At 39.3% G+C, this 72,089-nt stretch overlaps 1 protein-coding gene across 6 annotated transcripts; it reads right to left on the bottom strand.

The window, feature by feature from the left end:
- Window positions 1-27,262: 27,262 nt before the first annotated feature.
- ZNF557 (zinc finger protein 557) lies at window positions 27,263-49,280 on the bottom strand. Of its 6 annotated transcripts, none has more exons than XM_037824419.1 (9): window positions 48,968-49,280; window positions 48,332-48,422; window positions 43,077-43,276; window positions 38,047-38,167; window positions 36,940-37,016; window positions 36,168-36,294; window positions 35,591-35,689; window positions 34,990-35,072; window positions 27,263-34,517 (listed from the first exon to the last, which is right to left on the bottom strand). In XM_037824419.1, the coding sequence occupies exons 4-9, from the start codon at window positions 38,075-38,077 to the stop codon at window positions 33,735-33,737; spliced, it is 1,200 nt and encodes a 399-aa protein (XP_037680347.1). In that variant the 5' UTR covers window positions 38,078-38,167; window positions 43,077-43,276; window positions 48,332-48,422; window positions 48,968-49,280; the 3' UTR covers window positions 27,263-33,734. The 6 variants fall into 6 exon arrangements, with proteins under 6 accessions (XP_037680347.1, XP_037680349.1, XP_037680346.1 ...); XM_037824421.1 differs by having other exon boundaries at window positions 49,219-49,241; XM_037824418.1 differs by lacking the exon at window positions 43,077-43,276.
- Between the last annotated feature and the right edge of the window lie 22,809 nt (window positions 49,281-72,089).

Below are 72,089 nucleotides of genomic sequence, written 5' to 3'. Positions count from 1 at the left end.
ACATTTCCAGGGAGACTTACATCCACGGGAGTCATGTCCCACATAGTGGGGAGGGTAGTGAATTAATTTGGAAAGTTGCCTGAGATACATGCCACATCTGAGCAACAAAAGAGGTTTTCTGGGGGTGACTCTTAGGCATGGTTATAAATAGGCTTAGCCTTGCTATTGGAGAGATAAGTCACATAAGGGCAAGCCTCTAGGTTGAGGGCTTGGCTTATTAAATTGTGAGCCCCTATTGTTTAAGAGAATAGCAGGAATGCCCCAAGTGGGGAAGTATAATAGTTCAATATTTTTCCTGGTCCCTCAAGGAGACTGTGCTGGTTTGGATGTATTGTATCCCCCCAAATGCCATGTAATTTGATGCAATCTTGTGGGGCAGACATATTAGCGTTAATTAGGTCAGAACTTATTGTTTCCATGGAGAAGTGACTCAATCAACTGGGCAAGACCTTTGATTGGATAATTTCCATGAAGGTGTTACCCCACCCATTCAGGGTGGGTCTTAAATCACTGGAGCCATATAAAAGAGCTGATACACAGAAGGAACTCAGTAGTGCTTCAGCCAAAAGTGACACTTTGAAGAATGTGCAGGATCCGAGAGTGGAGCTGGAACACAACCTAGGATCAGCAGATGCTAGCCATGTGCCTTCCCAGCTAACATGTTTTCTGGACACCATTGGCCTTCCTTCTGTGAAGGTACACGTGTTGATGCCTTAAGTTGAACATTTTCATGGCCTTCAGACTGTAAATTTGTAACCAGATAAACCCCCTTTATAAAAGCCAATCCATTTCTGGTATTTTGCCTAATGACAGCATCAGCAAGCCAGAATTGGGACTTTGCAGATAGATTTTTATTTTCTGCCCAAAATATTCTGGGATGTTTTGGGGGTATTACATTATCCTGTACAGAGTAACAAGAACTCATTCCCTATTCTAGGTTCCATGTAATTATGTTGTTTAAATAAACTGACCAGACAGGCTAAATTAGATAGTGTGCTACAGAATATATAAATTTTGTACCAAATAAAACTCTTTTCCTTTGGTCTCACAAAGAAGTTGGGGTTTTAAATTACAGTCAATATAATTCTTTACTTTGTATTCTAATTTACCTTACTCCTAATCACATCCATTTTATTCTTATCTCTCATTGTGTTCTGGTCTCTTTCAGCTTCCTTAACAGTGGCTGTATGGAGTAATGCTGACTTACAGAGCTGCAGAACTCTAACTCTGAGTCTCAGATATCACACAGATACTCAGATTTCCAAAGAGCACTGCATCTCAGAATATGGAAATAACATTTATAACTCAGGAATAATTGTGACTGTTGTAAGAGCTTACAATCTAGGAAACTTTACAATAAGCCTTATTGAACACTCTGTACTTCTTTTTTTTTTTTTTTTTTAATCATCATTTTATTGAGATATATTCACATACCACGCAGTCATACAAAACAAATTGTACTTTCGATTGTTTACAGTACCATTACATAGTTGTACATTCATCACCTAAATCAATCCCTGACACCTTCACTAGCACACACACAAAAATAACAAGAATAATAATTAGAGTGAAAAAGAGCAATTGAAGTAAAAAAGAACACTGGGTACCTTTGTCTATTTGTTTCCTTCCCCTACTTTTCTACACATCCATCCATAAACTAGACAAAGTGGAGTTTGGTCCTTATGGCTTTCCCAATCCCACTGTCACCCCTCATAAGCTACATTTTTATACAACTGTCTTCGAGATTCATGGGTTCTGGGTTGTAGTTTTTTTTTTTTTTTTTTTTTTTTCTGTCCAGAAATCCCCCACTTTATTTTTATTTTTTTTTTTTAATCATCATTTTATTGAGATATATTCACATACCACGCAGTCATACAAAACAAATTGTACTTTCGATTGTTTACAGTACCATTACATAGTTGTACATTCATCACCTAAATCAATCCCTGACACCTTCATTAGCACACACACAAAAATAACAAGAATAATAATTAGAGTGAAAAAGAGCAATTGAAGTAAAAAAGAACACTGGGTACCTTTGTCTGTTTGTTTCCTTCCCCTACTTTTCTACACATCCATCCATAAACTAGACAAAGTGGAGTTTGGTCCTCATGGCATTCCCAATCCCACTGTCACCCCTCATAAGCTACATTTTTATACAACTGTCTTCGAGATTCATGGGTTCTGGGTTGTAGTTTAATAGTTTCAGGTATCCACCACCAGCTACCCCAATTCTTTAGAACCTAAAAAAGGTTGTCTAAAGTGTGCGTAAGAGTGCCCACCAGAGTGATCTCTCGGCTCGTTTTGGAATCTCTCTGCCACTGAAGCTTATTTCATTTCCTTTCACATCCCCCTTTTGGTCAAGAAGATGTTCTTCATCCCACGATGCCGGGTCTACATTCCTCCCCGGGAGTCATATTCCACGTTGCCAGGGAGATTCACTTCCCTGGGTGTCTGATCCCACGTAGAGGGGAGGGCAGTGATTTCACCTTTCAAGTTGGCTTAGCCAGAGAGAGAGGGCCACATCTGAGCAACAAAGAGGCATTCAGGAGGAGACTCTTAGGCACAAATACAGGGAGGCCTAGCCTCTCCTTTGCAGCAACCATCTTCCCAAGGGTAAAACTTATGGTAGAGGGCTCAACCCATCAAACCACCAGTCCCCTATGTCTGTGGTCATGTTAGCAACCATGGAGGTGGGGTAGGCGAATACCCCTGCATTCTCCACAGGCTCCTCAAGGGGGCACTACATCTTTTTTTTTTTTTTTTTTTTTCCCCTTGTTTGTCTTTTTTCTTTTTTTTTTTTTTTTTAAATTTCCCTTTTTTAAATCAACTGTATGAAAAAAAAAGTTAAAAAGAAAACAAACATACAATAAAAACATTTCAAAGAGACCATAACAAGGGAGTAAGAAAAAGACAACTAACCTAAGATAACTGCTTAACTTCCAACATGTTCCTACTTTACCCCAAGAAAGTTACATAATATAGCAACATTTCAGTGAACTTGTTCCTACTACATCCATCAGAAATTAACAGACCATAGTCATTTCTGGGCATCCCCAGAACGTTAAATAGCTTATCTGTTCTTCTTGGATTATTGTTCCCCCTTCCTTAATTGCTCTCTACTGCTAGTTCCCCTCTGGGTTGTAGTTTAATAGTTTCAGGTATCCACCACCAGCTACCCCAATTCTTTAGAACCTAAAAAAGGTTGTCTAAAGTGTGCGTAAGAGTGCCCACCAGAGTGATCTCTCGGCTCGTTTTGGAATCTCTCTGCCACTGAAGCTTATTTCATTTCCTTTCACATCCCCCTTTTGGTCAAGAAGATGTTCTCCATCCCACGATGCCAGGTCTACATTCCTCCCCGGGAGTCATATTCCACGTTGCCAGGGAGATTCACTTCCCTGGGTGTCTGATCCCACGTAGAGGGGAGGGCAGTGATTTCACCTTTTAAGTTGGCTTAGCCAGAGAGAGAGGGCCACATCTGAGCAACAAAGAGGCATTCAGGAGGAGACTCTTAGGCACAAATACAGGGAGGCCTAGCCTCTCCTTTGCAGCAACCGTCTTCCCAAGGGTAAAACTTATGGTAGAGGGCTCAACCCATCAAACCACCAGTCCCCTATGTCTGTGGTCATGTTAGCAACCATGGAGGTGGGGTAGGCGAATACCCCTGCATTCTCCACAGGCTCCTCAAGGGGGCTTTACATCTTTTTTTTTTTTTTTTTTTTTCCTTGTTTGTCTTTTTTTCTTTCTTTTTTTTTTTTTTTAACTTTCCCTTCTTTTTTAAATCAACTGTATGAAAAAAAAGTTAAGAAGAAAACAAACATACAATAAAAGAACATTTCAAAGAGACCATAACAAGGGAGTAAGAAAAAGACAACTAACCTAAGATAACTGCTTAACTTCCAACATGTTCCTACTTTACCCCAAGAAAGTTACATAATATAGCAACATTTCAGTGAACTTCTTCCTACTACATCCATCAGAAATTAACAGACCATAGTCATTTCTGGGCATCCCCAGAACGTTAAATAGTTTATCTGTTCTTCTTGGATTATTGTTCCCCCTTCCTTAATTGCTCTCTACTGCTAGTTCCCCTACATTTTACATTATAAACCATTTGTTTTACATTTTTCAAAGTTCACATTAGTGGTAGCATATAATATTTCTCTTTTTGTGCCTGGCTTATTTCGCTCAGCATTATGTCTTCAAGGTTCATCCATGTTGTCATATGTTTTACCAGATCGTTCCTTCTTACTGCCGCGTAGTATTCCATCGTGTGTATATACCACATTTTATTTATCCACTCATCTGTTGAAGGACATTTGGGTTGTTTCCATCTCTTGGCAATTGTGAATAATGCTGCTATGAACATTGGCGTGCAGATATCTGTTCGTGTCACTGCTTTCCGATCTTCCGGGTATATACCGAGAAGTGCAATCGCTGGATCGAATGGTAGCTCTATATCTAGTTTTCTAAGGAACTGCCAGACTGACTTCCAGAGTGGCTGAACCATTATACAGTCCCACCAACAATGAATAAGAGTTCCAATTTCTCCACATCCCCTCCAGCATTTGTAGTTTCCTGTTTGTTTAATGGCAGCCATTCTAACCGGTGTTTGATGGTATCTCATTGTGGTCTTAATTTGCATCTCTCTAATAGCTAGTGAAGCTGAACATTTTTTCATGTGTTTCTTGGCCATTTGTATTTCCTCTTCAGCACTCTGTACTTCTTAATCATTGATTGCCCAATCTCTGCCCCATTCTCTCCCAAGATAACCTATGCTCTTGAATTCAATTCTCAGCATTTTATCATAATAGTTTATATTAGTGAGGCCTTACAATATTTTATTTCACACAACATAATGTCCTCAAGATTCATTCACCTTGCTAGTTGTATGACTCATGACCAGTCTTTCTCACAGTCACTCAGTATTCCACTGTATGTATACACCACAGCTCACCCCTCCATTCATCTATTAATGTATCCTTACACCACTTCCATTGGTTGCAAATTGTGAATAGTGCTGTCACAAATATCAGTGTGCAAATGTCTATTTGTGTCCCTGCTTTCAGTTCTTCCAAGTATACACAACACTTTGGAGTTGCAGGATCACATGGCAGCCCTACACCTGCCTCCTGTGGAATCACCACACTGTCCCTCAGAGGGGCTTCACCATTCTAATTCCCTACAGCAAATAACTATATGTCTCTCCACATCTTGTCCAGCACTTGTACCTTTCTGTTTATATTTTAAACAGTTTAATTAACACACCATACAATCCATTCTAGGTGAACTATCAATGGCTCCATGTATAATCACATAGTTATATATTCACCACCATAATGTATATGAGAATGTTTCCATTTCTTCTGCAAGAAAAGAGGAAACAAGTTAAAAATAAAAAAGAATCATAAAAAATAAAAGAACATCAAGAATCCCATACTCCTCCATTATATCCCCCTCTTATTGACATTTACCTTTAGTATATTGCCTTTATTACAATTGACAGAAGATTATTACACTGTTACTGTTAACTATAGACCCTAGTTTGCATTGACTTTATTTTTTCCACATACCTTCCCATTTTCAACACCTTGCAAAGGTGAAATTCATTTGCTCTCCATCCTATAAATACTTTCTTGTATTTGTAGATTTAGTCATCAAATTAGTCCACTCTAGGTTTTGCTAAGTTATATAGTCCTAGTTCTTATCCTGTATCTTTCCTTCTGGTGTCATACATGCTCCTAGATTTCCTCTTTCAACTATACTCACACTCAGCTTTGTCCATTATACAGTATTGTGTTATCCATTTCTGGATCATGACAATCAGTCCTGTTGAATATTCTGTACTCCTTAGCATGTAATAACCAATCTCCATCCTCTATCACCTGTTAACCTGTGTTCTTAATTTTAGCTCTTAAGAGTTTGCTTATTATAGTTAGTTCATGTTAGTGAGACCACACAGTATTTGTCCTTTTGTTTCTGGCTAATTTCACTCAACATAATGTCCTCAAGGTTTATCCACATTATTATATGCATCATTACATTATTCATTCTTAAAGCTGAATAATATTCCATCATATGTATGTACCACAGTTTGTTCATCCACTTATCCACTGATGCACATTTGGGCTGATTCCATTTCTTGGAAATCATGAATAACGCCACTATAACATTGGTGTATAAATATCTGTTGGTGTCCCTGTCTTCTTTTCTTCTGAGTATAAACCTAGTAATGGGATTGCTGGATCACATGGCAATTTTATAGTTAGCTCCCTGAGGAACTGTCACGCTGCCTTCCAGAATGGTTGAACCATTCTTTATTCCCACTAACAATGAATAAGTGTGCATCTTTCTCCACATCCTCTCCAGCACTTGTAGTTTTCTGTTTTTTTTTAAATAAATAATGGCCATTGTAGTAGGTGTGAGGTGATATTCCATTGTGGTTTTGATTTACATTTGCCTAATAGCTACTGAAGTTGAGCATCTTTGCATACGTTTTTAAGGCATTTGTATTTCCTCTTTGGAGAAGAGGCTATCCATTATTTTGCCCATTTTTAATTCAGCCTTTTGTCTTTTTGTTGCTGAGTTGTATGATCTATATATATTCTGGATATTAAACCTTTGGTTTACAAGTATTGTCTCCCATTGTGTAGGCTGCCTTTTTTTTAAGTTAAATTCAGCTTTATTGAAATATATTCACATACCATACAATCATTCATGGTGTACAGTCAACTGTTCAGAGTACCATCATATAATTATGCATTCATCACCACAATCTATTTTTGAACATTTTCCTTACACCAGAATCAGAATAAAAATAAAAAATAAAAGTAAAAAACACCCAAATCATCCTCCCAATCGCACCCTATTTTTCATTTAGTTTTTGTCCCCATTTTTCTACTCATCCATCCATACACTGGATAAATGGAGTGTGATCCACAAGGCTTTCACAATCACACTGTCACCCCTTGTAAGCTACATTGTTATACAATTGTCTTCAAGAGTCAAGGCTACTGGGTTGGAGTTTGATAGTTTCAGGTATTTAATTCTAGCTATTCCAATACATTGAAACCTAAAAATTGTTATCTATATAGTGTGTAAGAATGTCCACCAGAGTGACCTCTTGACTCCACTTGAAATATCTCAGCCACTGAAGCTTTATTTCATTTCATTTCGCATCCCACTTTTGGTCAAGCAAATGTTCTCAATCCCATGAAGCTGGGTTCAGATTCATCCCAAGGAGTCATATCCTGCATTGCCAGGGAGATTTATACCCCTGGGAGTCAGGTCGCATGTAGGGGGAGGGCAGTGAGATCACCAGCCAAGGAGCTTAGTTAGAGAGGGTCACATGTGAGCAACAAAGAGGCACTCAGGAAGAGACTCTTAGGCACAATTATATGCAGGTTTTGCCTCTCCTTTGCAGTAACAAGCATCACAGGGTCAAGCCCCAAGACAGAGGGCTTGGCATACCAAGCTGTCAGTCCTCAATGTTTGTGAGAACATCAGCAACAATCCAGATGAGGAAGTCCAACACCTCTGCATCTTCCCCCAGCTCCTTGGAGGGGCCTGAATATATATTTTTATTCTCCACTCAGATTACATTGGGATGTGTTGCTATTTCACTCTAACAGACCTACCATATCTTGCTTCCTATTCAAAATCCCATGTAATTGTGGTGTTTGAACAAAATGACTGTAGAAGTCATATTGTTTAGAAAATATAGATCCTACACCAAATAAACATCTCTTCCCTTGGTCTCACATGGAAGTTGAAGTTTGGACACAGTCGGTCTCAATCTTTACCCTTTGGCACAATTTGCCCCAGTCCTAACCAGATCTGCTTCATTCATATCTCTAATTAAAATCTGGGCTCTTTTTAAGTTTTTTTTTTTTTTTTCTTAACAGTTGCTGTATGCATTAATACTGACATTCATATCTGCCAAGCTCTAGCTCTGAGTTTCAGGTGCCACACAGATACCCAATGTTCCAGAGACCAATCAGGTTATACATAAAGGAATGAGCATCTCAGAGTTTGGAGACAGCCATTATAATTCAGGAATGGATTTGACTGCTGTAAGAGCTTACAATCTAGGGACCATTGCAACAATCATTATTTTGTTAGGCTGTGCTCTAAGATTCAATTCGGTTTACATATTATAGTTAGTCCATATTGGTGAGGCATTATAGTGTTTGCCTTTGTTTCTGGTGTACTTCACTCAAAATGCTGTCTACAAGATCCATTCACCTCATGGCTTATCTCACAGCTTCACTCCTTCTTGTAGTTGCTCAATATTCCATTGCATGCAATACACCACAATTCACCATTCTGTTCCTCATTCAGTGTACCTTTAGGCCACCTCCACCCATTGCAAATCATGAATAATGCCTCCATAAACACCAGTTTGCAAATGTCCATTCATGTTTCTCTTCTCAGATCTCCCAAGTACATACCTCATAATGCAGTTGCAGGACACTATGGCCCCCACATTCTTAGATTCTTGTGGAACCACCACACTGACCTCCAGAAAGGCTATACCATTCTGCCTCATCAACAGTAAATGGGTACATCCCTCTCTCCGTATTTTCTCCAGCACTTTTACCCCTATTTATATTTTTTCCTACAATTTTATAGAGATATATTCACATACCATACAATTATCCACAGTGTACTCTCAGTCATTCATAGTATCATCATATAGTTGTACATTTATCACTACAGTCAGCACTTGAACATATTGATTACTATGAAAAAGGTTTTTTTCTGGCAAATAATAAAAAAGGTAATAAAAAGAAAATAAAATGTCATACAATATAATAGTAAGGACAGAAAACAACACCACTACCAAGAATCCCATATCCCTCCCTTATATTCCCCTCATACACATTTAACTTTGGTATATTGCGTTTGTTACACTTAATGGATGCATATTACAATGTTACTGTTGATCACAGACTCCAGTTTGCTTTTTGTTTTTTCCCAAATGCCATCCCTTTTTAACACTCTGCATAGACATTCATTTGTTCTCCCACATGTGAAAACATTTTTATATTTCTACATTTAGTAATAGTCATTGGCCACTCCAGTTTTTGCCAAGTTATAGTCTCAGTCTTCATCATCTATCTTTACCTCTGGTGTCATACATTCCCCTATCCCACCTCTTTCAGCTTTACTCACAGATGTCTTTGTTCAGTGTACTTACGATATTGTGCTACCATCACAAAGTATTATGCTATCTATTTCTGGATCTATAAAGTCAATCCTGCTGAACATTCTGTAGTCGTTCAGCATCAAATGCCCAATCTCTACCCTCTTTCTATCTCCTGGTAGCCTGTGTTATCAGCTTTTAACTCTCAAAGTTTGCTCATTAATGTTTATTCATGTTAGTGAGACCATACAGTATTTGTCCTTTTGTTTCTGGCTAATTTCACTCAACATAATGTCCTCAAGGTTCATCCACGTTATTATATGTTCCATGTCTCTGTTAATATAGCTGCATAATATTCTATCATGTGTATATACCAGTTTATCCACTAATCTGTTGATGGACATTTGGGCTGCTTCCATCTCTTGGCAATCATGAATAAACATCAGTTTACAAATGTCCATTTGTGTCTTAACTTTCAGTTCCTTTGAGTATATACCTAGAATGGAATAGCTGGGTCACATGGAAAATCTATACTTAGCTTCCTGAGGAACATCTACACTGTCTTCCAGAGTGGTTGCACCATGCTGCTTTCCCACCAGTAATGAATAAGTGTGCCTCTTTCTCCACATCCTCTCCAGCACTTGTAATTTTTTTTTTTTTTTTTTGATAATGGCTTTCTGGTAGTTGTGAGATGATATCTCGTGGTTTTGATTTACATTTCCCTAATAGCCAGTGAAGTTGAATATTTTTTTTATGTTTTTGAGCCATTTGTATTTCCTCTTCAGAAAAGTGTCTGTCCATGTCTTTTGCCCATTTTTAATTGGGTTGTCTTTCTGTTGCTGAGTTGTAGGATTGCTTTATGTATTTGGGATGTTAATCCCTTATCTGATATGTGGTTTCCAAATATTGTCTTCCATTGTGTAGACTGGCCTTTTACTTTTCTAACAAAGTCCTTTGATGTACAAAAGTGTTTGATTTTGAGGAGATCTCATTTGTCTATTTGTTCTTTGGCTGCTTGCACTTTGGGTGTAAGGTGTGGGAAACCACCTCCTATCACAAGATCTTTATTGTGAACTTTAACATATATACATAACAGTGATAGCTTTCAATGTATGATTTCACAAGTAGTTAACAAATCTCAAAGAATGTCACGGGTCACAGTTCCACTTCAGCCATTTCCATTACTGTAAATATAACATACCTACAGAAAGGTGTCATCTCTTGATGTTCAGCTCAACAAGCAGTCATATGGGTAATTTCAAAAATTGTTATGGGTTAGAGTTCCACAATTTCAGTTCTTTCCTTATTATGTAATACAAGGTATATAAACAAAGGGAAGAACTTCAAGGCAAAATTCAATGAGCAGCTATAGAGAAAATCCCAAGGGATGCTATAGGCTATAGTTCCACCAAGTCATTTACCTTGTTCCAGCCATTCCAACACCCCAGCATCCATAATCCATCCATCTATCTATCTATCTATCTATCTATCTATCTATCTATCTATCTATCTATATTCACACACACACACACATGGATTATGGATGCTGGTGTGTGTATATATAGTTTCAGTATTCATAGACCTTTGTTCAATCTTTTTTTGTTTGATGCTACTCTTTTCTTTCACTTACTCTCTTTCTCCATCTTCAGGGGTGTCTAGGCAATGAGCACCCTAACTTGTTCATATTAAAAGGGTTTGTTGATGGTATGGGGAAAAAGGCCACATCTGATAGTTGAACTTAAAGAGGCTGTTGCCTCTGGGTTTTAGGACTTGTCTGGTCTAGGAACACTGTAGTGGATTTAAGTTTCTGAAAAATAAAACTTAGTGACTGCATTTTTTTTTTGGCTTTTTTTAAACTTTATTGAAAAATAAAAAAACAAACAACAAAAACACATTTCAAACAAAACAAGGGATTAAGAAAAACAAATAACCTAAAATAACTACTTTGCTTCCAACATGTTCCTACCATACCCCAAGAAAATTAACAAACCGTAATCAAAGGCATAAGAAAAACCAAACAACCTAAAATAACTACATTGAAGCTAATTTTTTCAATGCACTAGCTTTTTTATCAAAAAATTACAAAAATTAAAAAACCAAACAACAAAACCAACTCAAACAAAACAAAGGGATAAGAAAAACAAATAACCTAAAATAACTGCATTGCTTCTAACATGTCCCTACCATACCCCAAGATTAACAAACCCTAACAAAATGAATAAGAAAAACAAATGCAAAATAATTACATTGTTTCCAACATGTTCCTACCATACCACAAGAAAATTAACAAGTCATAATCAAAGGCATAAGAAAAAGCAAATAACCTAAACTACATTGAAGCTAACTTTAAAAAAATGCAATAGCTTTTTTTACTTTATCAAAAGAAATTTAAAAAAAGGAAAAAACAAAAAACAAATCCAACAAAACAAAGGAATAAGAAAAACAAATAACCTAAAATAACTGTATTCCTTCCAACATGTACCTATCATACCCAGAAAATTTGTAAACCATAATCATTTCTGAGCATTCCAATGACATTGAGATTACCCTCAATACCTTATCTGTTCTTATGAGATTATCATTCCCCCTTAACTAGTTGCTGTTTCTAGGTCCCCTACATTCTACAATATAAAATATTTATTTTACATTTTTCACAGAGTTCACAATAGAGGTAACATACAATATCTATCTTTTTGTTTCTGGCATATTTCACTCAGCATTATGTATTCAAGGTTCAACCATGTCGACATGTTTCACGACCTCATTCCTTCTTACTGCCACATAGTATTCCATCATGTCAATATAACAAATTTTGTTTACCCACTTGTTCTAGTTTGCTAATGATGCCAGAATGCAAAACACCAGAAATGTACTGGTTTTTATAAAAGGGGGTGTATTTGGTCACAAAGTTACAGTCTTAAGGCCATGAAGTGTTCAAGGTAATGCATTTAAAATAGGGTACCTTCACTGGAGGATGGCCAATGGCTTCCGGAAAACCTCTGTTAGCTAGGAAGGCATGTGGCTGGCGTCTGCTCCAGAGTTCTGGTTCCAAAATGGCTTTCTCACAGGATGTTCCTCTCTAGGCTTCAGCTCCTCACAAATGTCACTCTTAGTTGCTCTTGGGGTGTTTGTCCTCTCTTAGCTTCTCCAGAGCAAAAGTCTGCTTTCAAAGGCCATCTCCAAAATGTCCCTGTAAGCTGAAGCTCCTCTCTCAGTTCCTGTGTATTCTTCAAAGTGTCCCTCTTGGCTGTAGCAAGCTTGCTCCTTCTGTCTGAGCTTATATAATGCTCCAGTAATTTAATTCAGACCCACCCTGAATGAGTGGGGCAACACCTCCATGGAAATGATCTGACCAAAGGTCTTGTCCACATTGATTAAATCACATCTCCATGGAAACGCCCAAAGGATTCCAAAATCTAATCAACACTAATATGTCTGCCCATACAAGATTGCATTAAAGATAATGGTATGTTGGGGGACATAATACATTGAACTGGCACACCACTCATCTGCTGAAGGACATTTGGATTGTTTCCATTTCTTGGCAATTATGAGTAATGCCACTATGAACATTGGTGTACAAATATCTGTTAATATCACTGCTTTCAGATCTTCTGGGTATATACCAAGAAGTGAAATTGCTGGATTGAAGGGTAACTTGATATCTAGTTTTCTAAGGAACAGCCAGACTGTCCTCCAGAGTGGCTGAAGCATTATACAGTCCCACCAGCAATGAATAAGGGTTCCAATTTCTCCATATCATCTCCAGCATTTGTAGTTTCCTGTTTGTTTAATGGCAGCCATTCTAATTGGTGTGAGATGATATCTCATTGTGGTCTTAATTGGCAATTTCCTAGTAACTACTGAAGATGAACTTTTTTTCATTTGTTTTTAGCCATTTGTATTTCCTCTTCAGTGAGATGTCTTTTCATATCTTTTGCCCATTTTATAATTGGGCTATTTATACTATTGTCATTGAGTTGTAGAATTTCTTTATATATTTAAAATATCAGTATTTTGTCAGATACATTGTTTCCAAATATTTTTCCCATTGAGTTGGCTGCCTCTTCATCTTTTTGACAAATTCCTTTGAGGTACAGAAGCTTTTAATTTTGAGGAGTTCCCATTTATCTACTTTTTCTTTCATTGCTTGTGCTTTGGGTGTAAGATCTAAAAGAAGTGATCTCCTAATACAAGGTCTGTTCCCTACCTTGTCTTCTAGGAGTTTTATGGTGCTGTCTCTTATTTTGAGGTCTTTAATCTACTTCAATTTTTGTGTAGGGTGTGAGGTAGGTGTCTCTTTCATTCTTTTGGATATGATATCCAGCTCTCCCAGCCCCATTTGCTGAAGAGACTATGTACCATTTCAGTAGTTTTGGGGGCCTTACCCAAGATCAGTCAGCCATAGGTCTGGAGGTCTATCTGCAAATTCTCAGTTCAATTCCATTGATCATTGTCTATCTTTGTGCCAGTACCATGCTGTTTTATCTACTGTAACTTTATAGTAAGCTCCTAAGTCATTAAGTATAAGTCCTCCCATTCATTTTTCTTTTTTATGATGTTTTTAGCAATTCAAGGCATCTTTCCCATCCAAATAAATTTGATAACTAGCTTTTCCAAGTCTGCAAAGTAGGTTGTTGGGATTTTGATTGGAATTGCATTGAATCTGTAGATGAGTTTGGGTAGAATTGACATCTTAATGACATTTAGCCTTTCTATCCATGAACATGGAATAGAGTTCCCCTTCTATTTCTTTTAGTAAAATTATGTAATTTTCTAAGTATAGGTCTTGTACATCCTTGGTTAAGTTTATTCTTAGGTACTCGATTTTTTTTTGTTGCTACTGAGAATGGAATCTTTCTTGACTGTCTCTTCAGTTAGGTCATTTCTAGTGTATAGGAACATTATTGGCTTATGTGCATTAATCTTGTATCCTGCTACTTTGCTAAATTTGTTTATTAGCTCAAGTAGCTGTGTCATCAATTTCTCAGGGATTTCCAAATATAACATCATATGGTCTGCAAATAATGACAGTTTTACTTCTTCCTTTCCAATTTGGATGCCTTTTATTTCTTTGTCTTGCTGGATTGCTCTGGCTAGAACTTCTAGCACAATGTTGAATAAGTGGTGACACCTGGCATCCTTGTCTCATTCCTGATCATAATGGGAAAGCTTTCAGTCTCTTGCCATTGAGTACTATGCTGGTTGTGGGTTTTTCATATATGCCCTTTTTCACCATCCATTGAGATTATCATTTGATTTTTCCCTTTTGATTTGTTAATGTGCTGTAATAGACTGATTGATTTTCTTATGTTGAACCATCCTTGCATGCCTGGAATGAACCCCACTTGGTCATGGTGTATGATTTTTTTAATGTGTCTTTGGATTTGATTTGCAAATTATATATACACACACACACACACACACACACACACACACACACACACACATATATATGTATTAGAATTTTGCATCTATATTCATGAGGGAGATTGGTCTGTAGTTTTCTTTTCTTGTGGTATCTTTACCTGGTTTGGGTATTAGAGTGATGTTAGTTTCATCAAATGAGTTAGGTAGTGTTCCATTTTCTTCAATTTCTTGAAAGCGTTTAAGCAAGATTGGTGTCAGTTCTTTGGGAAACATTTGTAGAATTCCCCTATGAAGGCATCTGGCCCTGGGCTTTTATGCATAGGAAGCTTTTTGATGACTGATTGGATCTCTTTGCTTGTGATTGGTTTGTTAGGGTCTTCTGTTTCTTCTCTGCTCAGTCTAGGTAGTTCATGTGCTTCCAGGAAATTATCCGTTTCCTCTAAATTATCTAGTTTGTTGGCATACAGTTTTTCATAGTATCCTCTATCATTATTTTTTTAAATTTCTTTGGAATCCACAGAAATGCCCCTATCTTATTTATTATTTTGTTTATTTGGGTCTTCTCTGTTTTTGACCTTGTCAGTCTAGCTAAGGGCTTGTCAATCTTGTTGATCTTTTCAAAGAACCAACTTTTGGTTTTCTTTATTCTCTCTTTTTTTTTGGGGGGGGGTTCTCCCTATCATTTATTTCTGCTTTAATCCTTGTTATTTCTTTTCTTTTACTTCCTTTATGATTAGTTTGCTGTTCATTTTCTAGCTTCTTCAGTTGTTCCAATAGTTCTTTGATTTTAGCTTTCCTCCTTTTTAATGTATGCATTTAGAGCTATAAATTTCTCCCTCAATACCACCTTTGCTACTTCCCATTAGTTTTGATATTTTATGTTTCCATTTTCATTCTTCTCTAGATATTTAGCAAATTGTCTTGCAATTTCTTCTTTGATCCACTGCTTGTTTAGAAGTGTATTGTTTAACCTCCAGATATTTGTGAATGCTCTAGATCCTTGATGGTTATTGACTAGAGAAGAATGTATATCCTGGAGATTGGGATGTAATGCTCTATATATGTTGGTTAGTTCTAACTCATTTAAAACATTGTTTAGGTTCTCAGTTTCCTTACTGGTCCTCCAGTTGATCTCTCTATAGGAGACAGTGATGTATTGAAGTATCACAATTGTGGAAAAACCTATTGCTTCTTTTAGTTTTGCCAATGTTTATCTCATGTACTTTGGAGCACTGTGATTGGGTGCATAAACACTTGTGACTGTCATTTTTTCTTGGTGAATTATCCATTTTATTAGTATATAATGTTCTTCTTTGTCTCTTATAACATTCTTGCATTTAAAGTCTGAATTGATTAGGGTTCTCTAGGGAAACAGAACCGACAAGAGATATCTATAAATATAAGATTATATAAAAGTGTCTCATGCAACTGTGGGGATGCATGAGTCCAAATTCCATAGGGCAGGCATCAAACTGGCAACTGTGATGAAGGTGTTCGATGAACTCTTCAGGGAATGCTCCACTGGATAACCAAAGATGTGAAAGTCTTCTTTCTCCCTCCCTTAAGTCTTCAACTGTTTGGATTAAATCTAGCTGATTGAATTCTTTCAATGTGGAAGACACGTCTTTTCTTGATGTAATGAGACATAGGTGCAGTCAATTGATTGATTTAATAAACCAGCCTTCTGGTTTATTGCCAAGCCACAAATGTCCTTGCAATAATGGTTAGACCAGCGCTTCCTTCACCAAACACCTGAATACCATCACCTGGCCATGTTGACACATGAACATAACCAACACAAAGTCCAATTTATCTGAAATTAATATTGCTACCCCTGTTTCTTTTGGCTGTAGCTTGCATGGAATATTTTTTCCCCATCCTTTCACTTTCTATTTCTTAGCATTGCTGGGTTTAAGATGCTTCTCTTGTAAGCAACATATTGATGGTTCATATTTTAAAGTCCATTCTGCTAATCTACATCTTTTAATTCAGGAGTTTAATCCATTCACATTCAATGTTATTACTGTGAAGGCAGTTCTTGAGTCAGCCATCTTATCCTTCAGTTTTCATTTGTCAGATGTATTTTTTCCACCTATTTTATTTAAGGTACCCTTACTCAAGCTCTTCAGTTCTGTGCCCTTCTCCAGACCTCTCCTTTCCTTTTTTTCTCAGCTGATAGAGCTCCCTTTAGTATTTCTTGTAGGGTAGGTCTCTTGTTAGCAAATTCTCTCAGCATTTGTTTGTGAAAATTTTAAGCTCTCCAGAGCTTTGCTGGATAAGGAATTCTTGGCTGGCAATTCTTCTTTCAGAATTTTAAATATGTCATACCACTGCCTTCTCACCTCCATGGTGCCCGCTGAGTAGTCACTACATTGTAAGTAGTCTTACATTGTTTCCCTTGTATGTGGTAAATACTTGTCTCTTGCTGTTTTCAGAACTTTCTTCTTCTCTTCAGCATTTGACAATCTGATCAGAATATGTCTTGGAGTGGATTTATTCTATCTGGAGTTCATTGGGCAACTTGATTTGCATATCTATGACATTTAGCCAGATTGGGAAGTTTTACCCAACAATTTCTTTGAATACCCTTCCTAGTCCTCAACCCTTCTCTTCACCTTCTGGAACACCAATGATTCTTACACTTGTGCTCTTCATATTGTCCATCATTTCCCTGAGATGCATTTCAAATTTTTTCATTTTTTCATCATTCATTCTTTCATGCTTTCACTTTCCAACGTACTATCTTTGAGTTCACTTATTTGACACTCTACTTTTCAAATGAGATGTTATGTGTCTCAAGAATCTTTTCAATTTTATCAACAGTATCTTTTATGTCCATAAGATCTGCTATTTTTTTTTATTTACTCTTGCAAATTCTTCCTTATGCTCTTCTAGGGTCTTCTTCATGTTCTTTATCTCCTGAGCCATGATATTGGTGTTTGTAAGTAATTTTTTGATTAATTTCTCCAAGTTCTGTGTCTCCTCCAGTTTTTTAATTTGGGCATTTGGGTTTATCCATATCTTCTGGTTTCTTCATATGCTTTACAATTTTCTGTGGTTTTTGGTCTCTTGGAATTTGCTTATGTTGATAGATTTATTTTAGGATATGCAGGCTTATTAAACAATTACTTGTAATTTGACAGAGCTGCAGCTTGGTGGAGTGCACTTTCCCTGACCTACCAGCAGATGGCACTTCCGAGCCACCTGTTACCCTCAAGCCAGTTCTACCCAACGTTAATGCAATGAGAGCCCAAACCATATGGAGGTCCAATCAGTGCACCAATTTTCCATGTGCAGTGGGGACCACCACCTCTGTTGGTGGGGGGCATGCCCTGTGCAGTTTGGCAGCATATCTACTACAGGACACAGTAGTCTCAGCCATTCCTGGGACTGCAGGCAGAGTACCCTGGGGCTGCAGAATGTGTCTAACCCTTCAGATCAGATTCCCCATTGACCCTCTCTGCCATGGGCCCATGAATCCCTGGGATTGGGGGAGGGGTTCTCATACATCCATGTTTGAGACACACCTCCTTCTAGGCTGTGCACATGGGCCTCTGCGGAGGAAGAGTGGGCACCATCACCAGCCAGCTGAATCCCAAATTCCCTCAAGGAAGATCTTGGCTGCAGTACTGCAAAAGGGTGTCTCCCAGTCAGTTGCAAAGATGGCTGCTCAGAGTGTGGAAAGCTACTGCTCTAATGGACGGACCATGGCATGGGGGCTTTTGGCTGCAGGTTGGTGAAGGGTTATCACCAATGCCAGGAACTGAGGTGGATGCACGGTGTGTGGAAAATATTCCCCACCAAGCTTGACTGTGGCTTTAGCTGCCCGTACCTCAGCCACTTTCTGGGCGGAACACTCACCCATCTCTGAACACAGTCTGTTTCTCCCCACTGTGCTTGACTGCGGCTTCAGCTTCTGGTTCACTTGTGGCTTTCCAGGCCAAACACAGTCTCTCAGTTTCTCCAACTACACAGTTACTTTGGGTGTAGAAGTCCCTGCCCAGCTGGTGAAACTCTGGAGCTGCTATTCTGGAGCACTTTCTGTCCTTTATCTAGTGTTTTTCATGGGGGAGAGTTTTGCTCTCTCTCCTAGACCATCATATTGGATCCCCCATCACAAGATCTTTAAGATATTTTCCTACATTTTCTTCTAATAGCCTTATGGTCTTAGCTCTAATGTTTAGGTCTTTGATCCATTTTGAGTTAACTTTTGTATAAGGTGTGAGACAGGGGTCCTCTTTCATTCTTTTGGATATGGATATCCAGTTCTCCAAGCACCATTTGTTGAAGAGGCTGCTCTGCCCCAGTTGAGTTGACTTGACTGCCTTATCAAAGATCAATTGTCCGTAGATGAGAGGGTCTATTTCTGAACACTCAATTCAATTCCATTGGTCAGTTTATCTATCTTTATGCCATCACAATGCTATTTTCCCCACTGTAGCTGTGCAATATGTTTATAATTCAGGTAGTGTGATACTTCCCACTTCATTTCTCTTTCTCAAGATATTTTTAGCTATTTGGGGTGCCTTGAATGTACTCCCAAATTAATTTGATTGTAGGTTTTTCTAATTCTGCAAAATAAGTTGTTGGGATTTTAATTGGTATTGCATTGAATGTGTAAATCAATTTGGGTAGAACTGACACCTTAACTATATTTAGTCTTCCAACCCATGAACATGGTATGTCCTTCCATTTATTTAGGCCTTCCTAGATTAATTTTAGCAATGTTTTGTAGTTTTCTGTGGCCTTAAGTTTATTCCTAAATATTTATTTTGGTTGCTACTGTAAATTTTTTTTTCTTGATTGCTTTCTGAGATTGCTCATTACTAGTGTATAGAAGCACTGCTGATTTTTGTGTGTTGATCTTGTATCCTGCCACTTTGCTGTACTTGTGTATTAGCTTTAGTAACTTTACTGAGGATTTTAAAGGATCATGTCATCTGCAAACAGTGAAAATTTTATTCTTTCTTTCCAATTTGGATGCCTTTTATTTCTTCTTCTTGCCTAGTTGCTCTAGCTAGAACTTCCAGCACAATGTTGAATAACCATGGTGACAGTGGGCATCCTTGTCTTGTTCCTGATTTTAGAGGGAAAGCTTTCAGTCTTTCCCCATTAAATATGATGTTAGCTGTGGGTTTTTCTTATATTCCTTTTATCATGTTGAGGAAGTTTCCTTCTATTCCTATCCTCTGATGTGTTTTCATCAAGAAAGCATGCTGAATTTTGTCAAATGCCTTTTCAAGATGATCATGTTTTTTTACTCTCTTTAATGTATTGATGTGGTGTATTACATGTATTACATTAATTGATTTTCTTATGTTGAACCATCCTTGCATACTTGGAATGAAACCCACTTGGTCATGGTGTATAATTCTTTAATGTGCTGCCAGATTCGATTTGCAAGTATTTTCTTGAGGAATTTTGAATCTGTATTCATTAAAGAGATTCATCTGTAATTTTTTTCTTGCAGTATCTTTGCCTGGCTTTGGTATTAGGTTGATACTGGCTACATAGAATAAGTTAGATAGCTTCCCCTTGTCTTAAATTTTTTTTGAAAAGTTTGAGCAGGATTGGTAGTAATTCTTTCCCGAATGCTTGGCTGAATTCACATCTGAAGCCTTCTGGTCCTGGACTTCTTTTTGGGGGAGTTTTTTGATGATTGATTTAATCTCTTTACTGATGATTGGTTTGTTGAGGTTTTCTATTTCTTCTCAAGCCAATGTTTGTTCATACTTTTCTAGAAGTTATCCATTTCCTCTAAGTTGTCTAGTTTATTAGCATACAGTTGTTCATAGTATCCTCTCATTATCTCCTTTATGTCTATGGGGTCAGTAGTTACGTCCCCTCTCCCATTTCTGATTTTATTTATTTGGCATCCTCTTTTTTTCTTTGTCAGCTTAGCTAAGGGTTCATTGATTTTGTTGATTTTCTCAAAGAATGAACTTCTGGTTTTAGTCATTCTATTGTTTTCATGTTCCTAATTTCTTTTATTTCTGTTCTAATCTTTGTTATTTCTTTCTGTTTGCTTTGGGGTTAGCTTGCTATTTTTTCTGTAGTTCTTCCAGATGATCAGTTAATTCCTCAATTATTGCTCTTCTGTTTTGATATAGACACTTAGGGCAAAAACTTCCCTCTCAGCAGAGCCTTTGCTGCATGCCATAAGGTTTAATTGTTGTGTTCTCATTTACATTTGCCTTGAGATATTTCCTGATTTCTCTTGTAATTTATTCCTTGACCCACTGGTTGTTTAAGACTGTATGGTTTGTATCCATATATTTGTGAACTTTCTGCCTTCCCCTTGTTATTGCTTTCCAACTTCATTCTGTTACTATCTGAGAAAGTGCTCTGTATAATTTTGATCTTTTAAAATTTATGGACATTTGCTTTGTGACTCAACATTTGGTCTATCCTGGAGAATGATCCATGAGCACTTGAGAAAAATGCATATCCTGCTGTTGTTAGGTGCAATGTTCTGTAAATGTCTAAGCTTGGTTCATTTATCATATCATTCAAAACCTGTTTCCTTATCGATCCTCTGTTTAGACATTCTATCTATTGATGAAAGTAGCGAAGTCACCAACATTATTGTAGAAGGGTCTACTTCTTTCTTCAGTTTTGTGTTTGCCTCATATTTTGTGGCACTGGCTCTGTGCATAGATATTAATGACTTATGTTTTCTCAATGGACTGTTCCATTTATTAATACATAGTGTGCTTCTTAGTTTCTTTTATTTTGCATCTGAAGTCTAACTTGTCTGACATTAGTATAGCTACCTCCCTCTTTTCTGGTTGTTTATGTGAAATATCTTTCTTCCAACCTCTCACTTTCAACCTGTTTTGGTCCTTGTGTCTTATTTGAGTCTCTTGTAGACAGCATATAAATAGATCCTGTTTTTTTTTAATTCACCCTGCCAATCTATGTCTTATGATTGGGGAGTTTAATCCATTAACATTTAATGTTATTACTGTAAAGGAAGTATTTTCTTCAACCATTTTGTCTTTTGGATTTTATCTGTCCTATCTTATTTTTTCTCTCCTTTTACCCTGTTACCCTTACTGCTAATCTTCAATTCTACACTTTTCTCCAAACTTCTCTGTCTTTTCCTATCTGTCTGTAGCACTCCCTTTAGTATTTTTTTTTTTTTTTTTTGTACTGCAGGTCTCTTGTTCATGAACTCTCTCAGTGTCTTGTTTAGCTGAAAATACTTAAAACTCTCCCTTATTTTTGAAGGCCAGTTTTGACAGATATAGAATTCACTGGTTGGCAGTTTTTCTCTTTCAGTATCTTAAATATATCATACCACTACCTTCTTGCCTTCATGGTCTCTGCTGAGAGATCTGCACCTAGTCTTATTGAGCTTCCTTGTATGTGATCACTTTTCTCTTGCTGCTTTTAGAATTCTCTTTGACGGCTGACAATCTGATTAGTAAGTGTCTTGGAGTAGGTTTATTTGGATCTATTCTGTTTGGGGTACACTGTGTTTCCTGGATCTGTAATTTTATGTCTTCCGTAAGAGTTGGGATTTTTCATTTTTTATTTCCTCCATTATTCTTTCTGCCCTGTTTCCCTTCTCTTCTCCATCTGAGACACCCATGACATATATATTTGTGATATATGTTGATATTCAGTTCCCTGAGACCTTTCTCATGTTTTTCCATTCTATCATGTCTTGTCTTCTAATTCTCTAATCCTTTCTCCTGCCTCTTCAAATTTGCCATTGTATGTCTCCATTGTGTTTTTATCTGTTCTATTGGGCCTTTCATTCCATAAGTTCTGCCATTTGTTTTTTCAAGCTTTTAAGTTCTTCTGTATGGACACCATTTCTTCTGTATATCCTTCATCTCTTTTGCCACATTTTTCTTCAACTCATTGATTTGATTTAGATTTGTTTTAACATCTTTAATTAGGTGTTTCAATTCCTGTGTTTCAGTTGAGGTATTAGTTTGTTCCTTTGGCTGGGCCATATCTTTGTTCTTCCAGGTGTGAGTCATGATTTTTTGCTGGTGTCTAGATATCTGATTTTCTTGCTTAGTTTATTCTGGAAGTTGTTTTCTCTCTTTTGCCTAGGGTTTACTTGTTGGTTGGCTTTGTTCTCTATCTGTTCTTTGTCTCTCTTGCCAGCCAGCTATCAGATTGGCTCTGCCCCCTAAGTTCCCCCAAACACCATGTTCCCACAGTGGTCTGCCTTAGGGATGTGAGGTAGGTATTGGCCACAAGATATTTGTGAGTAGAAATGTCTGCTGGCTCCCAGTGTTGCTTTTTCAATGGCTAGCAATACCTTGGTTTGTTTTAGGGTACTGCTTTAACAGTTGGGTCATCCAAATTTCCACACCAAAACAGGGGCAGGTTCCCATGCAGGGGTTTATACCAGCTCCAATGGGACTGAGTCTATTAAGAGCCCTTCAATTCCCTTGCTCTTTACAGTCTACCCAGCAGATGGTGCTGCAGGGTAACTTAATAGTCCTCAGAAAGTTTGCCTTTGCCTCTAGGCTGCCTTTGGGCAGGCTGAAACAGTGGATTTCTTGAGCCCTCACTTTGCTGGCCCAAACCTGGCTCAGTGTGGAGCTGTGTACCTTACTTTATTTGTGGCAGAAGCCTCCCCAATATGTACCATTTTTCAGCTATCCTCCAGGCAATGAACCAGCCATTGGCTGCTGTTTCCCTCAGAGGTGGGGAAAGGGCTTTTGGACCCAGAGTCAGAAACACAGTGTCTCCTTGTTTTCTCAAACTCTCCATTCCTCATTTTCTGGGCCTTCAAATGTCCACTCCTGTCCCCATGGTCTCCAAATGGTGGGGTCTGTCTCACTGCTGACAGAATTTATTTCCTGTGTCCCTTTGTGAGTGATCCCAGCTGCTGTGAGAGACTGAGTGAGCAGGAGTGGAGAGGATCAGTTGGTCTGGAATGGGATTTTCCTGATATTTGTTTTCAATTTGGCATCTGTAGAAACTTCTCCAATCTATATCTTCCTTCAAAGTTCTGAACAATTTAGAATTGTCCTTTTTATTTAGTTGATTTTCTGGGGAGAGATTTTCAGTAGATGTTTATGTTGCCATGTTGAAGGTGTCACTTCATGTTTTTGATGTAGTCTATTTTATCTGATAACAGTATAGCTACCCCAACTCTCTGCGGGTTACTACTTGTAGGGTATATATTTTTGAATCCTTCCTATTTCAACTTAAATTCAATTTCTTTGAATTTAAGGTGAGTCTATTGCAGAGAGCATATAATTGTGTCATGCTTTTTATCTAGTTTGCCAATCTCTGCCTTTTGACTGCAGAGTAGGTTCCATTTATATTTAAAGTCACTGGTAATAATTCAGGACATTCTTCTGCCATTTTGCTATTTAGCCTTTGTAAGGATGTGTTCTAATTTGCTAATGCTGCTGGAATGCAAAACACCAGAAATGGATTGGCTTTTATAAAAGGGGTTTATTTGGTTACATGGTTACAGTCTTAAGGCCATAAAGTGTCCAAGGTAACACATCAACAATTGGGTACCTTCACTGGAGGATGGCCTATGGTGTCTGGAAAACCTCTGTTAGCTGGGAAGGCATGTGGCTGGCGTCTGCTCCAAGTACTGGTTTCAAAATGGCTTTCTCCCAGGACGTTCCTCTCCAGGCTGCAGTTCCTCAAAAATGTCATTCTTAGTTGCACTTGGGGTATTTGTCCTCTCAGCTTTTCCAGAGCAAGAGTGCTTTCAATGGCCGTCTTCAAACTTTCTCTCATCTGCAGCTCCTGTACTTTCTTCAGTGTCCCTCTTGTCTGTAGCTCCTCTTCAAAACATCACTCACAGCTGCACTGAGTTCCCTCTGCCCGTCAGCTCATTTATATGGCTCCAGTGATTCAACTTAGACCCACCCTGAATGGGTGGAGCAATACCTCCATGGAAATCATCCAATCAGAGTCATCACCCACAGCTGGGTGGGGCACATCTCCAAAGAAACACTCAAAGAAATATAATCAACACTGATAACATCTGCCCACACAAGATTAAATCAAATGGCATTTGGGGGACATAATACATTCAAACTGGCACAGTATGATACATTTTTTGTCCCTCAATTTTTCCACTATTTTTTTATATTTAATTGATGTTTTTTGTTATACCATGTGCCAGTTTCAATATATTGTCCCCCCAAAAACCATATTCCTTAATGCAATCTTGTGAGGGCAGACATTAATCTTTTGATTGTTTCCATGGAGATGTGACTAAATCTACCGTGGGTAAGACCTTTGATTAAATTATCTCCATGGAAATATGGACCCCACCCATTCAGGGTGGGTTTTAATGAAATCACTGGCGTCATAGGAGAGACTTGTGGAGAGAGGCTTATTGATGCCTTGAGATGCTAGCCCAGAGTTTGCTCCGGAGAAGCTAAGAGAGGACAAAATGCCCCACAAACAGCTGAGAGAGACTTTTGGAGAGATGCTTGGGAGCTGACACTTAGAGATGCTTGGAGATGCTTGGCGATGCTAGCCCAGAGTTTGTTCTGAAGAAGCTGAGAGACAAGCCCAGGGACATTTTGGAGAAAGCCATTTTGACACCAGAACCCAGGAGCAAGGGAAAGCAGATGCCAGCCATGTGCCTTCCCAGCTGACAGAGGTGTTCTGGACACATCAGCCATTCTTCAGTGAAGGTATTCTTTTGTTGATGCCTTAGTTTGGAAACTTTTATATCCATGGAACTGTAAATTTGTGACCTAATAAACCCCTTTATTAAAGCCAATCCATTTCTGGTATTTTGCATAATGGCAGCATTAGCAAACTGGAACATACCATATTCAGTGCATTCTCCTTTCCATCTGGATATATTTTCATATATTATCATTGTGGTTACCATGGTATTAAAATTTAACATCCTATATGTATAACAATCATATTTGGTTTGATCCCAACTTGACTTCAATAGCTTATGCATACCCTTTTCCTATACCCTGCATCCCCCCACCTTTTTTTTTTGTATTTTTTACCACTTATATTTGTAATTGTCTGTCCAAAACTATAGATTTATCATTACTTTTTATGCACTTGGATTTTTAGCACCTACAGGTATTAAGAAGTGAAGCTGCATATCAAACAATACAATAATACTGGCATTTATAATTACCCAAAAGGTGACTTTTAATGGAAGTCTTTATTTCTTTATGTTGCCTTGAACCACCTTTCCTTTCATTCCAAAGAACTTCCTTTAGCATTGGTTGTAGGGCAGGTCTAGAGGTGATGAATTTCCTTAACTTTGGTTTATCTGGGAACATCTTAATCTCTCATTTTTAAAGAAAGTCTCACCAGATAAAAAATTCTTGGTTGGCAGTTGTTTTTCTAGCACTTTAATTATGTCAACCCACTTGTTTCCAGAAGTGGGTTGACACTCAGTCTAACTGGGGTTCCCCTGTACATAAATGTTGCTTTTCTCTTATAGCTTTCAGAACCTTCTCCTTGCCCTTTAATTCAATAGTGTGATCAATATATGACAGGGTGTATTTTTTTTAATGTATATTATGTTCAGTATTCTATCAGCTTCTTGCCTGTGCATATTCACATTTTTTGATAAGGTTGTGAAGTTCTTTGTCATTATTCCTTTGAATATTCTTTCTGCTCCTTTCCTTCTCCTTGTGAAACTCCCATCATGTATATAGTGGTATACTTGATGGTGTTTCAGAGGTGTATTAGGCTATTTTCACTTTTCATATTTCTTTCCTTTCTGATCATCAGCCTGACACATTTCAATTGTCTTCTCTTCGAGCTCACTCACTGATTTTTTCTTTTCTAGGTTCAATCTGTTGTTGAAACCCTCCTGGAAAATGTTCACATTGGGTGAACTTTCTTGATTTGCCTAGCAAATGCATCCCTTCAACTAACTTCCCCACACAGTCTTTGTCTGGGGCAGTTCGGAACAGTGGCTACCCTGAGAGCCAGGCCCCTAGTTACCCAAAGTCAGTAATCAAAAGCAATGATCAGAAATTGGCCAGGCCCATCCCTGGTCTCATGGAGGAGGATTTACATCCCTTTCTGCAATCAGTGAGCTATCCAGGGCCTGGACCACATGGCAGCCTCCCACCAGAGTGTTGAACGGGTGCCATTTACTGCCATTTAGAGAGTAATTTACTGGTCTTTTATCATTCTTCCTGCTCTTCCCTTGATACTGTGTAGTGTTCTACTGGCCTCTAGAGTTTCAAAATAGTTGCTTCAGACAGTTCCTGCTTATTTAATAGTTGTTCTGATGGAAGGATTGAATCCTGGAGCTTCCTACTTTGTCATCTTTCTACAATCCTCTGAATATGATGTCTTCAAGGTTCATCCGTGTTTTAGCATGTTCCAAATCTGGGCTGTACCACTTAAACAGATGGCGAACTTTGGCAAATAACATTCTGTGCTAGTCTCCTCACCTGTAAATTGGCAACAATAGTACATACTTTATAAGGTTGTAATAAGTATTTAATATTCATAAAGCACTTAGAAGAGTTCCTGGTCTATGGAAAGTGCTATATAAATGTTTGATATTTTACTGGTAATGTATGACAATTCTTTGCAGTGGAAAAAAAATGGTCTCTATAAAAGGACCAATTCACAAGAAAATATATAACCCTGTGTGCACCTAGTTACAAAGTATCAAAACCCATAATGCAAAAATAACAGAATTACAAAAAGAATTTGTTAATCCACAATCTTAGTGGAAGATTTTAACATACCTTTGTCACTAAATAAGGTCAAAAGAGAAAATCTCAAAGTATATATGCCATCTGAAAATACAATTAATAAGATTGAATTAATGGACATATACCCTGTACCCAAAAATTAAAGAATACACATTTTCAAAGAAACATGGAGCATTTACAAAAACTGACCAACTATGGTTTATCGGTGAAGGATTGTATTCAGCTGGATGTTAACGGAACACTACCTTCAAAATCAAACAATAAAAAACACTTCAGCTTCAACCATGAGGGGTTAACTTAACCGTGTAAGGAGAAGTTTGGGAATAAGCATTCAGAGCTGATGCAACCAATAAAAAGCTGGAGAGACAAGATCATTGTGATTTTTTGCTACTCTGATCTTGGTTTGGTCAAAAGATGGATCTCCCCGATGCTGGGCCTTATGTCCTCTGAATTCGCCAAGATTCTTCAGAGAAACAGAACTGATAGGAGATCATCTCTATATATGATCATCTTTCTCTCTATATATGGCTATGTCTATGTACATATATCTATATATACATATATGTATGTGTATATTATTTATGTTTTTATATTTTTAAAGAATTGGCTTACATGGCTGTGGGGGCTGGCAAGTCTAAACTCTGTAGGGCAGTATGAAAGCTGCACATCCCAATAAAGGTGATGCTGAAATCAATCTGAATTCCTCTTCTGACTTCTGAAATCCTCAGTTCTAGCTTTTAAGACCTCCAACTGGATAAGAAGATTCACCACATTATGGGCAGTATCTTTGGTTGATTATAGACGCAATTAACTGATTATAGATAAAAATTCCATTTCTGAAATACCTTCATAGTAACAAGCAGGCAAATATTTGACCAAATTGGACATCATAACCTAGCCAAGTTGGCACATGATATGAATCATCACAGTCCTTGTCAACTGGTACCCATACACATCTTAAACTATGCTTAATCTCCAAATAAAGAAAATAACATAGTTATACTTTCACTTAACATGATACAACTGTGTTGCATACAATCAAATACACACCAACCCTTCCCCAGAGGAGGATGAAAGTCCTTGGTGATATTCACTCCTATTTTTGATATCCTGTCACTTAAATATTATCATGTAAAGTTAATATAACATGATACATGCTAAAGGGGTAAGAGAGGGAAGAAAAAAGATATATGCTTTATATATTCATAGCAAAATAAATAATACTCGTAACAATCACAGTCTTTGTTGCTGCAACTGGACATGTAGTCAAAGCTAGTATTTATAACTGTTTTATTCCATTACCAATTCTATATTCCTTTTAGTCTCAGAAGCCCATCAGCTGGTCACAGTTCTTTGCTTGGAAGGATGACCAAAACCTTCATTCCTGAAGGGTATGGGACATTAATAGTGCTGTCTGGATTGGGTTGTTGCAGTTTTCCATTGACTTTAATCACAGGGAATGGCAGTATGAAGAGATGCCCTAATGGATCTTCTGTATTCTGGGCATACTCTTTCATATCTCCATTGTGTGGTAGTAGTCATTTATCCTTGGTAATCAGCATCAATTACCCCAGCCACTACAGTAACTCCCTTATCTGCTTGTTGATTCAGAGACATGAAGAGCCCCAAGTACTGGTGGCAATCTTAACTTCCAGATCAATAGAATCATTGTTGTGTCTCATGGTGGAAGCATTCCTCCTTTTGAAACTAAGACCTCTAGATCATCAGAGAATAAGGTTGTGGGGAAACAAATTTTTTTTTTCTAGTGGATCACTAGGGGTAATGGAGAATGATACCACTCCCATTTCCACCCATTATTAGACCTCTGAATCCTGGCTATGGGAGAAACAGCACCATATACTGGATGCTGATTTAGAGCATGTACAGCCTCCTGGAGAACACTGGCCCAGTCCTGAAAGGTATTGCCATCTAGCTGGCATTGTACTTGAGTCTTCAAAAGGCCATTCCACCATCCTATCAACCCAGCTGCTTCAAATGATGGGGACTATAAGATCAGTGAATTCCATAAGCATGGGCCCACTGCCAGTGGAATTTGCTGTGAAGTGAGTTCCTCAATCAGAAGCAATGCCATGTGGAATACCATGATGGAAGATAAGGCATTCTATAAGTCCATGAAGTTAGTTTCAGCAAAAGCATTGTGGGCAGGGAGGGTGAACGCATATCCAGAATGTCTGCTCTAATAAGAACAAAATGATGCCTTTTTTCCACCTATGATGGAAGTGGTCCAATACAATCAACATGCTACCAGGTTGGAATTGTGCTGTACTGTGGACTGAATGTTGGTCTCTGCTGCTGGCAGACTGAGCACTCAGCAGCGGCAGTAGCCAGGTTGGCCTGTGAAATTCTATGTTGCTGAGCCCCTGCATAATCTCCATATCTACCACCACGGCCACTTTGCTCATCAGCCCATTGGCCAATGACAGGAATGGTTGGGGAAAAAAGGCTGACAGGTATTTACAGAATGGATCATCCTATGCACTTGATTAAAATTATCTTCTACTGAGGTCACCATCTGGTGAACATTCACCAGAGAAACAATTCTTTTTTTCATTTGTTACTTTAATGCCTGTTCAGAAAGGTTTTCTCACATACCTCTCCCCTAGACCTTCTTGTCACCCAATTTCCAAACTGTCCTTTGAAGTCCCTGACCGTCCAGCCTAACCATTGGCCACAGCCCATGAATTGGTATACAAACACACCTGTATTTCTCCTTTCAAGCAAAATAAACTAGGTGCACTGGGAGGATTCCCTTTCAGTACTATCCTTCAGGGATGTCCCAGAAAGCAGTTCTAGTGCTGTAGCCGTCCACTTTTGGGTGGTGCCTACATGTCATGCAGAACTTTCAGTAAACCAGAACCAAGTTTTCTCTTCCTCAGTCAAGTGATCATGGGGAATTCCTCAAGAAGCTATAGTTGCAGTCTGGAATACAGAAGGTAACTCGGCAGGAGTGGGGCCATAAGCATTTGGGCCACTTCCTTCTGTAACTTACTTGTGCCTTCAGGCCTCCCAATCTCATACATACCACTTCTATTAGATGATGGATCGCTGCTGTGCACATTCAACTTTATGGCTTGGAGGGCCAGACAACATCCAGGTCATGATGGGCAGCTCAAATTAGGTTGGATTTTAAACTTGGGTCTAGGTGGTTAGTTGTGGCATAATGGGAAACTGAAATTTTAATGCATGAGACAAGTTAATCACAGGTACCGGGGGAGGGAGGGTGCCTGGTTCCTGACTGTATGAATTGGAAAAATCATGCAGTTCTTTTGGAGTATACAGCACCTCTTCATGGGTCACACTTTGTACTTCACGTTTCAGGGTCTGCTGGGACATTAATTTAGTTACAAAAGTGACAGGGTGGGTCTTGAAAGGAATTAGTGTCTTGCAAGTCAGCTCCCTTGGGGGATTCTACTACAGGTTCATCTAGCAAAACAAGGTTAATTTCCTTAGATGGAGGTGGAAGATCTGCTTGCTCAAGGGAGGCAATTACAGGCTTATCCTCCAAAGACTTCAGTCAAATCTAGGGGCTCAGTGCCCCCACCTTCAAGATGATCTATCCATATGTCCCCATTCAAATTTTCAGGATTCTATTCCTTCCCAACCAATGCCCTCACTTTAACAGCAGTGTGTTAGTTCCCAATATGGCTCAAAGCAATTTCATGAAATATGTCAGCTTAAACAATGGGAATCTATTAGCTTACAGTTTGAGGCCATGAAAATGTTCAAATCAAGGTACAAAGCGATGCTTTCTTCCTGAAGACAGGCTGCCAGTGATCCTTGGCTCCTCTGCCGTATGGCAAGGTACATGGCAGCATCTGCTCTTCCTTCTCTTCAGGTTTTGCTGCTCTCAGCTTCTCGTTTCCAAAGTCAGGTTGTCATCAAGGCTTTGCTTTCTCTCAGAAGACTTGGCATTTGGGGCTAGCTGCAGCAATCCCTGGTACTTGGTTTTTCTGTCACATGATGATATACATGGTAGCCTCTCCTGCCTTCTCCTTTTTCTTCTGGGTTTTGTTGACTTTCAGTTTTTGGCTGCTCCCTCCAGCCCTGTCTCTCTGTGACCTTCACTAATTCCTTCAGTAATAAGATACAGACCCATCTTGATTCAGCTGGGCCACAACTTACCTGAAGCAATCTCTTCAAAAGGTCCTATTTTCAATGGGCTCATACCCACAGGAATGGGCAAAGTTTAAGAACATGTTCTGGGGTACACAGCTCCAAGCCACCATACACCCACAAGACTGAGGGCAATCTTCTTTGTTGATCACAATCAACTGATTGTAGATGTAAATACCAACTACAAAATACCCTTAGAGTAACAAGCAGCCTGACCAAACAACTGGGGATACCATAACCTAGCCATTAACCATCACATCCCCAAGAATGGGTAACCTGAAAGGAAAACAGAACAAGCAAGATGGTGTCCCCCAGTGACTTCTACCTATTTCTTATGGCCCATAAGATGGGACAAAACCTCTTGAAGCCTGGTATCTTCAGTACTGCTCATTGACAACCTGAACAAAAAATTCTAAAATTTTTAGTAAATAAATAGGGGAGAATGAACATTTGGGAAGAAACTAACAAGTATTTGCCATACTAGAAAGGAAACATTAAAAAAAAGAATCAATATCATAAAGACCATGTACTCTGAAAAAAATGCTTTTAAATTAGAAAAAAGTATGATATGGTGTAACGCCCATTATGACAAGCTAAGCCACTCAGGAGGTATTCAGAAACAGGTTTTTGAGCATGCAGTGTACTGATATTTTTAAAGAGCTAATTATAATGGATTTATTGCATAATCAAAGTTATGTAATGCAATCTGAAGTTTATTTGAAGGGATAGTTATAGTCATAAAAATTTACACTGGAACTAAAAAACTGAAAATTAGTGGCCTTAATCACATTATGAGACACTGATAAAGGTAATCCCACAGTCGTATCATTTGTACTTTTCTTTTCCAATACAGATCACTTTAAGGCCACCCAGTAAAAAGCAGAGGCTGAGGTATCTTTATCAATGATGTTCCTAGAAGGTTTCTCTCATTTGAGTACTCACAGGTACAGCAAAGGAGTTACTGGAAGCTTTACCACAATTAAGAAGATTCATTGGCTTTGCATCCAGGGAGAGTTTTCATGTTTTGCCTACTGCAAGTGGCATTGCTGAAGGATTTTCCTCACTCCCTTTATATTCACAAGTTTTTTTGCAGCGTGATGCCTCAAAGTTTCCTAAGAAATGTGAAAAAACAGAAGGCTTTCCAATACTGATGGAATTCAACGGGTTTTTCTTCAGTGTGAAGTCTCATGTCTCCTTAAGAATGATAGAACACCAGCCTTTTCCACAGTTTTTAAATTCTGAGTATCTCAGAAAACTGTATTGTCTTGCGCTTAGTAACATGAATGTCTGTTCTGTAGGCTTTTCCATTCTTTATATACAGTGTTCCTGTGTACTGTGATTTTTCATGTCTTAAGGGATGAGTGTCCCCTAAAGGCTTTTCCATTCTGATGACATTCACAGGATTTTTACCTTAGTGTGAATTCTCATGTGCCTCCCCAGAGACGACATATCACTGCAAGATTTTCTATAGCTATTGCATTCCTTGGGTTTGTGCAGAGTAAGGGGAAAGTTTTAGTTGAAGACTTTAACAATACGTTGCACGCAAAAGGTTTCTCTCAAAAGTGAGTTATCATGAGATGTTGAATGCTATTCCATATTGCTTATATTAAAAAAATTATCTCATGGCACCTTGAACAAGGAGGGATAAATGGAAGATTTCTCATTTTTCCTATATACATGTTATCTTCATCCTGTATGATTTCTCCTGAGCAGAATAAAGTTAATATTCCATCTGAAGGGTCATCCACATTGATGCCATTCAAAGTGTTTCTCTCTAGGTTGATTTCCCAAATGTTACCTAAAGGATGAGGGTTTGCTGAAGGCCTTTCTTCATTGATTTCATGGCCAGACTCCCAGGTGGCTTCCAATGATCTCTACATCCTTGTATTCAAACTTGTATAATTCCCTCCTGCATTCTATCAGGGTTGATACAGGTGACCAACAGAGTATGGGAGAAGTGATGGTATGTCACTTCCAATGATAGGTTATAAAAGACATTATGGATTCTGCTCTCTCTCCTGGATCACTTGCTTTGGGGGAAACCAGTTGTCATATTGAGAAGATAATCATCCTGTGGAGCGATCTATGTGGTGAGGAACTGAGGCCAGCTGGTCGTCAACAACCAGCACTAACTTGCCAGACATGTGAGTTAGGCATCTTGTAAGTGGACTCTTCAACCATCATATCTTTGGATGACTGCAGCTCCAGCTATCTTCTTGACTCCAACCTCATAAAAGACCCTGAGCTATAACCATATAGCTAAACTGTTCCTGACCTACAGTAATGGAGATAAATGTTTGTTGTTCGAAGCCACTGGGTTTTGGGGTTAACTTTTTATGCAGCGACAGATATTTAATACATCAGGTGTGATTTTTCTCAAGTTATTTGATGGTAAGAGATCAATGAATGCTTTTACACAGTTACCACATTCATACCGACCTATTATGTATTCTCTTATGCACAGAAAGGTAAGAATTACTGCTGAAGGATTTTCCACAATAAGTACATTCATAGGGTTTTTCTCCAGTGTGAGTTCTCAAGTGTTTCTTAACAGATGAGAGATTATTAAAGGCTTTCCCACAGTCATTGCATTCATAGGGTTTCTCTCCATTATGTATTCTCTTGTGCACAGTAAGAGAAAAGCTACTGCTGAATGATTTTCCACACTGACTACATTCATACGGTTTTTCTCCAGTGTGAGTTCTCACATGTTGTGTCAGATGTGAGCGCTTCCTGAAGGCTTTCCCGCAGTCACGGCATTCATAAGGTTTCTCCCCTGTATGAATTCTATTGTGCACAGTAAGGGAGGAGCTTGTGCTAAAGGCCTTTCCACACTGATTACATTCATAGTGATTCTCCCCAGTATGAACTCTCTTGTGCCTTTTGAGAATACATCTAGTGCGGAAGACATGAAAACACTGATTACATTCATAGGGTTTTTCTCCAGTGTGAATTCTCACATGCAGTCTAAGGGATGAAGGATTACTGAAGGCTTTCCCACAGTCACTGCATTCGTAGGGTTTCTCCCCATTGTGTATTCTCTTATGAACAGTAAGGTAAGAACTACTGCTAAAGGATTTTCCACACTGATTACAGTCATAAGGTTTTTCTCCAGTGTGAATTCTCTTATGCTGAGTAAGGTTAGATTTTGTGCTGAACACTTTAAAACACTGATTACATTCATTGAGTTTCACTCCAAAGTGACTTCTGTCCTGTTGATAAAGAGATGAAATTTTTCTTAATATTCAACGCTGTCACAGGAATTCTCTCCCCCAGAAATAATGTTATGGGTAACATTATAATGTTGAATGTTTTTATTACTTTCAGTGCTCATTTATGGTTTCTGCCCAGTTTTAAGTTCTTAAAAGATAAATAAAATGGATGTTCTGTCACAAGTCTTTATCATATTTACACAGCATTTTCTGATAAATTTCAGACCAATTTAGGTTTCAAACACTCACATTTATGACAATTTTTACTTGTGGGAACTTTCAGTAAAGAGACAAATTTGGAGGTAAGTTAAACTTTTCTACCAATTCACAGGTTTCATAGTGTCTCTCCTGAGACACCACTTTCTCTTGGGTAAATGCCATTTGCCTTTAATGACTCTCCTGGCTATTTTGTGGCTATTCTAATCACATTCTCTTATTATGGAATATCAAAAATCATTCCTGTGAATCTTACCATTTTCACATGTTTAGACTGTTCTTTTCTAAAAATGCCCTGCTTAGGATTTAACCCTTTGGCTTTAAGTACAGTTTCCAAATCTGAAACAAATTGAGAAGAAATTTACGTTGGTAGAGAAAATAAATGCACACATGAATAAAAACAGATTGAAGAATCAGGGTTTTTCAGGAGGTTTGCAATGAAAAGGACATGGGTCTGAGAATTTTAGGTATTTAATACAAAAGATTCTAGGAGATTTATGTTGACAGAACAATATGAAGATTAAGATAAGATTAAGATATCCAAAAAAAAAAAAAAAGGAATTAACAGGAATGTCAAGTGGAAAGGAACTAGACAAAGGGCTCATATGACATTTTTTACATTTATGAAGTAAAAGAAATAGGTCTTTTTTTTCCCTCCTGATGCTATGAAATGATGAATGGTTATTTAAAGATGAAGGAAAGAAGAAAGTACATGAGGAGGCTCTTATAAAATGCTCTCAGCCTTCTTGTCAGAAAAGGGCATTTTACAAAGTTTCCTGATTGAAGTTTCCTAATGTCAACAGCCCCCTCCCTCAGTCACTGGTCAGAACTCTTCCCCAAAGGAACCTGTTGCTCACCTGGACAGGTACCTGAGAGAATTCCTCTCTCTTTTCTTGATACCTTGTCATCTTGCTCGAACTGGGAGATCAGACTGGGCTTATCAACTTGATTCCCTACTCATGGAGAAAAGACACACGATATAAGGGGACTGTGCAAGGTATAAAAATCCCCTCCTTGAAACTGAAGCCAATGCTTCTGAAGATTGGCAAGTGTGACATTAGGAGCAGTGAAATACTGATGCCTAAATTCTAATGAGCAGAACAAATTCTTGCAAAGGAACAAAAACACCAGTGTCCTCACTCAATACTCAGGGTGACTAGAGATAACTGGTCCCAGGAACCTATGTCCAAGTTCAAATACACACTGTCAGAAGTCCAAAAGTTTTTAACCATGGAGAAAATCAAGTTACAGTAAGGGATAGATCTTCAGTTCCTAGGGAAGGCACTAGACAGCATGTTCCATCAGGATAGGGACCATGTCTGTCTCATTCACTACTATATTCTCAATCACCATCACAGTCCCCAGAACACAAGTGCTTAAGAAAGACTTGTTACTTGAAGCATTCAACAAATGCAGGAATGATGTCAGCCTTACCAAGTGATGCCAGGTTTCTGCAGTTCTCCAGCATCACATCTCTGTAAAGTGTTCTCTGAGAAGGGTTCAGTAATGCCCATTCATCCTGGGTGAACTCCACAGCTACATCTTTGAAGGTCACCAAGTCCTAAACCATTGCAAACATCATGGCTCAGTCAAGGACTGCCCTTACTAATGATGACAGTAAGAGGGCAAAGGCTGACACAACTGGGGAAGGGAAACCTAAAGCCCAAGATGTATGGGAAGGGTTCTGAAGTCTCCTCACATTGGATTCCAGGCTCAGCCCTCAGTGCTCATCTCCTGGCTACCTATGCTCACTCCCAAGGTTAAATGTACCACTAAGACATAGGTGAGTTTCTTTATCCAGTATTAGACTAGGAGCTCCTGCAATCTTATTCCTTCAATCTCCAGAGTTGAACATAGCCCAAGACATTGCACAAATCAGAGAAATACTTGGTAAATAAATAAATTACTTCCCCATGGATATCACAACTGCTTGAGTTTAGGTCATGGTCACCTCTTTCTTTGGCTTTCCATTAAAACACTCAGCAGAACATGAATGTACACAGTGACCCTAGAGGAAGATTTGAAGAATGTAGTGAATGTTGAGATACACTGCCATTTTCTAGAAAGTCTCTTACCTACCATCCTGAAGGTCTGGGGAATGCCTGGGGACCTAGTTTGGCTGTGAGGTTCAAGGCCATTGAAAAATAATAAGTCCAACTTCTGGTCAAAGGAATAATGATCTGTTAAAAGGAATATCTGGACTTACCTGATACCAGTTGACCAATCCTTTGTCCTCTCTGGATCCTTTCTCATGTGACACTGGGTAAAGGGAATAAGACTGAGCTAGAGACAAAGAAATAAGTCACAAAAATCCAGGCTTGCCTTATGTTCTAACTTTTACAAATACGGAAGCATCCCTACCTAACCGATGGTGATTGACCATATCACAATATACCCATCCAAACACTTACGTGAGCACACCCACACAGGCATCCATACGTCCATACATACACAAACACAACCATGCAGTGCACTGGAGGAAGAGATTACTATTCCCATTTCACAGATGAAGAAACTGAAGTTCAGAGGGACATCACTGTTGTATCACCAAATTTATAAAAATATTTAAAGATATAATTCAAAAGCTCCTATACATAGACCACTGTGGCGGTATGGATTGTATGTACAGCAGAAAAACATGTTCTTAAACTTAATCTATGCCTATGTGAATAAACACCCTATAAGTAGGACCCTTTGATGAGGTTGCTTCAGTTAAGATGTGGATGTGGCCCACCTCAATTGGAATGGGTCTTCATCCTATTACTGGAGTCCTTTATAAGTGGGATGAAATTCAGACATAAAGACAGAGGGAGCAGCCAGAAGCTGAACATCAATGGAACCGAGAAAAGAAAGGAGAGATCAGGAGGCATCATCGTGTGCCTTGCTATGTGACAAACTAAGGATCAAGGATCGCCAGCAGCCAGCCCCAGAACACCACAGTATTCAGGGTGAAAGCATCACCTTGATAACACCTTGCTTTGGACTTTCTCTTAGCCTCAAAACTGTGAGCTAATAAATCCCCATCACTTAGCTGATCCATGCATGGTATTTGCTTGAGCAGCCAAAGGAAACTAAAACAACCACATAGGTGACAGATGCACAGACATTCAAACCACCTAAGTTCTGAATACCAAGAGCTGCTCAATTTGATACCAACAACCTTCAGGGCTTCTCAGCTCCACTCCCACCTCACCTGCTCTGCCCAACCCTCCTCCATTGCTGTTCAGTTCCTTCCCCTGTACCCACTCTGTGTGGGGGTCCTGGGGCCTTGAAAGCCTGGACTCTGAGGGTTTGCATGGACCCAAAGACTTACCACAAGTGGGTGACAGAACAATAGCTGCCATCCTGTGATTCAAACAGTAAATTTCTGGAGAGCGCAGCAGGGATTGAGATGTTCTCTTCTTATTTCCACTCAGTATACTCAGGATAGGGATCTGAAATAAATGGGAAAATACTAGGTTTTCATGGCCTCCCAGGCTGCTGAGTACAACTCTACTTTAGCTTGCTCACCATTATCTTCTGTTATGGATTGAACTGTGTCCCCCCTAAAACATGAATAAGACCTGTGTATAAGACCCAATTTGTAAACAGGATCTTTGATACCAAAATGGATTAGGGTGATCCCTAATCCAACATGACTAGTGTCTTGAAAGAAGAGGAAATTTGGATACAGAGAGACAGGTGGATTGTTGGTCACCCAACTGAAGCCAGGAAGAGGAATGGAATGGATTCTCCTCTTCAAGAAGAAGCATGGCCCGAATGACACCTTGAGTTTGGACTTCTGTTCTCTAGAACTGTAAGGTAATATATTTCTGCTGTTTTAAGGCAACTAGTCTGTTGTACTTTGTTATAGCAGCCCTGGCAAACTAAGATATTCTCCTTCAGAATGCAAGAGTTCTCTTTGATCCTGGGTCTTTATATAGCAGGTTATGAACTCAGGGCCATGTGATGACAAAACTTTTTTCCCTCCATCCCCATGGTACAACCAGTTCATTACTGCTCCACTCCCTTTTAAAACCTCAGCTTTACTGAGTCTCATGTAACATTCTTCTCATCTACATTGTCATAACACATTCCCTGCTACAACCCCACATTCCCTCAAGACATTGAATCCTTACTGCCATCATTCCTTTCAACCTCCAAACCCGTCTTATGGGGATGACTTTGGAGTCTGTGAAGACCCTCACCTGGCCACATATTTCCATGGGTACCACCCTAGACTTGGTCATCACCTGAAAGTTACACCATCTGGAACAAAAGTTCAAAAATTTCTCTTTGAAACTAACCTCTTATACCACTGCACCATTTTCTCTCAGCACATAGATCTCTTACCATTAAAAATATCTCAGTCTACTCACTCTCCTACTTTCTTGCTATCCACCAGCCACCACCTCTCCACATTTCATATTTAGCTCAGATTTCATTGTCCCTCATTTCAACAAATTTCCTTGTTTCTACCTCTTACTTTTGCACCAGCCAATCAGGAATGATTCCAATTATCTGCCTACCCCATGACAACATTTGGGCAGACCAGCCTGGCCAAGAAAGTAATATTGCCACCCCTAGAAAACCACAGTCATCAACATGTAAAAGACCCTCCATGCTGCAGGGCAAGTCAATGTAGCCTCCTACTCATCCAAAATCCACTTCAAATTTTCTCTCATCTCTTTAAACCTCATGCATTCTCAACTTTTCCCTCATAGCAACCAGCTTCCAAAATAGCCCTCAATGATCCTTGCCTCCTGGTATTCACACTCCTATGCAGTCCTGTCCTACACAGAACTAGGGCTGATCTGTATGATCCAATAGAATGCTGCTGATGTAACAGTGAGTTACTTATAAGGCCAGGTTCTAGAAGACACTGCAGCTTCCACCTTGGTCTTTTGGATTGCTCACTCTAAGGGAAGGCAGTTGCTATGCTGCAAAGCAGCCCTGAGGAGAGGCCTATATGGAGAGGAACTGAGGCCTCCCGCCAACAGCAGCACTAACTTGCCAGTGATGTGGGTGAACTACCCTGGAAGTGAATCCAACAGCACCAGTTGAGTCTTCCAGTGATGGCAGCCCCAGCTGCCATTATGCTGCAAACTCATGAAAGTCCTCAAGTCAGAACTTTTCAGGTAAGCCACTCCTGAATTCCTGAACTACAGACACTGTGAGGGATGATAAACAATGATTACTGTTTTAAGTCACTAAGTTTGGCGGTAATATTTCATGCAGAAATAGATAACAATATGCTCTCACTTTCAGCAAATGATCCTGCATCCTACTTATCACAGTAATAATCATGAGAATCCTGTCTTGCAATCAAAAGTGCAATCAGTATCATGGTTTCCTCTATCTCTCCTGTTACAAAGAGTTGTCTTCCTTTCTCTATAAGGCCTACTCTGCATCTCTGTTGTGTTCAATCTCTCCTGCCTTGTTGAAGGAGTTTTATACCAATGATCAACTCTTACGTATTCTTTCCCTTCAACCTCTGCCACTCTACTATCATTCATATCTGACCCAGTATTTTTCCATCCAAAGAGCACAGTTTTCTTTCCATTTACTGCCTCGTCTCCCTTCCTTCTTGTAGCCAAGGTTTTTCAAAATGTATTTCATTCCCTGTCTCATTTCCTCATGTTCCACTCACTCTTCAACAAGTGCAATCTGATTTCTACCATTACCATCTCAAGGACCACACCCTAGGTAGAATCACCAATGACTTTACTCACAATAACAGAATCAGATTGCAACTACACTGACACCATTTCTTACCTATTATATCAACAAAGGTACAAAAGACATTAAGCTCTATTTCAAGGCTGTATTGAAAGGAATTCTCATACACTACTGGTGTACAACTCCTATAAAAGGAAATTTGGCAATGTCAAGCAAAACTGTGAAAACATTTTCTCATCAATCCCATTTCTGGAAGTCTATCTCAAAGATACAAAAATCCCTAAAGACACAGGTAAGATTATTCACTGTGGCATTATTTATAATAGCAACAGATTGGAACAAACCCAAGTGACCATCTGCAGGGAACTGGTTGAATAAACTACAGAATACCTACAAATTGGAGAATCATGCAGTCATAATAAAGATTGAAAAGATGTCTAGGTACTGATAGTATCTGCAATAAAGTTAAGTAAAAAAATAATCAAGGTACAAAGCAGTGTATATGGAAAGTTTCTTTTTATAAGAAGGGAAGGGACAGAATATAAATATATATACATAAAAATACAGACACACAACATCTTTATTTGCTTATATATGCAAAAATGCTGAGAATTTTAAAAAATGAATGTAAAAGGTAACAAATAGGAGTGGGAGAATATTGAGAAAGGGATTCAGTAATGGAATTGAGACTTTCTTTAATATGCCTTTAGATATAGTTTTGACTTTGGAACCATATTTTTAAAAATACAACTACAATTGTCAAGATGGAAAATAATTAAATGAATCTAACTGCATAACAAATTGGAAACATGATCAAACAGAAGAAAAAGAATCATTTCACAGGACTTTACAACCAATTATATTTCTGTTATGGTTTGAATTGTGCACCCCCAAAAGATATGTGCAAGTCTTAACACCCAGTCTATGAATGTGACCTTATTTGGAAACAGGGTTTTTAAAGATAAGATCAAACTGGACTACAATGGGTTCCAAATTAATATAACTGGTGTCCTCATAAAAAGAGGGAAATTCGGACATAGACACATTCAGACCCAGGGGAGAATGCCAAGTGATGATGTAGGCAGAGACTGAAGTGCTACAGCTGCAAACCAAGGAACACCAAGGATTGCTGGCAAACCACCAAAAGCTAGGATGAGGAAAAGAAGGATACTTCCCTACAGGTTTCAGAGGAACATTACCCCTGACTTGATTTCAGATTTCTAGCCTCCAGAACTGTTAAGATAGTAAATTTCAGTGGATTAAAGCCATCCAGTTTGCAGTACTTTGTTATGGCAGCCTAGGAAACTAAAAGAACTGCAGATTCAACCTGTTTCCTATTGATAGACATTTGAGTTATTTTGCGTCTTTTGCTCTTCAAAACAATGGTACAATGAATAACCTTCTGTTTATGTTATTTTGAATTTTGGGAGGTTTACATTGGAGTGTATTTCCAGAATTGGGAATGCTGGGTAAGGACAGCAACACTTCTGAGTATAATTTTTAAAATATAAACTGAAGGAGAATACTATTCATTAAATAAATTAACTGTTATTAGGATCCAGTATTTTCAGTATAACAGAGAAGAGGCAAATATAAAATAAAAAGTTAAGAAAAGTGTAAAATTAAGTCAGAATTAAACTACAAATGTTCGAGAGGATGTGGAGAAATAGGAACACTTATTCACTGCTGGTGGGAATATAAAATGGTACAGCCATATTGTGGAATATGGTTTGGCAGTTCCTCAGGAAGCTAAGTATAGAGCTGCCTTATGATCTGGCAGTTCCACTACTCAATATACACACAGAAAACCTGAAAGGAGGGATGCGAACAGACATTTGCACACCAATGTTCATAGTGGCATTATTCACAATTGCCAAAAGATGGAAACAACTGAAGTGCACAACTAATGAATGGATAAACAAAATGTGGTATAAACATACAGTGGAGTATTATTCAGCAGTAAAAAGGGATGAAGTCCTGAAGCACACGACAACATGGATGAATCTTGAGGAAATTATGTTGAGTGAAATAAACCAGAAACAAAAGCAAATACTGTATGGTCTCACTAATACGACTAATTATAATATGTCAACTCACAGAAGATAAAATCTAGAATATAGGTTACCAGAAGATAGAATAAGTCTAGAGAATGGGGAGTGGGTGCTTAATAGGTGCAGAATTTTTAACTAGGTTCAATTTAAATGTTTTGAAATGGATAGAGGGGATGGTAGCACACTATGGTGAATGTGATGGAAAGGATAAGTTTAGAGTCATGCATGTCACCAGAAGGAAAGCTAGAGGTTAAAACATGGGATCGTATAACAGTAAATCCTGGGTGGATGATGACTGTGATTAACAGTAAAAATATAAAAAAGTTCTTTCATGAACTAGAACAAATGTACATCACTATTACAAGGAGTTAATAATAGAGTGGCATGGGGCAAATGTACCTATTGCAAACTATGGACTATAGTTAACAGTAATATTTTAATATTTCTTCATCAAGAGTAAGAAATGTATTACACCAATGCTAGTGATTGTTAATAGGGGAGTAGAAGGGATATGGGATAGAGTCATGCCATTTGTTTACATATTGTCTGTGGCTGCTTTCACACTACAATGGTGGAGTTGAGTGGCTGTGACGGAGACTGTATGGTCCGCAAAGTAAAAAAAAATATTTATTACCTGGCCCTTTACAGGGAAAGGTAGCTGACATCTGCTCTAGATTAAAGTTTCTTCCAATGCAAACTGAATATCTGGTCATCATCAGTATACCCATTTCATTTCTTGAGAACTCCGCAGCCACAATGCTTCTGTAATGAAATAGCTGGAATGCCTATTTGGGGGTCCAGCATCTTCTTGGATTCAACACTCTCAACCTCATACTATATTTTCACATGGAAAGAGAAAAGAAAAAAATCTCTCAGACAAAACAGAGACTATGAGGCAACTCCTTTTTTATTTTCATAGGAAAAGAAAGGAAAGAAATAAATAGTTGAATTGATCCACTTGAACAGCTCAGAGAAGGAGGCAGAGGCTGGCTTTTATATAGACCTCCTTTCCCTGGAGTTATAGAATCAAACATATCCACACAGCTGCTCTGAGCTTCCAATGGAGCAGACCTTCAGTCCTTTGCTGGAGTAGTACAGAACCCTGAAGTTAAGGAAAGGCAACACAATCTTTGTTCAGCTCACAGTTTTGCCTCTGAGAACTCCACACACCCTTCCTTCCTACTTACTGTTTGAAAAGTTCCCTTGAACTGGGTATCAATGTTCATAAGAAAGAAACCTCTCACCTGGAATCAGATTAATGTTCTAATTGCATCAAATGCTGTCCAGGAGGGCAGAACCCTGATGATCTTCAACTAAGCCTGACTGCACAGGGTTATCTTAGTTCTAACAGAGCACACACACTCTGAGATGACCAATTCTATTAATCCCTAACCTAGACAATGACTAACAATAGCCATAATACAACCATAATGACAACAAGCCTCAGTAGATCTCATATTTCCCCAGGACCCAAGAGATAATGACTTTAAAAGCCACTGTCCTGGGAGAGAAAGGTCTTTTTTTCTAGGCTAGGGCTGGAGAGCAACCTGAAATCTCAATTTTCTACACCCTCTTTTTCCACTTTCTCCTCAAAGGTGAAAGACAGTCTTCAAACAGACATTTGCAGCCTGGATGCAATTTCAGCCTTCCCTCAGTCTCTGCATGAGCCTGGCTCTCTGCTGCACTCACCATTCATCGGGGCCGGCTTCCTGAGGTCTCTGTGTTTTCCATGCACTCAGAATATAAAAGCAGTAAAGTGCATGTGTGTGTGGGCAGGGAGGGGAATCAGGGATACTAATAGTGAATTTGGACCAGGTAGAAAAAAGTTGCCAAGAGGGGTGGGAGTAAAGGGGTTGCTATCTAGGAAAGGCAGAGCAGCTAAAAAATCCCTTAAAGGGATATGAACTGATATGTAACACAGCCAGCTCTGGTCCACTTCAAAACCTCTTGCCCAGGGAATTTATGTTGGCTTCCTGACACCCAACCCCCCAACCTAAGGCGAAGGAGAGATTCCAGAAAGGAGTATGAGGAGTAGGGTTTCTGGCCAAAACCCTACAGGTGACTTTTTAGGCACGACCACAGGTATTGCAAAGGCTTTACCCGACAGGCTTCATGGGGAAAGCTGCCCTCCCCACACAGACGTGGTGCACAGCCAGTGTACTGCAGTCTCTGAAGGGAGATGCTATCAAGGACTCAGGCTCCCCTAGTTGGGCATGCTCTTACTGATATCTGAATTCATACACCCAGGCCATTCCCAAGGCACTTCTGTGGAGACTTCCTTCATGGCAGGGAGAAAGAGGAAAACGTGAAGACATTTCTCCATTTCTTTCAACTCTGACTCAGAACTGTTCCACTGCTACCTCCAACCCCCACCCTCCCTGCCTCTTCTTGGCCCAGCTCCCAGGTCCATAAAACTGCAGGAGCCTTTTGTTTGGGCCCACTGGGCAGTGAGAAGGCCCCATGTCTGTGCTGAACCACCTGACTCTTGCCAGGTGACGCCAATGCATGGGGGGAAATTGAACAGAATGGAGCCAGTGCTTTTTCTTCGGGTTAACCTCTTGCAGTAATTAAAGGCTTCATTGTTTTTTTTTCTTTTTGGCTTGATTATTGTTTGCATCAGCTACCGTACACATTTGCTCAGCTCTTAACTGAGTCAATGCTGAGCAGGGAAGGAGGTTATTGGTGCCATCCCCAATAAGCAGCCATTCACTGTTATTTGGAGTGGGAATCTCTGGCATGTTCCTGCGCTCCCACCTGGAGCCTCTCAATCTACACAGTTCCCAGAGGTCTCCAACTTCTGGGCCTCTGTGGTAGACAGAATAATCCTCCTCCTCTCCCCAAAGAGGTCCGTGTCCAAATCCCTGGTATCTGCAAATATACCTCACATGGCAAAAGGAATTTTGCAGATATGATTAAGTTAAGGATCTTGAGATGGAGAGATAGCTCAGATAATTCATTTGGGCCTGACATAATCACAACGGCCGTTAAGACGGAGGCAACTAATGTGAATTCGTTGAACAATGTAAAATCAGTGTCTTATAATGTAGAATATAGGGGACCTAGAGACAGACAGAAACTAGTGAAGTGGGAATGATAATCTAATATATAAAGACATGATAAAAGACATAATGAGGGTGAACTTAAAGGTATGGGAATGGACGGCAGTAATGATGTTTCATTAATGGGATTATAAGTATCAGTGCTGCATTGAAGGTGAACATGATTGAAAGTAGATTTTTAAAGGCATGTAACCCACAGAGTAGCACTACAAATATGAATGTGTTTGCATGATACACAGCCTGGCTTATGGAGGTAACCAACTGTCCTGGTTTGCCTAGCACTGTCCTACTTTTTTACTTCCACACATGTAGTTTTTGCTATTATTAATATTTTACATTAGTGTGGTACATTTATTACAAGTGAAGAAACCAATAATTATAATACTTATTAATTATAGTCCATACTTTACATTAGGGTTCACTCTTTGTGTTGTAGAGTTCTATGGGTTTTTTTTTTTAAGTTCTTTGCATGGTAACATATATACAACATCAATACCCCATTTAAATCACTCTCAAGTATAGGACTGAGTAGTATTAATAACATTCACACTGTTCTGCTGCCATTAACACCATTCATCACCAAAACGTTTCCATCACCCCAAGCAGAAACTCTATACCAATTAAACTCCCATTTCCCACCCCTACCCCAACCCCTGGTAACCTGTATTCTAATTTCTGACTCTATGAATTGCATATTCTAATTATTCCATATATTAGAATGATACATTAGAATGATCCCATACACTATTTGTCCTTTTATATCTGGCTTATTTCATTCAACATGAAGTCTTCAAGGTTCATCCATGTTGCAGCATGTATCAGAATTTCATTCCTTTTTATGGCTGAATAATATTCCATTGTATGTGTAGACCATATTTTGTTTATCCATTCATCCATTGATAGACACTTTGGTGTCCTGGTTTTAACATTCAATGTCCTGTGTCCTGGCAAACTCCTCAGTACTGTACAAACTGGGATGGTGGGTATGATGGTTAATTTTATAGGTCAACTTGGCTAGGGTACAGTGCCCAGTTATTTGTTCAGACACTAGTCTAGATGTTGCTGTGAAGATATTTTATGGTTGTGAGTAACATCTATAATCACTGGAGTTTAATAAGTACTGAAGATTATTTTCAACAATGTCACTGAACCACAACCAACCTGTTGAAGGCCATAAAAGTAAAAACGGAGGTTTCTTGGAACAAAAGGAATTCTGCTTTGAGACTGTAACATAGAAATCCTGCCTGTGTTTCTGGCCTGCTGGCTTGCCCTAAAGATTCCAAACTTGCTAGCTTCCACACTCATGTAAGCCAATCCCTTAAAACAAATCTCTTAATATGTACAGGTGATTATCATCATTTGCAGTAGTTACGTTGCATAAAGTCATTGCAAACACTGGATTAGTGAATATGGGAGCACTGTTCCCAGGACAAATAAAGGATTAAGTTCCTACAATTCTCTGGTCACAATGTTTTAATCAACTGATCAATATATAACCATGTTTTTTTGAATTTCTTTTTAAAGATTCTTTATTTCATATATATTGTTGATTCATCAACATCACACTCACGACCAACAGCACTCTAGCTTGTGACCTGAACAAAGCTTCCTTAATACATGAGTTTTCTTTGTAAGGTGCATCACACCCTTCTTGCTCTTAGGAACACTACACAGCATTTCAACACTACACTTGAGAGCCATCTTGAACAGTAAAATCATCAACACAAAGCAAAAAATATGTAAAACATGGCACAAAAAAGACCATCAAAAAGACACTTGTTTACAGTATGTCAGCTGCAACAAGAAGGCGGTGTATCACCACGTTTGACTTCAGCTGCAAACGTGCACACTGGGTGACCCAAATGTTTTGCCACTCTTATGTCTCCATGAATGGCTGCAAAAGCACAGTAAGTACTGATTTGGGGAATACAAACAAATTTTGGCAAGTAAATAAATTTATAATACAGAATCTGTGAATAATGAGGATTGACTGTATATTCATGTATCTATTGGCTCTGTCTCTGCAGCACCCTGCCTTATACAGTCACCCTAAATTATACACTTAAGGAATATTTATTGAATGACAAGCAAACATTCCCCTTAAGCATATTACAGGAAAGCTAAAATGAAAAAGGCACACATACACATACAATTAATAAAACACCAAAGTACATTCTTTTTGGAAACTAGTGCCCTGCCCTAAGTTGTTGCTTAATATTTCTCTAAAACGATTTTGAATCTCATTACAAAAAAAATTCACTGTTCAAAACACATCTGGTTGCTGGTCAACTCAATTTTAAATTTTTATTACTAAGATAAGAAAGCTTAAATTATTTTTTCCCCCTGGATGCACTTCTATTTCTAAGCTTTGTAGGGGATTGTTGGCCTTTGGAAGTCAAGTAGAACTTGCTTGACAAATACTGCAGCATAAACCTGCACATGTCCTTAATAGGAAGACTTGTAATACTCCATATACATACAAAAACTTATGTATTTATATTTATACATAAAATCCTGAAATTCTTTGGTATTATGGCATGTGTGAAAACCTGTATTATTTCTCTACAGTTACACATATTTACAGTTATTTACACATTTATTTTGTGTGTACTTATTAGCACATAGCTGTATTTACTGACTTATTTACACACATACACACCTTTGTGTCTTTCCCTTGATTATAATCCATCAAACATAAATAATCTTTAAGATACCCTCACTCTTATTGACTTCTTGTATTTACAACCTGAACACAGGAAAGCCCATTAGCAGTTCTCCATGTGGGAGGGCCTCTGGAACCCTGTTGAGGCCAGTTCCCCACAGTACTTACCTGGTCATACAGAAATCCAGAATCAGTGAGGAGAGGTGGAACTTGAGGATAGTTTCAAAACAAATCTGAGCTTGAAAGATGCTTTTCTTTTCTGGGGAAGAAAAGGCACCAAGGTAGAGATCTTTTATAGAGAGTAATACAATTGTTGGATATAAAGACCACACCAATCACCTTTTTCATATTTACTGATTTAATGTGTCATAAGGGCCAGCCTGTTGGTTGTGACTGGATTTACCTGACTTCTATCCAGCCACTTGCTCCCCAAGATGGGAGAAAACAGATTAGAGCTGTACATTTGACTTGCTCAACTCATTGGGCTGAACAGATTTTATGATGACTCCAGCCACTTTAAACATCCTGTCGCTCGGTGGCCCTATAGGTGACTCACTTGAATTTTTAATAATTTGCAGATTATTCAGGACTTCAGAGATTTTTAGGCCCTAGAGCAGTTTCCTAACTTGGGCACTATGGGCATTTGAGGCTGGATAATTCTTAGTCTTGGGGGACTGTCCAGCGCATGGTAGGATGTTTAGCAGCATCTCTGGCTTCCACCTACCAGATGCCAGTAGCAAAGCCCATCCCCTCTCCCCTATTTTGTGACAACCAAAAATGTCTCCAGGAATTGCAAAAAGTTACCTGGGGGGCAGGATCACCCTGGGTGAGGACCACGGGTAGGGAGGATGATGGGGGCTCTCTGAGGAGCAGAAGGCGGCAGTGCCCCGAGGCGGGAGGCAAAAGCAATCACCGGCTGACCTGAGTGAACAGCCTGAGGCCCCGGAGGAGGAAACGTGAATCCCGTGAAGGACGCCGTACAGCGGAAGGTGGATGCCCGAGGCCCGCTCCCATCTCTGGACTCCGACAAGAGCCCCAGCCCGCCCGCCGCTCACCGAGTACCGCTCCTCACGCAAGGCCTAAGGCGCTGACCTTCGGGTACCGAGAGAAGGCGGGACTAGCTCCCCAGAACTCGCGGCTCCGCCCGCCGCTGCCGCCCGGCACTTCCGCTTCCGGTTTCAGCCCCGCGGCCGCGGAGAGAGCTAAGGTTGAAGCTCCAGGTCGAGGCGTTTGGCGTGGGCGGCGGCTGCGTATCCCAGCTTGGTTCTGATACGAGTTTATACTCTAGTTGGAGTGTAAGGCTGGGCCCTGCGGCTGGAGCAGCCCCGGGGGCGGAGATCAGACCCAGACGTGGGGCTGTGGGCGGGCAGTAGACCCAAAGGATTGACCTGTGGGCGGGGACGAGGCCGATGGGTGGACAACAGTTATTGGCACCGTTGGGGCGTTGTGCTCGAAGTGCGGATCTCTGTGTTTGTGTCCACCAGGTTCGGTGGACAATTTCGTGCGGTGTAAAGAGGGGTGGGGGGAGTTGGACCAGGGTTGGGGGGTGGGGTTCTGGGAGGAGATGAGTTTCAAGGCGGGGCTAGAGGCGGTGCTTTCCGTGGATCCCGAGACTGTTCAGATAGCAGGGTGCTCAACAATGAGTTGTATATACCACATTTTTGTTTATCTATTCATTTGTTGATGGACACAGGTTTCCACCATTCTACAATTGTGAATAGCGCTGCTGTAAACGTTGGCATGCAAGTATCTCTTTGAGATTGTTTTCACTTTCTCTTAGTATATACTTAGAGGTGAAATTGCTGGATCATATGATAATTCTATGTTTAAATTTTGGAGGAAGCACCATGATTCTTTCAACAGTGGCAGTATCATTTTGCATTCCCACCAGCAATTCAGGCGAGTTCTAAATTCCTCTGCATCCTCTCCATTTCTTATTTGCAGTTTTAAAAATAACAGTCATCCTTGTGTGTAAGTGTTATATCATAGTGGTTTTGATTTGCATTTCCTAATGGATAACGATGGTGAACATGATTTCATATGCCTGTTGACCAATTGTGTATCTTATTTGGAGAAGTGTCTATTCAAGTCTTTTGCCCATTTTAAAATCAGATTGTCTTTTTGTTGATGAGCTGTAGTAGTTCTTTATATATTGTGGATGTTAACTCCGTATCTGATATATGGTTTGCATCTGTTTTCCCCCATTCTATAGGTTGTCTTCACTTTCTTAACAATTTCCTTTGATGCACAAAAGCTTTTTGTTTTGATAAAGATCTCTTTCTTTTGTTGCTTGAACTTTGGGTGCCACATCTAAGAATCCATTTCCAAATCCTACGTGTGAAGATTGGTTTTGTATGTGGAAATCCAGTTTTCCTGGCATCATTAGTTGAAGAGACTGTTCTTTCCCCATTGCTTGTACTTATCACCCTAGTCAAGAGTCAGTTGGCCATAGATATGTGAGTCTATTTCTGGACTTCCAATTCTGTTCCATTGGTCTATTTGTCTATGTTTATGCCAGGACCACATTGTTTGATTATTGTAGCTTCAGAGTATAATTTGTAATTGGAAAGTGTGAGTCCTCCAACTTTGTTCTGCTTTTTAAAAATTCTATTGGCTATTTGGGGTCCCTTGCAGTTCATATGAATTTGAGAATTGGGTTTTCCCTTTCCTGCAAAAAAGGCTGTTGGAATTTGGATAGGGTTTGCATTGACTCTGTAGATAATTGGGGCTAATATGGTCATCTTAACAATATTAACTCTTCCAGTCCATGAATATGAGGTGTCTTTCCATTTATTTAGGTCTTCTTTAATTTCTTTCAACAGTGTTTTGGAGTTTTCAGTGTACAAGTTTTTATATCCTTAATTAAGTTTATTCCTAGATATTTTATTCTTATACATGAAATTATAAAAAGAATTGTTTTCTTAATTTCCTTTCTGGAATGTTCATTTCTAGTGTAGAGGAACACAATTGATGTTTGGGTGATGGTCTTGTAGCCTGGAATTTTGCTGAACTTGTTTATTAGGACTAATAAATTTCTAGTAGATTCCTTTGGATTTTCTCTGTATGAGATAAAGTCGTCTGCAAAAAGAGATAGTTTACATCTTCCATTCCAATTTGGATAACTTGTATTTCTCTTTCTTGCTTAATGTCCCTGCTATAGAACTTGTAGTACAATATTGAATAGCAATGTTGGAAGAGGGCATCCTGGTCTTGTTCCTGATCTTAGGGGGAAAGTTTTAAGTCTTTCACCATTAAGTATGGTGCTAGCTGTGAGTTTTTCATGAACAGCCCTTATCACATTGAGAAAATTCCTATCTATTCCTAGTTTTCTGGGTGTTTTTATCACAAAAGTGCACTGAATTTTGTCAAATGTTGTTTCTGTGTCTTTTGAGATAATCATGGTTTTTCCCCCTTCATTTGTTTTATGTGGCATATTATATTGACTGATTTTTGTATGTTGAACTACACTTGCTTTGCTGGGATCAATCCCACTTGGTCATGGTGTATGATGTTTTTAATATGCTGTTGGTTTGGGTTTGCTGATAATTTTCGTAGGATTTTTACATCTATATTTGGAAGGAAGACTGTCTTGTAATCTTTTTTTCTTGTGTTTCTTCACCAGGCTCTTTTGCCAGGTTAATGCTGACCTCATAATGAACTAGGAAGTGTTTCTTCCTCTTGAATTCTTTGGAAGAGTTTGAGAAGGATTGGTATTACTTCTTCTTTAAGTGTTTGGTAGAAACCACTAGAAAAGTTATCTGGTCCTGGACTTGTCTTTGGAGGAAGTATTCTGATTTTTCATTCAATCTCTGTACTTGTTGCAGGTTTGTTGGGGCTTTATATTTCTTCTTGAGTCCGTTGAGATAATTTGTATATATCTAGGAATTTTTCCATTTCATCTAGGTTATCCAATTTGTGTACAATTGTTCATAGAATTCTCTTATAATCCTTTTTGTTTCTGTAAGGTCAGTAATGATATCACCATTTTCATTTCTGATTTTAGTTAATTGCATCTTTTCTCTTTTTTTACTTGTCAGTCTAGCTAAAGCTTTCCCTACTTTTTTTTTTTCCCAAAGAACCTACTTTTTCTTTTGTTTATTTTCACAATTGTTTTTCTATTCTCTATTTCATGTTTTGTGGTCTGATAATTATTTCCTTACTTCTGCTAACTTTGGGTTTACTTTACTCTTTATCTACTACCTCAAAAGATGTGAAGTTAGGTTATTAATTTGACATCTTTTCTTTTTAAATATAGATGTCCATATCTACAAATTTCTCTCTGAGCACTGCCTGTGCTGCATCCCACAAGTTTTGGTATGTTATGTCTTCATTGCACTCACGCATAATTATTTTCTAACTTCCCTTCTGAATTCTTTTCAACCCATTGGTTGTTTAAGAGTGTGCCATTTATTTCTTAATATAGCTTTGAGTTACTGTCTTGTCTTTTCCTTTTTTTTTGTTAGAGAAGATGTGAGTTTACAAAACAATCAAGCATAATATTAATATACAGGATTCCTGTAAACCACCCCACCACAAACACCTTGCATTGGTGTGGAATATTTGTTACTGTTGATGATAGTATTTTTAATACTTGTAATTTTTTTTAAAACAGTAGTTATCTTTGTTACAATTGATGAAAGATTATTAAAATAGTTATATATATCATCCATTATTTACATTATGTGTATTTTTCCCCATATACCACCTTATTATTGCCACCTTGTATAAGTATTGTATATTTGTTATAAATCATTAAAGAACATTCTTATTCTATTCACTGTAATCATCATCTATATTATGGTTCACTGTGCCATAGTCCTATGTTTTATCTTTCATTTTTATTCTAGTAATACATACATACAAAAACTTCCTCCTTGAACCATATTCACCTCTACAATTCAATACTGTTGATTATACTCATAATAATGTGCTACCATCACCTCAATCCATTTCTACGCTATTACAATCAGTCTAAATAGAAAATCTGTACAAAATAAGCATCAACTCCCCACTCTCTATTCCAATCTATCCCGTTTTAACCTATATTCTAGATTTTAGCTCTATGAGATTGCTTATATCCAGCTATATATTGGGAAACTATTGGTACAGGAATTCCTTTTTGGAGTGATAGAAAAGATTCAGTAACTGTTGGTGTTGACTGTAGCAGATTCTGCACATAATGTTCAGCAGAGAAGTCTATTTTGGAGAGTGGGTAAGAGGGACATGAAGTAGTGTATATGTAAGTAGGAGAAAAGAGAGGAAAATAAGAAAATAGAACCATGCAGCAGTAGGCATGACCTGAAAGAAAATACATGGCCTGAATTAACAGTATAGTTTATAATATTAGAAATGTTCTTTCATCAACTGCATTGAAGATACCACAATAATGCAAGCTAGGAACACATGGGAAGCAAAGTAGTTATTTTAGGTTATTTGTTTTTCTTAATCCTTTGTTTTGTTAGAAATGTGGAGTTTTTTGTTGTTTTGTGTTTTTAGTTTTTCTATAAAATTAAAGAATAAAATAAAATAAAAAATGTAAAAAAAGTTAACATTAAAAAAAAAATCACACCACGGGCACAATACTTTTCTGCCATTTCTGCCCCAAATTGATAAACGCAATCTATTCATGAAGAAACACTGAATAAATGCAAATTGAGGAATATTCTATAAAATGGTTGTTCAGCATTCTTCAAATAGGTAAAGATGAAGCAAAAAAAAAAAAAAAAAATATATATATATTCAGATCAAGGAAACTGCATATACCTGACAAGAAAATGCAATGTATGATATGACACTGGACCCTGGTACGTTTTTTCTTTCTCTTTCTTCATTTCTATCGTTATTATTATTATTAATGTTTTCCTGGTTAAAAAGGACCTTATTGAGGTAATTGGTGAGCTATTGATAAAGGACTGTAGATGAGATGCTAGTACTAAACCAAGGTTAATTTCCTTATTATGATAATCTTTCTGTGAATACATAAGAATGTCTTTGTTCTTAGATGAAATGCTAGAAGAATATATAATGATAGAAACATTTTGTTTATACATTAATTTCCAATGGTTGAGAAAAAGTGTTTTTATCAGCAGAAAATGAAGCAAATGTTAACTTAGTGAAAAAAATAAAATGAAATAAATCAACTTCACATCAGATGGTTGCCCTCCTCCTGAAGGCAGAGGGTCAGATCTGGGTGAACTTACACTGACTGCCTTTCATTGGATTTGAGAAGAAGGGTCAGAGTCAGTGCCACCTGGAGCTACTCTCTTGAGCATCAGCACATTCAGGATCAGACCAGTCAGGGAAGTCTTCTTGGCATTGCTTTGCTAATAACATTGATTTCAGAGGGTGAACAACCAGTGTTCCATGTCTGGGGATACTGTCTCCCAAGGCCAACACCATGTATAAGGGGGATGCAGGGTGGGCTTTCACAGTGACCTGGGGAACACTCTTAGTGTCAGGGCCCAGGGAGGCTGGTTCCCACAGCAGGGACTTCCCTTAGGGCTATGGGACTTCCTCTGGAAACAGATCCAAACAATATTCGGTGGACACCATCATGCCTGCCCTCTGGGTATCCACTCTCTTGTCACCAATTATGCCTCCAACCCACTCAACTCTAACACCACAACAGGTTGTCACCATTTGGACACTGCATCACTGGACTCCCTTGACAGTCACTCAGCATTTGGACCCAAAGAGAGACCTCTGGTGGGCACAAAACACAGCAGCAAATCCCAGCATTAAGATAGCCTGGAAAACAAACCTTATTTCAGCTAGATCCTGTGGACAAGGTGGACTCATCCCAGGTGTCCAAAGCTTGAATTCAAGAGGGTTCTTGGACTGCACATGCACATGCCCCATGGTGAGCCTGGTCACAGTGAGCACTAGGGATGCTGAGACATGCCTCAAATCCATTGGTAACTTTTGTGCCATTAACAAAGATAGGCAAGCCAGTACTCATCCAGGGGCACTTATCTTAAAACCCCAAGAAGCCAAAACCAATCAGGAAGTCCCCCTGGGGATTTCAGCACAGAATCTTCCTGGGAGAGTCAAAAGCTCACCATCCATCAGATGCACAGCTATATGGGGCTGCAGATGCATCCCCATATGGCTATTTCAGCCTAAACAGGCCCCAGTTCCTCCTCCCATTGCCTGCCCACTTGGGGTGCCCATTAAATTTTCAGACCCAGAAGGAGACGTTCTGCCTTGTTACTTAGCAACACAATGCCCATTATGAGGTGGGTGGGTGGCAGCCTGAACTTGAGTATGTGTATTCCAAGGAACTGCCTGAAGTCTTGGCTGCTTTGGGAAACTGTGCTGAGTCCATCCTCTCCACAGGTCCTAGCTGAAATGAGGTTTCTTTAAAGGGGTTTCTTAATGCTGGGATTTCCTGCTGTATATTGGGCACCTATTGGTACAGCAATTCCTATTTGGAGTGATGTAAAAGATTCAGTAACTGTTGGTGTTGACTGCAGCAGGTACTACACATAATGTGCAGCAGAGAAGTCTATTTTTTGAGAGTGTGTAAGAGGACATGAGTAGTGTATATGGGACTAGGAGAAAAGAGGAAAATAAGAAACATAGGACCATGCAGCAATAGACATGACTCATAAGAAAATACATGGCCTGAATTAATAGTATAGTTTATAATATTAGAAATGTTCTTTCACCAACTGCATTGAAGATACCATATTAATGCATGCTAGGAACCTGATGGAAGCAAAGTAGTTATTTCAAGTTATTTGTTTTTCTTAATCTTTTGCTTTGTTTTGTTTGAAATGTAGTTTTTTTTTTTTTTGTTTTTATGTTGTTTGTAATTTTTTGGAAAAGTTAAAAAAATAAAATAAGTAACAAAAGAAGTAAAAGAAAAAGTTAACATTTAAAAAAGGATCACACTGAGGGAAGAAAACTTTTCTGCCATTCCTGCCTCAAATTCCTAAACTCAAACTATTGAAGAAGATAGATTGCACTCCTCAAAACTATCAAGATGAAGGACAAAAAATGATATATGTTCAGATCAAGGAGACTACATACACCTGATAACAAAATGCAAAGTATGGTATGAGACTGGACTCTTACATTTTTTTCTTTTTCTTTCTCCATTTCTATCATTTTTATTATTAATGTTTTGCTTGCTGTAAAGGACATTATTGGGGTAATTGGTGAGATGTAGATAGGGCTTATAAATGAGATATTAATACCACACCAAGGTTAATTTCCTGGTTGTGATAACCTTTCTGTGAATACATAAGAGAATGTCTTTGTTCTTAGATGAAATGCTACAAGAATATTTAGAGATACTTTGTTTATACATTAATTTCCAATGTTTGAGAAAAAAGAGTTATTATATAAAGAAAATGAGGCAAATATTAACTTGGTGAAAAACATAAAATAACATCAAATAAATCAACTTCAGATGAGGTGGTAGCCCTCCTCATGAAGACAGAGGGTCAGATCCGGGTAAACTTAAACTGACCTGCCTTTCACTGGATTTGAGAAGAAGGGTCAGTGTCAGTGCCACCTGGAGCTACTCTCTTCAGCATCAGCACATTTGGGATCAGACCAATCGGGATAGTCTTCTTGGAATTTCCTTTCCTAATCACGTTGATTTCAGAGGCTCGACAACTAATGTGCCATTTCTGGGTATACTGTCTCCCAAGGCCAGCACCATGTTTAAGGGGGATGGGCAGTGGGCTTTAATAGTGACCTGGGGAACACTCTCAGTGTCAGGGTCGGGGGAGGCTGGCACCCAGAGCAGGAACTTCCCTAATGACTATGGTTGTTCCTGGACCCAGAACCAAACAATATATTCAGTGGACACCATCATGCCTGCCCTCTGGGAGTCCCCTTTGCTATCTCCTGTTATGCCTCCAACCTATTCAACTCTTAACACCACAATAGATCATCCCCATTTGGGCATTGCATCACCGGACTCCCTGGACAGTCACTCAGCATTCGGACTCAGAGAGAGACCTCTGGTGGGCACAAAATACAGCAGCAAAACCTGGTGCTAAGTCAGCCCGGAGAAGCAAACCTCAATTCGGCTAGAACCTGTCAGTATGCTGGACTCATCCCAGGTGCCCAAAGCTTCCTTGATTTAAAGTGGATTCTTGAACTGTGAATGTGCATGCCCTATCGCTGGCCCTTGTCACAATGAGCATGAGGGTCGCTAAGCAACATTCCTCAAATCCATCAGTAACTGTCTGTGCCATTGAAAAACTAGGCAGGCCAATACTTGGACTGAGCCACTTATCTTAAAACTCCAAGCAGCCAAAACCAATCAGGAGTTTCCCTTGGGCGTTTTGGCACAGAAGCTTCCTGGAGAGTCAAAAGCTCACCATTGATCAGGTTCATAGCTGATTCTGTGGGTTGCAAAAGCATCCCCATATAGCTACTTCAACCTGCCTGGGCCCCAATTCCTCCTCCCATTGCCTGCCCACTTGGGGTACTCTTTAAGTTTTCCGACCCCGTAAGTAGCCATTGTATTTGAGGGCTTGTCCCTTAGCAACTGGGTGCTCATTGTGAGGCAGCCGGGTAGTGGCAGAACTTGGGCATGCACATTCCAAGGAAGGCCTGAAATCTTGTCCGCTTTGGGAACCTGAGCTGAGTCCATCCTCTCCCCAGGTTCTAACTGAAATGAGGTTTCTTTCCCAAGGTTCCTTTGCACTGAGATTTCCTGCTGTAATTTGGGCACCTTTTGGTATGGGAATTCCTATTTGGAGTGATGTAAAAGATTCAGTAACTGTTGGTGTTGACTGTGGCAGATTTTGTACACAATGTTCATCAGAGAAATCTATATTTGAAAGTGTGTATGTGGTACATGAAGTAGTGAATATGTAACTGTAAGAAAAGACAGGAGAATTAGAAACAGGAGTGTGCAATATACAAGAACTTAAGAAAATACATTGCCTGAATTAACAGTACAGTTTATAATATTAGAAATGTTCTTGCATCAACTGCATTGAAGATACGACACTAATGCCAGCTATTAATATTAAGTGTAGGGCTTCCACCTAATCTGGAATTCTATTTATTTTGAACATATGAGTTTTCTTATTAGGGCAGTTGTAGTTTTAAAGAAAATCCATGATGAAATGCATAGTCCTATTTAAACATTTAAACCCTTATTATTTATAGCTTGCTTTAGTGTGGTATCATATGTAGTTGATGAAAGAACATTTTTAAATGATAAATTTACTGTAAGTTCAGGTCATGAATTTTCTCATGGTTTTTTTTTTCCCCTTGGTACCATTCTATGTTTTTTGTTTTCATCACTTTTTTCTTTCAGTTTCATATACCCAACATTACATATCCCTTTTAACCACTTCCAAATATAGAATCCTCTGCTGCAAATTATGTGCAGAACATGCTATCATCAATACCACAAATTAGTGTATTTTCTCTCATACCACATAGGATTCCTTGTACCAATAATCACCCAATTTAGAGCAGGGAATTTCCAGTGCAAAGATACTCTGGGAAACAAAATCATTTCACCCAGAACCTGTGGACAGGGCTGATTCAGCCAAGTCTCCTAAAGCATCCTGGATTACAGTCTGTTTCATAGACTGTGAATGTGGAGGTTTTGCTGCTTACCCTCTTCTCTATTAGAACCAGGGTTGCTAAGCAACATGTCTCAAATTCGATGTCTTCTTCTGGGGCCTGGAAATTTCAACTGCACGGCAAGTAGGTAGGCAAAGGGAGAACTTGTGTGTGGGTGCATAATTGGGGACAGAAAAAGGGATTCCCAGATGGCAGGCCTGATTTTTTTCACTGAATATTGATTGATTTTGGGTCTAGGAACTCCCTTAACCCTAAGGGAAGTCCTTATTCTGGGAACCTGCTTCTTCATATCTTGCCCCTGAGAGTGTTCCCCTTGGAAATTGTGAAAGCCCACCCACACCCCATATACATAGTGCTGGCCTTGGGAGACAGAATCCTGACAAGTGGCACTTTGTACAGCCTCTGACTACACTGATATTAGAAAAGGAAACTCCAAGAGGACTTCCCTGACCAGGATGATCCCAAAGTGGCTGATGCCCCAGAGAGTGGCTCCAGGTGGAACTGACTCTGACAGTTCCTCCAGAAGCAGTGAAAGGCAGCTCCATATAAGTTCACCCTGATCTGACCCTCTGCCTACTTGAGGAGGGCTATTGATTCATATGTATTTCTGTTTATTTCTTTAACCTATGGATTTTTTATTAGGGCAGTTGTACATTTAAAGAAAAACTGTGATGAAATTCACAGTCCCATTTAAAACATTATGAATAGCTTTCATTAGTGTGGTATCTTCAATGCAGTTGCTGAGGGAACATTTTTAATATTATAAATTTTCTGTTAATTCAAATGATGTATTTTTATGCTTCATGTTTTTTTTTTATAGTCCTGTGTTTATAGTTTTCCTCACTTTATTCTTCTAGTAACATATACCCAGCATTATATATCCCCTTAACCACCTTCAAATATAGAATCCTCTGCTGCAAATTATGTGCTGAACATGCTACCATCAACTCCACCAATATCTGAGCCTCTTCCATCACAAAAGTAGGATTATTTCTACCAATACATGCTCAGTTTAGAGCATGAAGTCCCATCCCTAAGAAATCCTGGGAAACAAAAGTCAATTCACCTAGAACCTGTGGACGGGAAGACAAAGCCCATGCTCCCAAAGCTTCCTGGATTTCATATGGTTTCTTGGACTGTGCATGCACAGATTTCCCCAGAGGCATGCCTCACAGTGGGCGCCAGGTTGCTAAGCAACATGCCTAAAATCCAGTGGCTACTACTAGGGCCTGAAAATTTCAAGTGCATCAAAAGTGGGTAAGCAATGGGAGGAGGAATTGGGTCCTGGGCAGGCTTAATTAGCTAAATGGGGAGGCTCCTGCATCAGACAGTTTCAGCTTCTCACTTGATGCTGGTGAGCTTTTGACTCTCCCAGGAACAGTCTGTGCCCAGTCCCCTGGGGGGACTTCTTGCATGGGTTTGGATGCTTGGGTCTCTGAGAAAGGAGTTCCCGGCTGAGTATATGTCTGCCTATCTTTTCCAATGGTCAAGAAGTAGCCAATGGATCTGTGGCACATTGCTTAGCAAGCCTGGTGCTCATTATGACTGGGATCTGTGAGGGAGCCTGTGCATGTACAGTCCAATAATTTGCCTGTAATACAGGAATCTTTAGGAGGCTGGGAGGAGTCTGCACTATCCACAGTTTCTATCTGAAATGAGGTTTGTTTCCTGAGCTTTCATCTCACGAGGATTTCCTTGTTTAATATGAGTGGATGCCGGAAATCTCTGGGTCCGAATTCTGAGTGATTGTCATTGGAGCCCCAAGATGCAGAGCTTAAATGGGGATGATGTGGTGTGGGGTTAGACTTGAGTGGGTGGAGGAATAATTGGGAACAGGAAAGGGGACTCCCAGAGGGCAGGCCTGATGGTGTCCAATAAACATTGATTGGTTCTGGGTCAAGGAAATCTCATGGCCCTAGGGGAAGTCCCTGCTCTGGGAGCCAGCCTTTTCTGCCTTTGCTTCTGAGAGTGTAATCCCTGGAAATGGTGAAAGCCCAAGCACTACCCATATACCTGGTGCTGGCCTTGGGAGACAGAATCCCAACATGGGACACTTTGTGCAGCCTCTGACTACATTGATATTAGTAGAGGAAACACCAAGAAGACTCCCCTGACTGGGCTAATCTTGAACTTGCTGATGCCCAAGAGAGTAGCTCCAGGTAGCACTGACCCTGACAATTCTTCCAGAAAGCAGTGAAAGGCAGCTGAGTGTGAAGTCATCCAGATCTGACCCTCTGCCTTCATGAGGAGGGCTACCACCTCATATGGCATTCTGTTTATTTTTAAACATATGGATTTTTTATTAGGGCAGTTGAACACTTAAAAAAAAACTGTGATGAAATTCACAGTCACATTTAAACCCTTATTATTAATAGCTTGCATTAGTGTGGTATCTTCAATGCAGTTGATGAAAGAACATTCTTATTATAAATTTATTGTTAATTCAGGCCATGTATTTACTTATGGTTCATGTTTTCTTTTCTACAATACTTTGTTTAATGTTTTCTTCACTTTTTTCTTCTAGTAACATATACCCAACATTATATATCCCTTTTAACTGCTTTCAAACATAGACTCTTCTACTGTGAATTATGTGCAGAATGTGCTACCATCATCACTAATTACTGAGTCTTTTCCATCAAAACAAAGAGGAATTTCTGTTCCAACAGGTGCCTATTTAGAGCAGGAAGTCCTGGTGTTATGGAAGCCTGGGGATCAAAGTCCTTTCACCTAGAACCTGTGCACAGGGCAGACTCAGACCAGGCTTCCAAAGCATCCTGGATTTCAAGCTATTTCTTGGACTGTGCATGCACAGGATCCACCATGGGCCCACCTCATGATGAGTACCAGGGTTGCTAAGCAACATACCTCAAATCCAATGGTGACTACTAGGGCCCAAAAAATTCAACTGCACCACAAATGGGTAGGTGATGAGAGGAGGAATTGGGTCCCAGGCTGGCTGAATTAGCTCATGTGGAGGCTTCTGCAGCAGACAGTCTGAGCTTCTAACCTGAGGGTTGTAAAATTTTGACTCTCCCAGGAAAAGTCTGTGCCCAGACTCCTACATGGACTTCCTGCATGGGTTTGGCTGCTTGGGTCTCTTAGAAATTGCCAGGCTGAATATCTGCCTGCTTATCTTTTTCAAAAGCTGAGAAGTATCCGATCAATTTGAGGCATGTCACTTAGCAAACCTGTTGCTCATTACGATTGGGGCCTGTGGTGGAGCCTGCCCACATGCAGTCCCAAATCCACCTGAAATCCAGGAAGCTTTGGGAGCCTGTGCTGTTTGCCCTGCCCACAGTTTCTGTCTGAAATGAGGTTTGTTTCATGGGCTTTCATATTGCTCAGACTTCAAAGCTGTAATGTGGGCTTCTGCCAGAAATCTCTGAGTCCAAAAGCTGAGTTATTGTCATTGGAGCCCCATGAAATAGAGCTCAAATGGGGACCCCCTGGTGTTTTGTTAGACACAAATTGGTGGGAGGAAAATTGTGGACTGGAAAGGTGAATCCCAGTAGACAGGCATGATGGCATCCTCTGAATATTGATTGTTTCTGGTTCCAGAAACTCCCATAGACCTAAGGGAAGTCCCTGCTCTGGGAGCCAGCCTCTTCTGGCCTATCCTTTGAGAGCTTTCTCCCTGGAAATGGTTAAAGCCAACTAACCCCTAGTATACCTGGTGGTGTCCTCGGGAGACTGTATCCACACACAGGGCATATATTTTGTGCACCACCTGTCTACATTGATATTAGCAAATGGAACTCTAAGAAGACATACCAGACTGGGCTGATCCCAAGGTTGCTGATGCTGAAGAGAGTAGCTACTGGTTGCACTGATACTGATCATTCCTCTAGAAAGCAGTGAAAGACAGCTCAGTGTAAGGTTGCACTGAACTGACCCTCTGAATTCATGAGGATGGTTACTGCCTCATCTGAAGTTCTATTTCTTTTTTAAACATATGAATATATTATTAGGGCAGTTGTAGAATTAAAGAAAAACTGTGATGAAATTCAGAGTCCCACTTAAACCCTTATTATTAATAGCTTGCACTAGTGTGGTATCTTCAATGCAGTTGGTGAAAGAACATTTTAAATATTATAAATTTACTATAATTCATGTGATATATTTTCTTATGGTTCATGTGTTTTTTTTTGTACATTCCTATGTTTACTGTTTCCTTTCTCTTTTATTCTAGTAACATAAACCAGCATTATATATCTCTTTTAATCACTTTCAAATACAGAATTATCTGCTGCAAATAATGTGCAGCATATGCTATCATCAAAAACCAGCAATTACTGTGTTTTTTCCATTACATCAAATAGGGATTCTTGTTCAGATAGGCACCCAATTTAGAGCTGGCTCCAAGTGCATCACTGATTATGGGCAGTTTCATGGACTGCTGAAGTCCAGCCTCACACTGAGCACCAGTGACATGCCTCAAATCCAGTGGCTACTTCTGGGGCCTGAAATCTTCAACTCTACTACACGTTAGTGGGTGATGTGAAGAGGAATTGGGTCCTGGGCAGGCTGAAGTAGCTATCTGTGGGGCTTCTGCAGTGAACAGGTTTAGCTTTTAACCTAATGGATGGTAAGCTTTCGAATCCCCTAGACAGAATCTGTGCCAAGACCCATGAAGGGACTTCCTGGATGGTTTTGAATGCTTAGGCCCCTATGAAACAGCACCTGCTTGAGGATTGGGCTGACTGTCTTTTTAAAGGGACCAGAAGTAGCCCATGGATTTGAGGCATGTTGTTAAGCAAGCCTGGCGCTCATTGTGTTTGGGGCCTGATTTGGAGCCTGTGCATGTGCCATCCAAGAAGCCACCTGAAATCCAGAAAGTTTTGGGAGCCTGGGCTGATTCTGCCCTATCTTCAGGTTCTAGCTGAATTGAGGTTTCCCAGGCTTTCAGAGTGCCAGGACTGCCTGCAGTAACGTGGGTGCCCACCAGAGGTCTCTGTCTGAATGCTGAGTGATTGTCATGGGATGCAGAGCTCAAATTGGGAGTATCTGGTGTGGTGTTAGACTTGAGTGGGTTGGAGGCATAACTGGGGATAGTAAAGTGGATTCCCAGAAGGCAGGAATGATGATGTCTATTGAGTATTGATTGGTTCTTGGTCCACAAATGCCCATAGTCCTAAGGGAAGTCCCTGCTCTGGGAGCCAGCTTCCCCTGAGTAGCCTCTGAGAGTGCTCCCCCTGGAAATGGCGAAAGCCCTGCACCGCATCTCCGATATACCTGATGCTGGCCTTGGGAGACTGTATTCCCAGATGGTGAACATTGGTTGTGTAGCCTCTGACTACATTGACATTCACAAAGGAAACTCCAAGAAAACTTCCGGACTGGGCTGATCCTGAATTGCTGAAGCCCAAGAGAGTGGCTGCTGGTGCCATTGACTCGGGCATTACTGTATAGAGTAGTGAAAGGCAGCTCAGTGTGAGGTCACGCTGCTCTGACACTGCATTCATGAGGAGGGCTACTACCTCATCTGAAGTTCTATTTATTTTAAAACATAAGGATGATTATTAGGGCTGTTGTAGATTTAAAGGAAACCCATGATGAAATTCAGAGTCCCACTTAAACCCTTATTTGTAATAGCTTGTATTAGTGTGGTATCTTAAATGTAGTTGATGAAAGAAACATTTTGATCTTACAAATTTACTGTTATTCAGGCTATATATTTTCTTATAGTTCATGTTCATTTTTGGAAACTCCTATTTTTTTGTTTTTCCTCACTTTTTTCCACTAATAATGTATATCCAGATATATATGTCCCTTTTTAAAAAAATTCAATTTTATTGAGATTGTTCACATACCATACAATCATTCAAAGTGCACAGTCAAATTGCCCATGGTACCACAGCTGTGTGTCCATCACCACAATTAATTTTTTTCAAATTTTTAGAACATTTTCATTACTCCAGAAAAGAAATAAAAACAAAAAAGAAAACTCAAATCCTCCCATAAGCCTAACCACCCCCTCCATTATTGACTCATAGTATTTGTATAGTACATTTGTTACTGTTGATGAAAGAATGTTAAAATACTACTAACTGTAGTACATAGTTTTTAATAGGTATATTTTCCCAATATAGCACTCTATTATTAACTTCTAGTTACAGAGTCATACTTTTGTTCTAGTTCATGAAAGTTTCTATTATTTGTACAGTTAATCACAGACATTGTCCATCACAAGATTCACTATTTTATACATTCCCATATTTTAACCTCCAACTTTCCTTCTGGTGACATACATGACCCTAAGCTTCCCATTTCCACCACATTCAAACACCATTCAGCACTGTTAGTTATTCTCACAATAACATGTTAATCTCACCTCTGTCCATTTCCAAACACTTAAGTTCAACCTAGTTAAACATTCTGCTCATAGTAAGTGACTGTTCCCCATTCTTTAGCCTCATTCTATATCCTGGTAACCTATATTTCATGTTTATGAGTTTACATAAATATAATTCATTCATATCAGTGAGACCATACTACTTTTGTTCCTCTGTGTCTGACTGATTTCACTCAATATAGTGCTCTCAAGGTTTCTTCATCAAAATGCTTTTTTAAAGATGGTTTTGTTCACAAACCATACATTCTGTCCTAAGTAAACAATTGATGGTTCCCTGCATAATCATGTTTTTCTGCATTCACCATCACCACTATCAATATAAGGACCTTTCCATTTATTCCACAAAGAAGGAGGAAGAGTCAAAGAAGGTAGGGAGACAAAAGAAAAAGAAAGAAAAAAAATGACAGCTAAAAAGCAATACAAAGAAAGATAGAATTAAACTAAAATACAATAAAAGAGTCAGACAACATCACCAATGCCAAGAGTCCCATACCCCTCCCTTATATCTCCCTTTTATAGGTATTTAGCTTTGATATATTGCCTTTATTACATTAAAGGGAGCATAAAACAATGATTCTGTTAACTATAGTCTCTAGTTTGCATTGATTGTATTTTTCCCCAATACCACCCCTTTTTTAAAAACCTTGCAAGGTTAACATTCTATTTGTTCTCCTTAGTATAAAAACATATTTGTATATTTTATCACAATTGTTGAGCACTTTAGGTTTCACTAAGTTATACAGTCCCAGTCTTTCTTTTCCTTTTTTCCTTCTGGTGTCCCACATGCCCTTAATCATCCACTTTCAACCATTCTCACAGTCATCTTTGTTCAGTGTATTTATATTTTTGTGCTACCATTACCCAAAACTGTGTTCCAAACTTCTCATTCCTGTCTTTTCCTGTCTGTAGTGTTCCCTTTAGTATTTCCTGTAGAACAGTGTTTTAGTTTGCTAATGCTGCAGAATGCAAAACACCAGAGATGGATAGGCTTTTATAAAACGGGGGTTTATTTCACTAAACAATTACAGTCTTAAGGCCACAAAGCGTCCAAGGTAACACATCAGCAATCGGGTACTTTCACTGGAGGATGGCCAATGGCATCCGGAAAACCTCTGCTAGCTAGGAAGGCAGCTGGCATCTGCTCCAAAGCTCCGGCCTCAAAACGGCTTTCTCCCAGGACGTTCCTCTCTAGCAAGCTTGCTTCTCTTCAAAACATCACTCCCAGCTGCACTCTCTTTCCTCTCTTTGAGTCAGCTCATTTATATAGCTCCACTGATCAAGGCCCACCCTGAATGGGCGGGGCCATGCCTCCATGGGAACATCTCATCAGAATCATCTCCCACAGCTGGGTGGGGCACAGTCCAAGCAAATCCAACCAGCACCAAAAATATCTGCCCCACAAAACTACAAAGACAATGGCATTTGGGGGACACAATACATTCAAACTGGCACATTCCACCCCCTGGACCCCAAAATGACATTATCTTTCCAAATACAGAATATATATTCATTCCACAACAATACCACAAAAACTCAAATCATTTCAGTAACAAAAGTTAAGTACAAAATCCCATCAAAATCAATTTAGGCATGGTCAGTCCTAAGGCATAATTTTTCTTTAGCTGTGGATCTGTGAACTTAGAACAAGTTATGTGCTCCCAATATACAAAGGAGAGACATTCATAGGATAAACATTTCCATTGCCATAAGGAGAAACAGTAAGGAAAACAGGGTTAACAGGACCAAAACAGTTCCTAAAACCTGCAGGACAAACTCCATTAGATTTCAAAGTCTGAGAGTCATTTACAGAACAATGTTGCATCCTTGGGGCTTGAGAGAGCGGGAGCCTAACCCTTCCCAAGGGCCTTTTTGGCAGCTGTTTCCTCTCCAAATTCTTGGGTGAGTGCTCCAACATATCCACACATTGGGGAGACCACCTTCTCGGCCCCACCCTCCTCAAACCTCGGGGCAGCTCCCGGATTCCCTTCCATCTCCGGGGCACACGCTCAACCCCTTCAGAACAGTGTGGTGGCAGCCAGGCTCTCCCCAATTCCCTGGAAAAGTGCTCCAACCTCTTTGGGACCTGAGGTGGCAAAACTCTTCCAGAGCATTGAGGCGGAAAGCCCGCCCTCGACCTCCAGGGCAAACTCACCCTTTCCATGCATGTGGGCTGCTCCGCTCTCCCAGCCTGAGACCTCTTGACTCCAGACCTCAACCTCCATGGCTCTGTCTTTGGAGAAATTTTTCCTTCAGTTTGTTCCTTGTCTGTCTTCTCCAGTCCAGACTGGCAATGGCTCCGTCTATAAAGATCTCGCAAAAATTCTGTTGGCTTTGCATGAAGCACACAGGGATCAAAGCCATCAGACAACAGGACCTTCCACAAATCCTTTCTGCTTAACTCCTTTTCCAATCTTGGCTTGTACTGAAATGGTGGCTGGGTTCCATGTTTGGTTACATCCTCACGTTGGGCTGTAGCTTCTGGGATTCCATCCCCTGGAAGCTCATAATTTTCCAAGCCATCAGCTTGTGGTTTCTTTGAACCCAAGAGTTCAGTTCTAAGTTTATCTCTCTCTGCTCGCATTTTACTATAAGCTGCAAGGAGAAGCCAGGGTATATCTTCCACACGTAGTCTGGAGATCTCCTCAGCTAAGTATTCCAGGTTATCACTTTTAAATTCTTCCTTCCATCTAACACCAGGACTCAATTTTGCCAAATTCTCTGCCACTTTAAAACAAGGATTGCCTTTCTTCCAGTTTGCAACAACACATTCATCATTTCTGCTCAAGGCCTCATCAGAAGTATCTTTAGAGTCCATATTTCCACAAACAGTCTCTTTAAAGCAGTTTTGGCCTTTTCTATCAAGCTCCTCACAATTCTTCCAGAATCTTCCCCTTATCCATTTAAAAAGCCCTTCCAACATGTTTGGTATTTGCAAACACAGCAGCAAAAGCACCCCACTTCTCTGGTACCAAAATCTGTTTTAGTTTGCTAATGCTGCAGAATGCAAAACACCAGAGATGGATAGGCTTTTATAAAACAGGGGTTTATTTCACTACACAATTACAGTCTTAAGGCCACAAAGCGTCCAAGAAACACATCAGCAATCGGGTACTTTCACCGGAGGATGGCCAATGGCGTCCGGAAAACCTCTGCTAGCTAGGAAGGCAGCTGGCATCTGCTCCAAAGCTCCAGCCTCAAAATGGCTTTCTCCCAGGACTTTCCTTTCTAGCAAGCTTGCTTCTCTTCAAAACATCACTCCCAGCTGCACTCTCTTTCCTCTCTTTGAGTCAGCTCATTTATATAGCTCCACTGATCAAGGCCCACCCTGAATGGGTGGGGCCATGCCTCCATGGGAACATCTCATCAGAATCATCTCCCACAGCTGGGTGGGGCACATTCCAAGCAAATCCAACCAGCACCAAAAATGTCTGCCCCACAAAACTACAAAGACAATGGCATTTGGGGGACACAATACATTCAAACTGGCACAAGCAGGTATCTTGTTCACAAACTCTCTCATTGTCTGTTTGTCAGAGAATGTTTTATTTATATTTTTAATTCAGTTTTATTGAGATATATTCACATACCATTCAGTCATACAAAGCATATATTCAATTGTTCACATTACCATTATATAGTTGTGCATTCATCACCAAATTAATTTTTGAACATCTTCATTACCACACACACAAAAATAATAAGAATAAAAATTAAAGTGAAAAAGAACAATTAAAGTGAAAAAGAACACTGAGTCTCCTCCCCCTCCCCCCATTTTTCTACTCATCCATCCATACACTGGACAAAGGGGAGTGTGCTCCATATGGCTTTCCCAATCACATTGTCACCCCTCATAAACTACATTTTTATACAATCCTCTTCAAGATTCAAGGGTTCTGGGTTGTAGTTTTGTAGTTTCAGGTATTTACTGCTAGTTATTCCAATTCATTAGAACCTAAAAAGGGTTGTCTATATTGTGCGTAAGAGTGCCCACCAGAGTGACCTCTCGGCTCCTTTTGGAATCTCTCTGCCACTGAAGCTTATTTCATTTCCTCTCACATCCCCCTTTTGGTCAAGAAGATGTTCTCCATCCCGTGATGCCAAGTCTAGATTCCTCCCCGGGAGTCATAGTCCACATTGCCAGGGAGATTCACTCCCCTGGGTGTCAGATCCACGTAGAGGGGAGGGCAGTGATTTCACCTGCCAAGTTGGCTTAGCTAGAGAGAGAGGGCCACATCTGAGCAACAGAGGGGCATTCAGGAGGAGACACTTAGCCACAATTACAGGCGGGCTTAGCCTCTCCTTTGCAGCAACAGTCTTGCCAAGGGCACGGCCTGTGGTAGAGGGCTCAGCCCATCAAACCACCAGTCCCCTATGTCTGTGAGCACATCAGCAGCCATCAAGATGGGGAAGCCCAACAACCCTGCATTCTCTGCCAGCTCCTCGGGGGCTCTGCATGTTTTTTCTTTTCTTTTTTTTAAATTAGCTATTAACTATATCAAAAAAATTTAAAAAAACATACAATAAAAAAGCATTTCAAACAAACCATAACAAGGGAGTAAGAAAAAGACAAGTAACCTAAAATGACGACTTTACTTCCAACATGTTCCTACTCTACCCCAAGAAAATAATCTAATATAGCAACATTTTTGTGAACTTGTTCCTACCATACCCTCCAGAAATTAACAAACCATAGTCATTCCTGGGCATTCCCAGAATGTTAAATTTACCCACAATAGCTTATCTGTTCTTATTGGGTTAAGGTTCCTCCTTCATTAGTTGCTCTCTATCACTACTTCCCTTACATTCTACATTATAAACCGCTTATTTTACATTTTTCAATGTTCACATTAGTGGTAGCATATAATATTTCTCTTTTTGTGCCTGGCTTATTTCACTCAGCATTATGTCTTCAAGGTTCATCCATGTTGTCATATGTTTCATGACATAGTTCCTCCTTACAGCTGCGTAGTATTCCATGGTGTGTATATACCACATTTTAATTATCCACTCATCTGTTGAAGGACATTTGGGTTGTTTCCATCTCTTGGCAATTGAGAATAATGCTGCTATGAACACTGGTGTGCAGATATCTGTTTGAGTCACTGCTTTCAGATCTTCAGGGTGTATACCGAGAAGTACAATTGCTGGATTGAAGGGTAACTCTATATCTAGTTTTCTAAGGAACAGCCAGACTGACTTCCAGAGTGGCTGAACCATTATACAGTCCCACCACAATGAATAAGAGTTCCAATTTCTCCACATCCTCTCCAGCATTTGTAGTTTCCTGTTTTTTTAATGGCAGCCATTCTAATTGGTGTGAGATGGTATTTCATTGTGATCTTAATTTGCATCTCTCTAACAGCTAGTGAAGCTGAACATTTTTTCATGTGTTTCTTTGCCATTTGTATTTCCTCTTCAGAGAACTGTCTTTTCATATCTTTTGCCCATTTTATAATTGGGCTGTCTGAACTATTGTCATTGAGTTGTAGGATTTCTTTATATATGCAAGATATCAGTCTTTTGTCAGATACACGGTTTCCAAATTTTTTCGCATTGAGTAGGCTGCCTTTTCACCTTTTTGACAAATTCCTTTGAGGTACAGAAACTTCTAAGTTTGAGGAGTTCCGATTTATCTATTTTTTTCTTTTGTTGCATGTGCTTTGGTTGTAAGGTCTAGCAGGTGGCGCTTAATACAAGGTCTTGAAGGTGTTTCCCTACATTATCTTCTGGCAGTTTTATGGTACTGTCTTTTATATTGAGGTCTTTGATGCACTTTGAGTTAATTTTTGTGTAGGATGTGAGGTAGGGGTCCTCTCTCAATCTTTTGGATATGGATATCCAACTCTCCTAGCCCCATTTGTTGAAAAGACTGTTATGTTCCAGTTCAGTGGCTTTGGGGGCCTTATCAAAGATCAGTCAGCCATAGATGTAGGGGTGTATCTCTGAATTCCCAGTTTGATTCCGTTGATCAATATGTCTATCTTTGTGCCAGTACCATGCTGTTTTGACAACTGTGGCTTTATAATAATCTTCAGTCAGGGAGTGTAAGTCCTCCCACTTTGTTTTTTCTATTTTTTAGAGTGTTTTTAGCAATTTGAGGCATTTCCTTTTCCAAACAAATTTGATAACTAGATTTTCCAATTCTGCAAAGTAGGTTGTTGGAATTTTGATTGGGATTGCATTGAATCTGTAGATAAGTTTGGGTAGAATTGACATCTTAATGACATTTAGCCTTCCTATGCATTAACATGGAATATTTTTCCATCTTCTAAGGTCCCTTACTATTTCTTTTAGTAGAGTTATGTAGTTTTCTTTGCATAGATCTTTTACATACTTGGTTAAGTTTATTCCTGAGTACTTGATTTTTTTAGTTGCTGTTGAAAATGGTATCTTTTTCTTGAGTATCTCTTCACTTTGTTCATTTCAAGCATGTTACTGATTCATGTGCATTAATCTTGTATCCTGCTACTTTGCTAAATATGTTTATTAGCTCTAGTAGCTGTATCATTGATTTCTCAGGGTTTTCCAGATATAAGATCATATCATCTGCAAGTAATGACAGTTTTACTTCTTCCTTTCCAATTTGGATGTCTTTTATTTGTTTGCCTTGCCAGATTGCCCTGGCTAGCACTTCCAGCACAATGTTGAATAACAGTGGTGGCAGTGGCCATCCTTGTCTCATTCCTGATCTTAGAAGGAAGGCTCTCAGTCTCTCACGTGACATTGAGTACTATGCTGGCTGTGGGATTTTCATGTATGCTCTTTATCATATTGAGGAAGTTTCCTTCAATTCCTGCCTTTTGAGTGTTTTTATCAAAAAGTTATGCTGGATTTTGTTGAATGCTTTTTCAGCATCTATTGAGATGATCATTTGATTTTTCCCATTTGATTTATTAATGTTTTGTAATACATTGATTGATTTTCTTATGTTGAATTATGCTTGCATGCCTGGAATGAACCCCACTTGGTTATGGTGTATGATTTTTTTAAATGTGTCTTTGGATTTGATTT

This window comes from Choloepus didactylus (genome assembly GCF_015220235.1).
Source record: "Choloepus didactylus isolate mChoDid1 chromosome 25 unlocalized genomic scaffold, mChoDid1.pri SUPER_25_unloc2, whole genome shotgun sequence".
Lineage (NCBI taxonomy): Eukaryota > Metazoa > Chordata > Mammalia > Pilosa > Megalonychidae > Choloepus > Choloepus didactylus.
This window is presented reverse-complemented; position numbering and strand designations above follow the sequence as displayed.

Bases quoted from the DNA above. Each gene is read 5' to 3' on its own strand.
- ZNF557 (XM_037824419.1), bottom strand. From the start codon at position 38,077: ATGGCAGCTATTGTTCTGTCACCCACTTGTG. The intron at 36,295-36,939 runs GTAAGTCCAGAT...GCAATGGTTTAG, and splicing joins GATTGGTCAACTGGTATCAG to GACTTGGTGACCTTCAAAGA. The intron at 34,518-34,989 runs GTAAGATTCACA...CTTTATCAACAG, and splicing joins AGTCTAAACATGTGAAAATG to GACAGAAGTCACTTTGGAGT.